The sequence below is a fragment of the Malus sylvestris genome, chromosome 16, assembly GCF_916048215.2.
Source record: "Malus sylvestris chromosome 16, drMalSylv7.2, whole genome shotgun sequence".
Taxonomy (NCBI): domain Eukaryota; kingdom Viridiplantae; phylum Streptophyta; class Magnoliopsida; order Rosales; family Rosaceae; genus Malus; species Malus sylvestris.
In genome coordinates, this window is record NC_062275.1 from 35,954,464 (window position 1) to 36,026,552 (window position 72,089).

Consider the following 72,089-nt stretch of genomic DNA (forward strand, 5'->3'; position numbering starts at 1 on the left):
TGAGAAACAAAATTGGCTTTCCGTTGATATATATAAGTAGGAATAATATATTTGATCAGAATCTTGGAGATTGATAGGAAGGAGGGACATGCTTTTTTTGTTGCTTTCTTTTGTGTCTTTCTTGTCTCCTTGTCTTTCTTTAGCTCTGCCTTTACTCTTCTTTTTCTTTTTTTTCTTTGTCCCTCTGATTTCATGAGCGCGGTACCTGATTCTCATCTCTCCCATGGCAGCCCCCATTCATCCAGACACCAGAGACATAACACACACATATATATTGATTTTAAAAACATGGAAATTGAATTAGGTTTAATTTGATTTAATTATTTCCCTATTCAATTTCAATGTGACCTGCCCAAAGTGAACTCCAAATTGGGCTTCCTGGGGCTTAAGCTTGTCCCTCCTGCTGAAATGTTTGTTGAGGAGCTGCTTACATCTGATATTCTCTCATAGCTTAATCCTTTCGGATCCATCATGTTCAGGTCCTCCCTCTGAAACAAAAGATTTATAAAAAATTATAAATAAATACACAAAAAGGATAAAAAGCCAAACAAAAGATCTGTGTGAACTGTGAAGGCGGGAATCAAAGGACATTTGACTACTCTCACAGGGAATAATTGAATACTAATTTATCAAGGGGAAGTGAAACTTTGAAAGACTACACTAGAAAGTAGAAAGCCTGCACAAACTGAGCAACTCCCATAACATTATTCTCTCTATAGCTATAGCACCTTAAATCTTCATCAATTATCATATGTATATATATTTATTTATTTATTGGAAACTTCATGTGATATCTTTTGACAATGCTATCATTGTTATTATATATAATTCATCTCGTGACACTAGCTAGTCTCCAATTTCATGCATGATCAACCTATGGGGCTCGTGAGTCAATTGGATTAGGTTTTTGGTCTAGGGCTAGGAGTTTATAAATTGTTGTGATGAATGAGAGAGTTTGCTGTAATTTTATGCAAATAAATGGGGGAATAGGCTTCACCTTTTACTTATTTATATATTTACCTTTTTTCACTAGTGGAAAGGAGATTTACATGGAAAATATATATACTGAGAATAATGAACAAGCTTTTACATATCACAAGGACTCTATCTTTTTAACTGGGACATGTGAAATATGACAGATTAACCCTTCAATTTTTAAGGGAACCAGCTTTTGGAAAGCCTATGTATCCCTTTTATCCTCTCTATGAGTAATCTGCACGACTTGATGGAGAACAATGAAAAGAACTACCTTTAATCTGTTCATTGATTCCCATGGCATGACATCTATACACATACGTATAATTGATATATACATGAAAAGCGTAAAATATTGCAAGGTAAATCTTAACATACATATGCTTGGAAATAGGTACATAAATGCAAAAAGTATTGAATTGGTACCTCCTGATCATGGAGAGACGTTATAATATTTGCAGATGCAGAATCATTTGGGTTTGCATGCAACCAAGCTTCTCTGCTGCAAACCAACAGATTGAAAGAATATTATCTATCAGTGGAAGCCATGCATGCAGATGAAAAAGCAAACTGAGAGAGAGAAAAAAAAGGCAATCTTTTACTGCTGTCTTGTTTATAGTTATAGATCCTCTCTCCCCGCTCGCACTTTAGTCTTTGCATTTGTGCTGATTGAAATAAAGTTGAATTCCCATGTGACATGCATTCACTAACAAATGAATACATGAATGTAGCTACCAATTCACAGACTACAAGAAACTTTCAAAGGGGGTACAGCTTTGGCACAAAGATTTCGGCTAGGGTTTACCTTTGGCCCTAAGTTTTCCGCCACTTTTGATAATATATGCATGCATATCTCTCTCTCTCTCTCTCTCTCTCTCTCTCTCTCTCTCTCTCTCTCTCTCTCTCTCTCTCTCTCTCTCTCTCTCTACATACATACATATATACATAGCTCTATATCCAAGCCCCACAAAATCAAGGAAAGAGATATCTCAATCGATTTTTGATAGTCAAATGAGAGCCCCAAATCTTGGAAATTGGAAACCCTAGCTAGGAGGTTTCTTTGGGTCAAGATCACTCAAGTGTGGGTGGGTTTCTTTTTAATTTCTTTTTACCATGCACCCACAGCCCACTTGATGAAAGAGGTTATAATTACCCCATCATGATCTTTGATATGAAGTTTCAGTCAATTTTCAAGCATGTCTCTGCGGTGGACTGAGACTGAAAAAAATGAAATCATCATCATTACTTGTTCTTTTTGTGATTTCTTTCTTGCATGCCACAATATATGAGCGCCATGCATGCATATTTAATTAATGTTTAAACAATTACACAAGGCAACCTAGACAACAACAAAACATGTATACATTGAAATATTTTTTCTCTTTTATGCACTCGGGTTTATTTTTATCCCTTAATTATTCTTTTATTGACTCAAACCAAAGGCTAAAAATTATATAGTGATGTGTAAGTGGACAAAAAAGCGCACGAAATGACTTTATTAATGTTTTTGAAGGATAAACTGTATCATTTGAGTAATGGTCAAGTCTGAAATTGGTTATTAATTATGGACTTGCAAATCAGGATTTATCGTTCCAGCTGGCCATTCTATGAATTATCATCAACAAACAACTAGTAAATGAATAAGGTAAATTAAAATAGAGAAAAGCGACATGCAGCGCTCCCTTTTGTAGGTCTCTGTGGAAAAATTGCTCCAGAGGCCGTATGCAGTACTAATAAGCAATTTAATTAGCTTTTAATTAGAGTGCTACCTTGAAGAATTGCTCCAGAGGCCGTAGTACTCCTTATTATCTTGAACAGTAGTCGATCTTGAACCCTGCTGAGGTGATGGTAGCTGCTCACAAGACCTTCTTGGGTTCTGAAGTTCATACATTATGTCTTCAGTGGTGTCCCCAGATGAAGCATTTTCATATACATCACTTTGTCCTGTACCACAAAACAATCAAATTAATTCATGCTAAGAATCCCTTAAGATAATTTTAATGTGCCACATTTAAATTTTCTGGAAAAAGTAGAGACATTATTAACCTGAAGAGGCCGCTGCTTTATCAGTGGTTTTCACCGTCCGGTACATCTGCAATGTTTGGAACTCATATTAATAAATAAATAATCATTTACATTAGCATAGGCAATGCATCATTACACTAATAATTTGGGACATAATTTGACCAACTAAAAAACTAATTTATAACAGATATGTATACATGTCCGAACACAATGCAAGTACATACAGAAACATTGATATGGATGATGTTGCAAAATTCCATTATTCATGTGTGAATGTATGTCTATGTATGTATGTATATTGAATATGTGGGTCAAATAACTTGTTGGAGCAGTATTAGAAAATATGAAAATAACACAAGAATTCCAATAATAATAATCATAATGAAATTTACAACATCAATTATATATGAGAGTAATATAAACAACTAGAGAGAAAGTTAGAAATACTAACAAACTTAGAGATTGAGGCTTGCATAAATACAATGTCCTAAAGACAGAATTTCGTCCATACTCTTGTGCTTGTAGTTCGGTAGGCCCAGAATTCAACAATCTATAATCCGAAGTCAAAGCACTTCAATATTCAGACTCTGGTGAACTTTATATATTCCGTACCATCAAGACATGACTCAGAAGACAAATGAAGAATGAGAGAAATAGAGTGGGGAAACCCTATTTCTCAAGAGTAATTAATTATGTTATTTTCTATATTTAATGATAATGGTTTCATAAGTTTATATAGAACCCAAGTACTTCTTGTTAAAGAGATGTAACTTTTCCTCTATAAGTTTACATCATTTGACAAGGGAATGCACCTAAATAACATAACATTTCTAAGAAATATGGTTAACACTATTTTTCATTTAATTATTAAAATTATAAAGTAAGAAAGACTAACAGACTTGGAGATTGAGGCTTGCATAAATGCAATGTCCTAAAGACAGAATTTCGCCCCTACTCTTGTGCTTGTAGTTCAGTAGGCGTTCGTCTCCCAGAATTCAACAATCTATAATCCGAAGTCAAAGAACTTCAATCTTCGGACTCTAGCGAACTTCATATATTTTGTACTCTTAAAACATAACTCGGAGTTTGACTAACAAAAAATAAAAGACATTGGAGAACACTCTTCTTTTTTTCTTTCCGATTCATTAGACATGTGGGATGTTTAAGTTTATATAGAACTCAAGCCACCTATTTTAAAACATTGTGACTGTTGCCTAAAGTTCCAATAAATAGACACAACTCATGAATTTGAATTTAACTATAACACTTTACCCTTATTTTTCATTTATACAGAAATTAAATATTATAAATTAATGTTATAATATATAATTTCCAACATAACTATGGTTAGAAATGCAGGACAGGTGTGGTTAGAATGGAACCCATATATGGATCTGATCTGCAGAAGATATCATTGAGAAATGATGATGTTTCTGTACTTGTCTATTTGTTTCTTTTTCTTTATATATATTTGTTTAATAATAATATATCCTAATAAATACAAAAGATAGATTGATGGATGGAGTGTTTTAAGCTTGACTTCATTTTGAATTTCTTGGGCTTTGTCTTACTCGATTTCTGAAATCGATGCATACATCTCACATCTCAGAAGTCAGTAGCATACTCTTTCTCTCTTTCTCTCCTATTCTTTCTCTCTCTGCAGAGGAGAGAGAGATAAAGCATTGATTATTTATCTCTCTAACTTGGGATGGACGGTTCATTCTTCCAAGTAAACAGCCGTTCATTATGAGCTTGCAGAAGAAGCAGAACCATCAGATCTAATCTATCTATCGTTAATCTATCGCAAGTAGAAAGAAAACAGTCTCTTCTGCACTGCACAAAAACAACACCATTGGAGTTTGGCGCGAGCACACACACATTTATATTTTAATTCAATAATAAATAACACATAGCTAGCACCTTCTTAATGTATAATATTAACTAACAAATGTAGTTTTTTAACATTTCAAACTAAGAGAGGGACCTGCAATCAAGTTAATTGAGAGATGACACATCTTCAAGAACTAATTAATTAAGATGGAAGCTAGAACAAAAGCCAAACATGCATGCTAGCTAGCTATATACACAAATGCAGTTAAAGGTTCCATAGCTACCTATTTCACAAAATTAGAAGAAGAAGACAGGTATAATAAAAGAATTAAAGATAGGTTGTTACCTGTAAGTGAGATTTAACATGTGCCAAGGTGAGATCTTTGACATCCATTAGCTCAAGAACTGACTTTGGTGTTGCCCCTTATCATAATTAAATTAAAACCCACTAAATTAATAATTGAATTTGACAGAAGAAAAAAAAAGAAGAAAATAATTAGTGAGTGAGTGAGGGGAGTGAGAGAGTGAGTACTGACTCTCATGGCCACCCAAAAGCTCAACGGCGTGAACAAAGCGGGAATGAAGAGTAGTAGTCCAACGCATCCGAGGGGCTCTCATGCTTCGTTTGGCCGGAAACCGAGAGAAAATCCGGGATCTTAGAAGACCACCATGATGACCTTGACGATGATGATGATAAGCAGCTGCTTGAAATAGTGGGGTTGAACTAGAAATTGTAGAGGTAGAGGTTGCGGAATTATTATCGAAATTAACCGGCTTTTGTGAAGAAGAAAATGGGAAGAAATTATTAGGAGGAGGAGGAGGATGAGGGTTTTGATAGAGTGGAATTCCTCTAATGGGTCTCAAACACCCAAGCAGCTCTTCCGATTGTTGTAATTGTTGTTGCACATCTGCTTGGGGAACTTGTGGAAAGTAATGGCTTTGCTGAAACTGAAAGGGATGGAAAAGATTGCCATTACCACCATTACAACTAGTACTGGCTGTAATATTACTGCAGTGGTGGGGACGATGATTGGTGTTCGAAAGCTCATCGGAGGTGGAGTTTCGGGATTCCAAGGCTCTCTTCCAAAACCCCAAATCCATCTTCTCCTGATGACTATGATGACTGCTTCTCCTCCAACTAGTTGATGAGGAGGAGGACGAGGGTTTGCTGTTTGGAGGGCTAATTTGTAGAGATAAGTCCGGTCGTGCAAGGAACAGCTCCATCAATAATTGATCTCCCCACCTCATTCTCTAAATTTCCTTCTCCCAAGCCCTATGTAGATATGTGTGTGTGTGTGTGTGTGTGTATAGCTTGTTTATGATTCCCTCCTGTATGTCTATGAGCACTTTCTTCTTCCTTGTGCTGGGAAATAACAGTGTGTGTTTGTATATATGTATTGTGTGAGCTAGTCAGCTAGCTTCCTTGGTGATCTGATTAGGGTTAGGGATTTTCAGGTGTTGGAGGGATTTCTGGGTATTTTTAGTAGATGGGTTTTGATCAATTTGTGTGGGGGTAGTTGCAGAGAGATTTCACATTAAGATGAGAGAGAGAGAGAGGGTGGGGGGGAAGAAATGACAAGTTATGAAGTGAATGGATGTTTCTTTTGTGTGAAGTATATGTGAGAAAATGACCCTTGAGGGGCTCTATAGAAAGAGAAATTAAGAGAGAGAGAGAGAGAGAGAGAGAGAGAGAGAGAGAGAGAGAGAGAGAGAAGGGAAGGTGTTTGATTATTTTGTGGACGTGGGGTTAGGGTACTATTACTAGGGTAAGAAAGTAAGATAAAGAGAAATAGTAAATAAAGTTTGAGACATTTTTTCTTTCTAATCACTTTTGAGACATTTTTTCTTTCTAATCACTTGATTCCTTTATCGCTATGCCTCTTTCTATTCCTTTTTTTTTTTTTTTTTTTTTTTTGTAAATAAAAGAAGGGGTGGTTTGGATTTGGATTTGGGGTACTGTGTATAAAAGTAGTTTTACCTCTTTTCTTTAGAGGAGAAAGTAAAAAAGGAAAAAGGAAGCCAAAAAAGAAAATTTGAGTGTAAATGAACTTTAACGTATGCATATGGCCCTTCCTCAACAACTCATACTTGTAAAACTTTTTCTAACCCCCACGCGCAAACAGAGTCTTTGAGCAGAAACCTTTGGTTTGTTTGTGCTCTTTTTGCAAACCCTAAATTGAACACGCCCACACGCATCATGATTGTACACTGATTTCCACATCTTATGGTGTAGAATAATTGTCTCCAATTTTCTCCAAATTCAGTCTTTATTTGTTTCGTTCAGTCACCAAAGAGTCATGATCATTTAACTATAAAAATTAAGGATAATGTTAGGAAGACCAAATTTTTAAACCAAAATATGTAAACCAAATGATGTGGATGTTGATAATTGGATTATTACTTAAGTGTTGATAACATGCTTATTTCCTATTGGTGACACATCATTTGGTTTAAAATTTTGGTCTCTAGCATTATCCAAATATTAAACACCCAACATTATCATTTAGTCTCCCTAGCATTACTCTTCAGTATTGGATAATATTTAGCTACTTTTTTTTTCTAGAATTTGAAGTCTTATTATACCTTCTTTTTTTCATGGTATGTACCGGTCCAGAAAACCAATAGTTGGATTTTCATATAAGGATCTAATGGACCTTTGCAAAGTTAATTAGATCTTTGAATAAAACTCATGTCATTGAGTGATAAGGTACCATTGCAGCCAGACTTCCAATTAATTTTCATGGTACGTACCACTAAGAGTCCAAAAGACTAATAGCTAGATCATGCACATAGGGATTTAATAGATCGTGGCCTCTTGGGTTGTCGCTAAGGAGAGGTGGGAAACAAACAAAACCCAAAATTTGGGTCTAGTTCTTCTCCAAGAGGTGAATTTTGGGGTGGCAATTTTGGGATTTTGGGCTTAGGTGTGGGAATTTAAGATTGGTACCTACCCCAGAAGGATAAGGTTGTAAGTGGAGAGAAGCCCACGTGAAGATAAGCAGCAAACGCCAGCCCATGCAACTTCATGCGAGTCAGCAACCTAGGGTGGTGGGATTGGTTGCGGGCAAGCTCACCAATAACAAACTTTCTACGACTCAGATGTGCGCACGGTCAGATCCAGTGGCTGATGCGCCTTCTAGGTTCTGTTGAGATTACCCTAAATTCAAAATTACATGTCCACATGCTATAAAGAATCCCTGGGAGAATGGCTTTTGCTGTTGTTAGGATCAGTCTTAGATTTTTTTTATGGCTGAATCATCTGGGAGAATGGCCATAAATACATCATCATATTGGGACATCGTGTTTGAATGTCCAACGGCCGAATTTAAAATGGTCATTTTGTCTGTTAAGCTTTATTTGATCTTGCCAATTGCTTGAGCCTTCTTATATTCTTGGCGTTGAAAAAAAAATTATAGCCGTCCGGGTGTCTAAGTACACATATAGGAGATTGACCTGTGCATTCTCCTCTTTAGTAAGGCCAAACAAAGAGACAACCAAAAATACCTGAAATGACCGCGTAAATACCGCATATCATCCAAAGAAAAGTGTAACTCTGCTAGATCAATGTCGGAATATGGTTCGACTTCAAAACCCAAAGCGCCATCTTTGCGAATATGCTTGAACCTCGTTTTCATGGCTGGATCTGACCGTCTTTGAATGATATGTTCGGTAGCTGGACTTATTAAAGCCAAGTCAATAGATTTCTGGCATTCTATGGGAAGACCATATAAGGCATTAGCAGAATATCTTTTGTGAAACTTCCGCATATAGGCCAATGCCTCACCGGAAAAGGTGGATTTCAGTTGCGCCGAACCTTGATCAATGGATCTTGTGGCGTTGGTATATGAACTTTCTCTTCAGCTTCCTTTCTTAAGTGCTTAATGCGAGCTTTCATCTCTCCAAGCCAAAGCAATAGTTTGATTTGTTTCTTAAATTCCTCAATCTTCGCTTCAAAAGTCATCGTCTCTGGTTTCTTCACTTCGGCGATTTCCGTCTAAATTGTAAGGATAAGATCAGCATGATCTTCCTATTTGTTCGCCTTGGGTTTCCAAGTAGGCGTGGCTCGAGCATTTTGGGCTGCCTGAGCACGACACCAAGCATTACAACCATTACGTTGTTGCCTTCACTTCTGGGATATATACGTTGTTGCCTTCTAAGTCTGGATGGCATCTCTGAACATCATAATTATTGGTCGCATTTTTGCCAGAGTTGGGATACTTGCAATATACTTTGCCTTTCAGGTCTTCGACTTTCGGTATATTATGCATGGGTTGAAGCTTAATTATCTTGGTTGCCAAGAGCTGGTTGAAAATCGCATCAACCTTAGTAATATTAAAAGTATAAACCTTTGGCGTCTTTATCACAGCTTCGGCCGAAGCAGTATGAGTTATTGTATCCTTAATGTTAGCATGAGTTAATGCCTTGTACACAAATGGTTTGTCGATCACAATTTTGGTTGCATCAACACTAGCATACTGAGCCTTAGTATCGTTAGTCGAAGCATAACTCACACTTGGATTTTTGTACATAATCCCCTATGATGAGGTCTTTGTATTGTTTTCTTTCCTGAGCAAAGAGTCATATTGTTCCAGATGTTCGACCAACTCATACATATCCCGAAAGTTCATGCCGAGGAACTTTTTCTATAACTCCATATTCAGGCTGTTCTAAGCTACCCACACATACTAAGCCTCAGGAAAGCGTACTCGGCACCAATTATTAGCTACTTTGAATCTATATAGGTATTGGGCCGAAGATTCATTGGATACCTGGGCCATCCTGGTTAATGAAGAGGTTGAAACCTCCATTCCAAGTCTATGAAACTGTTCGTGGAGCTTTCTTGCCAAGTTATCCCAAGTCTGCATCGAATTTGGTGACAAATTGATGTTCCAAGAGAACGATGTTGCCGTCAAAGAATAGTTAAACAAAAATAACCTACGATAGTCATGGTTGATTAGGCTTGACTCGTCGTCGAAGAGGCTATAATCAAGAATCTTGAATCCTCAGGATACTCGAACTTCTCAACATACGGCAGATACGAGTGAATGTACTTGGGGATCTTCAGCCCTCTTTTCGTGGCTGAGTTTATCATCTACTAGACTTCTTCTAAGTCGACGGTTGGGGATTCTCCTTTGTAGCCAGTGGTGAGTCTTCCTCGATTAGAGGTGGGTTATGAGTAGGTTTAGGATTAGCCCTGTCACTGTTGAGGTTGATCTGGATAGGTAAAAACTTAGGTATCTCCTTTCTTGGGAGAATTTTCTTTTTCTACAGAAGAAAATTATGTGTTTATCTTTCGGTAGTAGTTCTGCTTTCCCAAAACCCTTTTACAAACAATTCTAGCCAACGATTGGCCCGTTGGTGGCAAGAATTTTCCTGTTCTTGTTTGAGACTCAAGTTGCCAATCTCACGCTTAAGGATGATCTCAAGATGTCGAGTATGTTCTTGAAGTTTACGCCGAAAAAATGTTTTTTGGCAGAACATCTGATGTGTCATCATTATCGTTGGCACATTCCTCAAGTATTCCTTCTGGAAGGCCGACGTCGGCAGGCTAAGTGATTTGAGTGATAACTGTAGCCAAATGTCTCTGCTCGTCAAGATTAATTTCCACTTCTCGGCGTGTACAATTTCAGCAGTGACGACAACAGGTAGATCTTGTGTCGTTTTTGTAATTATGGGTATTACCGTTTGGTTCACGGATGTTTGATTTCCGATTACTTTTCCCATCATTGGCTTTTTCTTGATGTTGCGTGTTTCGATGGTCATGAACTTTGTAGTTATTTAGGATTAAGTCCCACTAAGAGTACCAAAATGTTGACCTTAAAAACTATTTAGCCTACGTGGCATGTAGGCTGAATAACTAATTAGCTAACTACGTCTTTTGTTTGAATGCAGGGCGTACTAACTCGACGACCGAGCTCGGTTGGTGAGTGAATGAATGTGGTGGTGGTGATGTCGAATGCACTGCGACTACAGTCAAGGAAGGAACTCACCTCAACTTATAGGTTCTAGAGCCTAAAGACAAGGCTGCTAATTTCTTCGAAGTTCTTGAATCGTCAGCACCGAGCTCGTTCGCTGTGATTATATTTGTGCTAATATAAATGCAATAAATCGGTACCAGACTGTAGACATAAATACTCAAAAGAGATAAGTGTCTTGGTTGTAAATATGGTTCGACCGTCGAAATGTCGAACTTTGAAATGTAGTTGTGAATATCCAATCATAAAATAGGTTTGGCTTTCAAAGTGTCAAACAATGTAACCTGGTAACACTTCACTTTGTCGAAAAAGCTAATAAAGTGACCTCTCCCAGCAAGGACTCAAAGATTCTTTGTTGACTGAGACTTGGATCAATAACAAGTCGGTCTCAAAGCAGTGCTGTTAAACCTAACTGAAGATGTTCTTTGGTCGCCTGATTTTACAGCTCCGGTGCTGTTAATCCTAACTAAGGGTGTCTTCGATTGCCAACCACAATGCTATTAAGCATAACTAAAGATATGTTTGACAAAGTTAAAAAGGTCAGTGTTTTCTCAAAGATGAGAGGGTTTTCTTAAAGCCAGATTTTGTGCAAGGCGGATTTGTATGTTGATTTGAAGAGGCTTTGAACATTACACATCCTCTTCAATTTATAGTGGCAACTTTTACCTGGTGCCGAGGTAGTCCCATTCGGATTAAATCTCCTCGACATATCCTCAACGAATTGTTTTCTTGTTTGGATTACTCAATTACTCTACCAGACTTGGTATTCTTAACCCATCCATCTTTTGGTATCCAATTCATCCCTTAGAATATTATGAATATTCTTATGCCAGTTTACATCATTTCATTTGAAAATTTGGTCTCTAATAGTACCCTCTTTGGCTAATCAAAGTTTGACATGTCATAAAAAACAAAACAAATTATTGCACACTTGTCAATCTGTGATAAGCTAAAAGCTATCTCCAAGCCAAGGGGCTAAAATATAAAAATTTAGTCTCATATTTCAACTATTCATCTTTACGTATGAGGTTAGATAGTTTTTTCCTCCAATGATAAGGGACCTATAGTTTCACCCCAACTTTTTATTTTGTTAAACTTTTGTATTTCATTGAATTTTTTTTTTTGCTAATAATTTTGTAATTAGTTATTTTTTAATCTATCTTGTTTTATTTTTACAAACATTTTGATGTAAAAAATTCAAATTCTAGACAAAAAAAATGCTGAGAAAATTGAATTCTTTAATGCAATAATGAACAAATGGATGTGTATTTATAGAGTTTTGGAGGAGCTTTGGTGTAGGTGCATAAGAAGACTAGGAAAAAAATTTGTGTCGACGGTGGTACATGAAGGTAAGATGGCCATTGTTATAATTTTATTGTTTTAAAGATGGGTACAATTTACAGATTGGTGGCCAAGGCATATGAAAAAAAAATTCACTCTATAAATGTAAGGGTTTTGCAACGTAGAGAGGACCTTCAACTCAACACACAAACAAACACTCTAGGAACCCTCGTTCTACACAAAACATTCTCATACCCTAACAAAATACTAACTGCTTCACTAACCTTTCCATCAACACACATTCGACTCAGTTGAACATCATTGTGTTGACAAACAGGCAACATATTCTGCTCAGGTGAACATTATTGGAGCCATAGAATCATTCAGTCTAGGAGTACAGCACTGCTTCTAGTTCGATTGGTTACTTATCCAAATCTCAACTGGTTAACAGTGTACGATTCTTTTGACAAACAAGGTCACTTCACCAGCTTTCCCGACGAAGTAAAGTGTTCTATGACTGGTTACTCACAATTGCACTTCCAAGTTCAACATTTAGATGGACGGACCACATTTACAGTAAAGACACTCATCTCGTTTGAGTATCTTTGTCCCTACAACCTCATACCAATTCGACCCACCAATATTTTCACAAATATAGTTGCAGCGGCTGAACCTAAGATTGAATTTCGTAGAAAGCATAACCTTGTCTTCAGATTTTAGGTAGCAAATTGGCATGCCCACATCATCATCACATCCTTGGCCGCTTCAAGGTTTTAATCTAGAGTTGGCACGCCCACATTGACATAAGGACGTAGTGAACTTAGTAGTTACTCGGCCTACGCACCACATAGGCATTATAATTTCTAAAAGTCAACTGTCAGCCATCTATGCCTCTCCTTAGACAAATTTGGGACCCTACCCCTTTTCTTTAAAACCTTTTTTTGCTTTTTCTTCCTTCTCTTTTCGGTGGGCAAGTACCTCCTCTTTCATTAACAGACTGTCAAAACTCTCAAACCAACCAACACCTTGGGACCTTGACGCCATGACCCATAAAACCTAACAACGACTATAAGGGATTCGGGGTCCATAGTCTTGGTAATAATCCAGAATATGCTTAGAAATGCACTCTGGACTAAATATCTTACATTATAAGAGAGCATCCTTGTGAGTTGGATCTTCATTGTCTTAGCCTGATGTAGTGTTTTCAATTTGCTTTATATATCCCACTATTTGGAATTAAAGAAATAAATGGCACATCTTTCAACTTTTCTTAATAGAAAAGTTCATCGCTGCTTCTTGGAAAATTTAGAATCAATTAATTAAGGCTTTGTTTGAGCAAAACATACCTAATGCAATGAAGATATTAATATATACATTAAGAAATATTTAGTCCACTTTTGGCAAGCCAACTATATTCGCAATAGATGCATTAAACAGAAAAGCTAGCTACTAGGGAAATTGGTTGGTCCCTTCCCTATTGAATTTATAAGAAATATGTACGGTCAAGAATAGCTGTAGGAGCAAGTCCCTCAGGTTGTGCTTCACTTTCGCGTAGTAGCTGCATGTCTTAAACAGAGCATTCTCTAGGCATCAAAACTGGGTACGTATCACTCGTGTTCAGGTGAAAGGTGATTCACAGGTCCATCATCAACATTATATCAATGGCAAAGACCAGCTTCATTGGAGAATTAAGTTAATTATTGAAGACAGCATTCATCTCAGGTTCAAATTTTCACAAATATGATTATGCATCGGTAATGCTAAGGAAACTAAATTTGTAAACTAAATCTGTAAATTGAATGATGTGTCACTAATAAGAAATAAATACGTTTGTTGATGCACAAAATCAGCGAAGACTTTGGTACAACAGAAAGTGTCAGGTTTTGTGACCTTCGCTTGGTTGCTTCGGTCACTAGTGAGGATAAGTACGTAAATGAATAGAGACAGAGAAGCAAACACAGGATGTACGTGGTTCACCCAGATTGGCTACGTCCACGGAGTAGAGGAGTTTTTATTAGTAGTGAAGGGCTTATACAAGTACAAAGGATCAAGCTCTCAATTTAGTGAGTTCTTATGAATGATTTAACACAAATGGCATTAGGCAATATTGTGGGGGAATGACCCCTATTTATAGAAAAACTTGTAGCTTTGTCACATTGACATGTGTCATGTTATGATTGGTTCTTGATGTCGACACGTGCTGCGCTCTGATTGGCTTCTAATCTTGACACCTGTCGAGTAGTGATTGGCCTCCTGGTCGGAGGGGAACTCTTCTGGGTCCTTGACAGTATAGCGTTGGCCGGTGCTCAGTAGTTTCGGGATTGGTCAAGTATGGTACAAACAGTGCTCCCCTAAGTTCCCGAGTGAGGGAAACTCCTCGGTTGGGGACTTGCAAGATCCAATCCCTTGAGTAATCACGAAACTTCTAAGTACCGAAGTGTGGTCTGATCTTCATCTGCCCTTCTCTGGAAGTACCTTTCCTCCATCCGGGAATGGTGTACTTAGCTGATGTTGACGCACAAGGTAATGTATCAATTTCACTTAAAGCTTAGTTGTAGTTTCGGGCTTAGTCAAGTGTGATACAAACCTTATAGTAGGAGTCCCCCAAGTCACCGAGCTAGGAGATCTGCCGAAAGAGGTGACAGACAAGGTAAGCAGTCAAACTTCCAAGTAAACAACCCAGGATCAGAGGTTTGACTTCGGCTTCCGGTTGATTGTTCTCCTTCTCCTTGTCTCTCATTCAACTGCCAGGATAAGGAGAAGCAAATGGATAAGAGATGATATGAGATACTTTTGCTTTTGAAGAAGTAACTTTCCACAGGCTTATTCTTGAACTGTGCTTGAGGGTTTTCTGGTGCCCTTGAGAGTATAAGGCCGACTCAAAAATTTGAGGGTCAAAACAAGTCCATCAAATCTAGAGTACGTTCGACCTTGATGATATGGGATACTTTTGCTGTTGACGGAATAATGAATGTGGTATGGAAAGGTGTCGTGCTGTAGTGATCTGTTTCAGCTCATCGTTGAACCTTCTGCTTCAATCTTTTGCATGGCAGAAGTGGTGTGCAACCTTTGCATTTAAATGGTCCTTCAGAACATTCCTTCATAGTGACTCATCCACGCTTGGCAGCTTCAGTGTAAAGAGCCAATATCTGATCAACTGTCATGAGGTATTTGCTGGTGGAATTCGTGACCTTGACAGCAGTTGAGGATGAGTACTCGAGAGCAATGCTAAGTAAGCAACCAGGCAAAGGCTCCAGGCAGTCAGTTCCAAATTGGAGGTTTGATTTCAGGTTCCGACTGACTGCTCTCTTTCTCCTTGTCCTGCAGGTGTGGACAAGGACAAAGACAAAGATAGGGAGAAAGCATGATATGGGATACTCTTGCTTTCGACCCTGATGATATGAGATACTCTTGTTCTTGGTGTGGCTTATTTGCTGAGGTATTATCGGGGGGAAATAAAGCTGAGTATTTCGAGAGGTTATGTTGAGGGTGCCTTTTCGAATGCGAGAAAGGGTTGAGCATTTTTGCAGGTTTGCCTGTCCGTTGAGGAGGGGGGTCAATGTATATAGGGATTTCCCAATAACAAGTAGTAATGATATTCCTTTACCCTTCTTGGTCACAGCAATGTAGTGGGAGCTGCCAGCTTCACGTGTTTTAATTTTGTCAGAGCACTTTGAAAAAGTGGTATGTGGTATCTGGAAAGCTGATGTTACGTGTGAAGATTACAGACAAGCTCTATCTAAGGAAATCTGGCTCTCGAAGTTCTGAGAGTTGTGCCTCTTCGGTTTTCGAACAAGCAATCCCGTCGAGGATCTGACTCTCGAGATTCGGAAAGCGGTGCTACTCCGGTTTTTGAGAAAGTAATTATGTTGGGAGTCTTTTCTCGAATGTGAGTAAAGGTTGGACGTTCTTGCCAACCTGTCTTGCCGCAAAACACGGAGGTCGACACACATAGGGACTTTCCAGTTGTCAAGCAGTGGTGCTGTTCCTTTACCCTTATGGGTAATAGTAGGGTAGCTGGAACTTCGAAATTCTCGTGCCTAAACTTTGTCAGAGATCTTTGACAAAGTTATATGTGGTACCCGAGGAGTTGATGGTGCATATGGAGAGCGGTGATTGAACAGTAAGATTCACGTGCTTTCTACTTCACCAGAAATCTTCGACAGAGTGCCCGTAATTTCCGCAAAGCTGATTGTGCATGTGACAGGTGCTGACGAGGCTGAAAAAGCAGGTGCTTCTTCGATTTCTGAGATCGGCCCTCGTGGTCTCTGAGCAGCCCAGCTTTTGAGAAAGCAAACGCCTCTTCGATTTCTGAGATCGGCCCTCGTGGTCTCTGAGCAGCCCAGCTTTTGAGAAAGCAAACGCCTCTTCGATTTCTGAAGCTCCGTCGAGTGCAGATTTTTATAGAGGCTGGCATTAAGTTCCACAGCACACTTGAATCTCTACCAGTAGAAGCTCATTTCTTGCACTTCTAAGATCTTGATTTGTCTGACCTCTTCCTTCTTCAACACATTTGAAAATGTCTGGACCCTCCGACCGTCGTTTTGACTTGAACCTTGGAGAAGAGACAGCCACGCCTTCTCCAGACAACATATGGCGCCCATCCTTCATATCCCCTACTGGTCCTCTTACCGTTGGGGATTCTGTGATGAAGAATGATATGACCGCTGCAGTGGTGGCCAGGAACCTTCTCACTCCCAAAGATAACAGGCTACTTTCCAAACGGTCTGATGAGTTGGATGTTAAGGACTCTCTGGCTCTTAGTGTTCAGTGTGCAGGTTCTGTGTCTAATATGGCCCAACGCCTATTTGCTAGAACCCGCCAAGTTGAATCATTGGCTGCTGAAGTGATGAGTCTCAAACAGGAGATTAGAGGGCTCAAGCATGAGAATAAGCAGTTGCACCGGCTCGCCCATGACTATGCTACAAACATGAAGAGGAAGCTTGACCAGATGAAGGAATCTGATGGTAAGGTTTTACTTGATCATCAGCGGTTTGTGGGTTTGTTCCAAAGGCATTTATTGCCTTCGTCCTCTGGGGCTGTACCTGGTAATGAAGCTTCAAATAATGAACCTCCAATGCCTCCTCCTTCTGGGGTTTTGTCAAGTACTGAGGCTCCGGATAACCACCCTCCGGTGCTTTCTCTTTCTGGGGCTCTACCGACTGCTGAGACTTCCCCTAAGCAACCTTTGTGAAGGCTCCCTTTTGTTTGTTTATTTTGACTCATGTATATGTACATATTTGTGGCTTATCGAAAATATTAATAAATAAGCTTTGCTTCATTTCAACATATTGTGTTAAATACACCAAAGCCTTCTTCATAAAGTTCTTTGAATTTTTGCTTTTGTTGAAACCTGTATTGTTGAAGCTTTGTGAGTGAAGCATGTAGTTTGAGGTAGTGTTCCCTTAATTTCCCGAGTGAGGAAAACTTCTCGGTTGGAGACTTGAAAAATCCAAGTCACTGAGTGGTTGTGAGACTGCCGAGTATCAAGGTGCAGTAGCATATGGTGGGAGTCCCCCAAGTCTTCAGGCGAAGAGAGTTGCCGAATGAGGTGTCTCGCGTGTTACTAATTTGTCAAAGTAACGAATCCTTGTTTCGATGTCACACATTCGTATATGCTTTATCTAAAAATATTTCCAACTTTTGTGTGTTTGATGCTGCATGCTATTGACTAGACAAGATCAAGTGCAATTAGTAGCTTTTCTCTCTTTTTCATCTTTTCTTTGGTGGAATTGCTTTTCGTTTCCACTAATCAGCCTGAGTGGATGCAAGATAACACCTTTCTCTATAGCTCAGATTGCAAAGTCGTCTTCATGAAAGTTTTTCCTTATCTTGTGAACTACAACATATCCAAATTTGAGATCCATCGGAGTAGTACAACTTCAGAAATTCAAGTATGATGAGTAACTGTTCATCAATGTTCTGTTAATCCGTCAGACTTGTTGTGAGCTTCGAAACTCCATTTTCTCTTGTTCAGATCAACATACTTTCTTCATTTAAGTTGTTCCTCAGCTTGTGAACTACAACATATCCAAGTTTGAGATCCCTCGGAGCAGTATAACTCCAGAAATCCAGGTATGATGAATGACTGGTTATTATTTTTCTGTCAACCCGTCAGATTTATTGTGAGCTTCGAAACTCCATTTTCTCTTGTTTAGATCGGTATGCTTTCTTCATTGAAGTTGTTCCTCAGCTCGTGAACTACAACATATCCAAATGTGAGATCCCTCGGAGCAGTATAACTCCAGAAATCCAGGTATGATGAATGACTGGTTATTATTTTTCTGTCAACCCGTCAGATTTGTTGTGAGCTTCGAAACTCCATTTTCTATTGTTCAGATCGGCATGCTTTCTTCATTGAAGTTGTTCCTCATCGTCTCTTTCATAACATATCAAAAATTCAGAATGAACTAATGGTTAAATATTTCCAGATCTTCGAAACATCACAGCAGCTTCGAAATCTGCAAGAATCCGACTGTCATGTTTGGAGCTTCAATACTTTAATTTCCGTCGCTCAAACAGAAATGGTTCCTTCTTGAAAGTTGTTCATATGCTCAAGAACTATACGGTGTCCAAAATTCAGCTCCATTGGAGAAGAGCAGAGGTTGCAGAAATTTGATAGATGAAAGGAGGCGGAAGAGGGAGAGAGAGAAAAAGTCTCTTGGGTTGGATTTCTATTTTGGGGCAGATTCCAATTTTTGTAGCACCTTCATTATTGATGAATTGCTTGTATTTTTGTCCATAACTAAATTTTGGACTTTGAATTATTATTTGATCTATTATAATATGTTTGGGAACATATATAAGTGAATAAATAAGAGGGAAGATTTTGGGCCCTTGTGGGTGTAAAACAAAAAATGTTTATGTTTACCCAAGTGTTTTTGTACAAGTTCAAGGGCATCTTGGGTTTTGTGAACAAAATTTGTTTATTTGGAGCAAGGTTTTGTGTTGAAGCTTTGTAGGTGAAGCTTTGGTATTGAAGCTTTGTAGATGAAGCTTTCGAGGTGAAGCTTTGATGGTGAAGCTTTGTAGATGAAGCTTTCTGGGTGAAGCTTTGATGGTGAAGCTTTGTAGATGAAAGTATGTAGAGGGAGCTTTCTAGGTGAAGATTTTTTAGGTGAAGCTTTGTAGGTGAAGCTTTGGTGTTGAAGCTTTGTAGATGAAGCTTTCGAGGTGAAGCTTTGATGGTGAAGCTTTGTAGATGAAGCTTTCTGGGTGAAGCTTTTTGGGTGAAGCTTTTTAGGTGAAGCTTTGTGGGTGAAGCTTTGGAGGTGAAGCTTTTCGGGTGAAGCTTTTTGGATGAAGCTGTTTTTTTTTTTTTTTTTTTTTTTTTTTTGGCGCTTGACACGGTCTTCATTTGCTTGTTTTGTAGTGACTGTGGTAGACGGATTGCTTTCTGATTGAGAAGGGTTCCGGCATCGCTTGCTATGAATGTAAAAGAGTGAGGGCTGAGTTGGCTAAATTACCTCTTTATTGAATTCATTGCCAAATGGCCTTCATTACATAGGATGCCGAACGGCTATAGCTCAACACTTGTACATCGTGAGTCTATTTGTAGTAGTACTTCAAGTGATCAGCGTTCCATGGATGGCCAAGGGTCTTGCCATCGGAGCTTCTAAGTGTGTAAGAGCCAGGGCGACTGATGCCAATGACTTCATACGGTCCATCCCAGTTTGGACTAAGTGTGCCTTCACTCGGGACTCTGTCACAGAGTAATCTTTTCTTTAAGACCCAGTCTCCTATTTTGAAAGAACGAGGCTTGACCCTAGAGTCATAATAGTTGGAGATGCGCTGCTTGTAGGCGACATTCCTCAAGTGAGCTTGGTTTCTGTGTTCCTCGACTAAATCCAAGTTGAGGGTGAGTTGTTTGTCATTTTCACTTTGAATGTAGTTCTGGACTCGGAATGTTGCTTGCTCGAGCTCAACAGGGACAACCGCCTCTGTGCCAAAGGCAAGTGAGAATGGAGTTTCTCCTATTGAAGTCCGATATGAAGTGCGATATGACCAAAGAACTTGGGGTACAAATTCTGGCCAACAGCCTTTAGCTTTGTCCAAGCTGGTTTTCAAAGTGCGCTTGATTATTTTATTGATGGCCTCAACTTGTCCATTAGACTGGGGATGAGCTGGAGAGGCAAAGCATAAGTTGATGTTGAACTTAGAGCAGAACAACCTGAACTTCTTGTTGTCAAACTGTCGCCCATTGTCAGTGACTATCGCATTGGGAATGCCGAATCTACAAAGGATGTTCTTCCACACGAAGTCTTCTATCTTTGCCTCAGTAATGGTTGCCAAGGGTTCTACTTCGGCCCACTTTGTGAAGTAGTCCACTGCAACGACTGCGTAACAGACTTTGCCCTTCCCTGCCGGCATTGGGCCGATCAAATCAAGTCCCCACTGGGCGAAGGGCCAAGGGCTGATCATAGGAGTAAGAGGCTCTGGAGGGGAATGAGGAATAGTTGCATATCGTTGACATTTGTCACATGAGCGGGATACTTTGATGGCATCCTGGTGGAGTGTTGGCCAGTAATATCCTTGGCGAAAAGTCTTGTGTGCTAGGGACCGAGATCCAGCATGATCTCCACAGACTCCCTCATGTATTTCCCGAAGGACGATTTCCGCCTCGGCAGGCGTAAGACACCTTAAGTATGGCAGGCTAAAACCTCGCTTATAGAGTTGATCATTGATGATCAGGTAGCGGGTAGACTTGTATCGAATTTGCTTAGCCTGGACTTTATCATTTGGGAGGGTGCCATGAGCAAGGAAATTATAGATCGGGGTGATCCAACTATCCCCCTGTTGTAAGTTGCATACTTCTGCGGCCATGGTGCTTGGTGTTGCCAACAGTTCGACATGAATTTTTCTTCCAATCTTGTCTTCCACAGCTGAGGCGAGGCGAGCCAGGGCGTCTGCATGACTGTTTGCCGCTCGAGGAACTTGGGTGATCTGGTAGTGGAAGTGCTTGAGCAAAAGTTGTGTTTGCACAAGATATGCTGCCATGGAGCTGTCCTTAGCATCAAAGTTGTTGGTAACCTGGTTGACCACTAATTGGGAGTCACTGAAAATATCAATTTGTTTAACCCCGAGGTGTTTGGCCAAACGTAATCCTGCTAGAAGGGCTTCATACTCGGCCTCATTGTTTGATGCCTTGAATTTGAAACGAAGAGCATACTCCATTGCTACTTTGTCGGGCGTAGTCAAGACTAGTCCCGCTCCACAGCCCTGTTGGTTGGATGAGCCATCAACATACAGACTCTATGCTGAGGTCGTTGATTCTACTTTCTGAGCTTCCGATGGTAATGAAGCTACTGCTTCAGGTGTAGAAGCAATGTCAACAGGATATGTGAAGTCGGCGATGAAATCTGCTACTGCTTGACCTTTTTCGGCTGGTTTTGGTTGGTAGGAGATGTCAAACTCACCCAATGCTATCGCCCATTTGATCATTCGCCCAGACGTGTCAGGACTCTGGAGTATCTGTCGAAGAGGGTGATTGGTAAGCACGATGATGGCGTGTGCTTGGAAATAAGGGCGAAGTTTCCGAGCAGACATGACCAATGCTAGAGCTAATTTCTCAATGTTGGAGTATCGTGTCTCCGCATCTTGTAGGGCCTTGCTAACGTAGTAGACGGGCCGTTCGACACCACTGTCCATTCGAATAAGAACAGAACTGACTACTGAAGCCGAAACCGATAGATAGATGATGAGAGTGTCACCAACTTCTGGTTTGGAGAGCAGAGGGGCTTTACTCATGTACTCTTTGAGGTTCCTGAATGCCTTGGCACATTCCTCCGTCCATGTAATGTACTTCTTATTTCCCTTGAGTGCTTTGAAGAAAGGAGCACATCTGTCTGTGGCCTTAGAGATGAATCTGGTTAAGGCTGCCACCTTGCCAGTAAGGCTTTGGATGTCTTTTGAAGTTATTGGCTCTTTCATGTCGAGGATTGCTTTGATCTTTTCAGGGTTAGCTTCAATGCCTCGTTGGCTAATCATGAAGCCTAAGAATTTGCCAGAGCCCACGCCGAAGGCACATTTGTTGGGGTTCAACCTCATTCGATACCTCTTTAGAATGGTGAAAGTTTCAGATAGGTCGGTGATGTGTTGGTCAGCATGTTTGCTTTTGACTAGCATATCATCAACGTAAACTTCCATGTTCTTCCCAATTTGTTCGGCGAACATTGAATTGACCAGTCTCTGATAAGTTGCTCCTGCATTCTTTAGGCCGAAAGGCATGACTTTATAGCAATATAGTCCCCTGTCAGTAGTGAAGGTCGTGTGTTCTTGGTCTGAGGGGTTCATGAGGATTTGGTTGTATCCTGAATAAGCGTCCATAAAGCTCAAGAGCTCACACCCTGCCGTAGAGTCTATAAGCCGGTCAATAAGAGGAAGAGGGAAACTATCTTTCGGACACCCTTTGTTTAGGTCGGTGTAGTCAACACACATCCTCCACAAGACCTTTTGAAGTGAAAGACTTTCTTTGGTCGGATTTTTCCTAACAAGGACCACATTTGCTACCCATGTCGGGTAATTGACTTCGCGGACAAAGCCTATGCCTTTGAGTTTTTCAACTTCTGCTTTCATTGCCTCGTATCGTTCAGCGTCATAAGATCTTCGCTTCTGTCTCACCGGCTTGATCTTGGGGTCAATACTCAAACGATGACAGATGACATCGGGAGAGATGTCTGGCATGTCCTCGTATGACCAGGCGAAGACTTCAGTGTTCTCTTTCAAAAAAGATATCAATGCTAACCGAAGGGGTGGTGACAATGTGGTGCCAATCTTCACCATGCGATCTGGATAATCTCTTGAGATAGGTACCTTCTCCAACTCTTCAGCAGGTTGGGTTTGCTGGGTGAAAGAGTCATCTCGAGGATCATCGGGTTGATTGTTGCTATCAGGAAGATCCAAGTTCGCTTCATCTAGGCTGGTCTTTGTGACTTGGTCATGTACAGACAGGGTTTCCTTGGGTCCGGGCAAGTGTTGTTGCTTAACTGAAGTGTTGTAACATGATCGTGCAGTAAGCTGATCTCCTCTGATGTAGCCGTTGCCATGGGGGGTTGGAAATTTCATCAACAGCATATGCGTGGATACCATAGCCTTGAGATCATTGATGCATGTGCGCCCAAAGATGACATTGTATGCCGTTGGGCAGTCAACCGCTAGGAAGTTAGTGGTAATGGTAGCCGTGTAAGGGCCTGTACCAATAGTAAAGGGTAAATGTATGCTCCCTAAGGGTTGCACGATATCACCGGAGAAGCTTATCAGAGGAGAAATCGAGCGATCGAGCAAGTGTTCAGCTACACTGAGTGCCCTGAAAGCTTCGGCAAACATGATATTGACCGAAGCCCCTGTGTCTACGAGGATTCGTCGAACATCAAAGTTGGCTATGTGAGCCTCCACGATCAATGGGTCGTTATGAGGGTAGATGATGCCTCTTTCTTCCTCAGGGTAGAAACATATCGGATCCCAGTTAGGTTTTTGATACTTCCCTCCCCTGATGTCTTCCACGTGAAACACTTGGTGACCAGGCCTCAGACTTCGTTCACTGTTTTTCATGGCCCTATTGGAAGATTCAGATATGGGTGTGCCGCCGCTTATGGAATATATGACATTCACCTGGCGTTGGTTACGGTTATCCCTTTGAGGGTGAAGAAGGAATTGATCAATTTTTCCTTCTCGTGCCAAAGCTTCAATACGATCACGGAGGATGATACATTTCTCGCTATCATGGCCGTTATGCTCATGGTAGCAACAAAACATGCCCGCGCTATTCGGGGGCGTGTAATCTGGGTGCCTTGGCTTTGGCTTTGGTATCAGGTGAGCTATGCTGGGGTAAATGGCCGCGCATGTGGCATTCAAGGGCGTGTATGTCTCATACCTTGGGGTAGGGGGTATCTTGACGCGGGTTTGACCCACTGCATTGACTGCCTGGGGGCGAGCGTTATTGTGGCGATACCCTTGGTTATCGGGATAGTGTCCCTTACTCTTTTTACTGAAAGGAGAGTGGTGAGGATGGAAATCCTTCCTCTTGCCTTGAAATTGATATGTCTGTTGATTCGGTGAAGCATTATGCAAGGCATGGGGAGGTGCCACTGCTGTTTGGAAAGTCGAGGTCTTCTCATTTAGGTGAGTCTGGCTTCCACCTCCCACTTGTTGATAAAGGATGGTTGTAGGGGGTTTCTCCTGATATGTCTTTGCCTCGGCGGAGGCATGGTTATAAGCATGCGCCATCACCTCAGAGTAAGTCTTCCAAGTATTGGCATTGATCATGTATTTAAAGAAACAATCACGTAGGCCTGCCGTGAAGGCTTTGAGGGCAGTCTTGTCGTCTGCCTCGGCACACCGGGAGTATTCATGGTTGAAGCGGCCAGCATACATACGTAATGACTCGTCTGGCTTCTGGCGGATAGTGTACAGGTCATCTGCAGAGTGCAAGCGATCGGTTTGGAAAATGTGTTGGGAAACAAATAGTTTCCTCAATTCCTCAAATGAGTCTACCGTCTCAGGTGTAAGACGACAATACCAATTTAGAGCTCCGCCAGAGAGGGTGGAGGGGAAGAGAAGACATCGCTCTTCATTGGTGTGCATCCGATATGCCATGGTGGACTCAAAGAGGTTAAGGTGCTCAATCGGGTCCTCTTTTCCAGTATAAAGTTGCAAGCCAAGCTTTTGCTTTGTCTTTGCTTGAAGGGGGGTGTTGAGGATCCTCCTTGTAAGAGGGCCAGGCCTGGGTTGGTTCCAGTCAGGTATTTCAGCCTGACGTTCAGCCTTCAACTTGTTTACTTCCTCAAGAAGTTGTAGGACAAGGGGGTCCTGAGCGGAGTTATGTGTCACTGGAGCTTTCTTTCGTAAATCTCCATCTCCTCTTGGAATTAGGAAGGTCTGATCAAGGGCATGTGATTTTTCCCTGGACTCGCTGTACTGGCTTCCAGGGTATGTCTGTCGGAACACCTCTGAGTCCCCTGTACCCTCATGTCTCTCTAGGACTTGTTGCCCCTTCCCCAAATTGGTGGCCGGCTTGGGCCGTGGCAGGGGACCGAGTCTCTCAGAAATCCTTGGGTCATTAATCTTTGAGCTTATATGGATGGAATTCTCTCGACGTTGCTTCAGGAAATCCCGACAATCGCGAAAGACGGCTTTCGATCCTTCTGCCCCTTCAGCAAAGAGGTGTCTCCCTCCACTTCTCATGGTTCGGGTCGAAGCAACTGGGTTAAGAGAAGCCTCATGTTGATTATCAAGTCGAGGGGTAATCTGTTCCCTATCAGGGATATCTATGTCGAATGCATGTGACCCTCCATGTTGGAGGGCACCCAGTTGATGGTTGACTTCCACGGGGGCAACAAGCTCGCGTGTCTGAGCTTGCCTAGCTTCGTGGAGTGTCTCGAAGAGCTTCTCATATTGCTCATGGAGGACCTCATTCCTCATTGCTATCTTGTTGTTCTGAGCTTCCAACTCATCGACTTTAGCTTGAAGAAGAACTCGTTTTCCTTCCTTCTTTCGTTGTTTCGCACTATGTGCAAGGGGGGTGTCATTCTGTGTGCTGTGGCTTCCTTCGCTTCCCATGCTGGAGAGGGATGCCTGATCAAAAGAAAGTGTACGAATGATAGAAACCAGCTTGACACAGCTGAAGAGAGTAGGAATAAGTGTCGTTTCCCACAGACGGCGCCAAATGTTGATGCACAAAATCAGCGAAGACTTTGGTACAACAGAAAGTGTCAGGTTTTGTGACCTTCGCTTGGTTGCTTCGGTCACTAGTGAGGATAAGTACGTAAATGAATAGAGACAGAGAAGCAAACACAGGATGTACGTGGTTCACCCAGATTGGCTACGTCCACGGAGTAGAGGAGTTCTTATTAGTAGTGAAGGGCTTACACAAGTACAAAGGATCAAGCTCTCAATTTAGTGAGTTCTTATGAATGATTTAACACAAATGGCATTAGGCAATATTGTGGGGGAATGACCCCTATTTATAGAAAAACTTGTAGCTTTGTCACATTGACATGTGTCATGTTATGATTGGTTCTTGATGTCGACACGTGCTGCGCTCTGATTGGCTTCTAATCTTGACACGTGTCGAGTAGTGATTGGCCTCTTGGTCGGAGGGGAACTCTTCTGGGTCCTTGACAGTATAGTGTTGGCCGGTGCTCGGTAGTTTCGGGATTGGTCAAGTATGGTACAAACAGTGCTCCCCTAAGTTCCCGAGTGAGGGAAACTCCTCGGTTGGGGACTTGCAAGATCCAATCCCTTGAGTAATCACGAAACTTCTAAGTACCGAAGTGTGGTCTGATCTTCATCTGCCCTTCTCTGGAAGTACCTTTCCTCCATCCGAGAATGGTGTACTTAGCTGATGTTGACGCACAAGGTAATGTATCAATTTCACTTAAAGCTTAGTTGTAGTTTCGGGCTTAGTCAAGTGTGATACAAACCCTATAGTAGGAGTCCCCCAAGTCACCGAGCTAGGAGATCTGCCGAAAGAGGTGACAGACAAGGTAAGCAGTCAAACTTCCAAGTAAACAACCCAGGATCAGAGGTTTGACTTCGGCTTCCGGTTGATTGTTCTCCTTCTCCTTGTCTCTCATTCAACTGCCACGATAAGGAGAAGCAAATGGATAAGAGATGATATGAGATACTTTTGCTTTTGAAGAAGTAACTTTCCACAGGCTTATTCTTGAACTGTGCTTGAGGGTTTTCTGGTGCCCTTCAGAGTATAAGGCCGACTCAAAAATTTGAGGGTCAAAACAAGTCCATCAAATCTAGAGTACGTTCGACCTTGATGATATGGGATACTTTTGCTGTTGACGGAATAATGAATGTGGTATGGAAAGGTGTCGTGCTGTAGTGATCTGTTTCAGCTCACCGTTGAACCTTCTGCTTCAATCTTTTGCATGGCAGAAGTGGTGTGCAACCTTTGCATTTAAATGGTCCTTCAGAACATTCCTTCATAGTGACTCATCCACGCTTGGCAGCTTCAGTGTAAAGAGCCAATATCTGATCAACTGTCATGAGGTATTTGCTGGTGGAATTCGTGACCTTGACAGCAGTTGAGGATGAGTACTCGAGAGCAATGCTAAGTAAGCAACCAGGCAAAGGCTCCAGGCAGTCAGTTCCAAATTGGAGGTTTGATTTCAGGTTCCGACTGACTGCTCTCTTTCTCCTTGTCCTGCAGGTGTGGACAAGGACAAAGACAAAGATAGGGAGAAAGCATGATATGGGATACTCTTGCTTTCGACCCTGATGATATGAGATACTCTTGTTCTTGGTGTGGCTTATTTGCTGAGGTATTATCGGGGGGAAATAAAGCTGAGTATTTCGAGAGGTTATGTTGAGGGTGCCTTTTCGAATGCGAGAAAGGGTTGAGCATTTTTGCAGGTTTGCCTGTCCGTTGAGGAGGGAGGTCAATGTATATAGGGATTTCCCAATAACAAGTAGTAATGATATTCCTTTACCCTTCTTGGTCACAGCAATGTAGTGGGAGCTGCCAGCTTCACGTGTTTTAATTTTGTCAGAGCACTTTGAAAAAGTGGTATGTGGTATCTGGAAAGCTGATGTTACGTGTGAAGATTACAGACAAGCTCTATCTAAGGAAATCTGGCTCTCGAAGTTCTGAGAGTTGTGCCTCTTCGGTTTTCGAACAAGCAATCCCGTCGAGGATCTGACTCTCGAGATTCGGAAAGCGGTGCTACTCCGGTTTTTTGAGAAAGTAATTATGTTGGGAGTCTTTTCTCGAATGTGAGTAAAGGTTGGACGTTCTTGCCAACCTGTCTTGCCGCAAAACACGGAGGTCGACACACATAGGGACTTTCCAGTTGTCAAGCAGTGGTGCTGTTCCTTTACCCTTATGGGTAATAGTAGGGTAGCTTGAACTTCGAAATTCTCGTGCCTAAACTTTGTCAGAGATCTTTGACAAAGTTATATGTGGTACCCGAGGAGTTGATGGTGCATATGGAGAGCGGTGATTGAACAGTAAGATTCACGTGCTTTCTACTTCACCAGAAATCTTCGACAGAGTGCCCGTAATTTTCGCAAAGCTGATTGTGCATGTGACAGGTGCTGACGAGGCTGAAAAAGCAGGTGCTTCTTCGATTTCTGAGATCGGCCCTCGTGGTCTCTGAGCAGCCCAGCTTTTGAGAAAGCAAACGCCTCTTCGATTTCTGAGATCGGCCCTCGTGGTCTCTGAGCAGCCCAGCTTTTGAGAAAGCAAACGCCTCTTCGATTTCTGAAGCTCCGTCGAGTGCAGATTTTTATAGAGGCTGGCATTAAGTTCCACAGCACACTTGAATCTCTACCAGTAGAAGCTCATTTCTTGCACTTCTAAGATCTTGATTTGTCTGACCTCTTCCTTCTTCAACACATTTGAAAATGTCTGGACCCTCCGACCGTCGTTTTGACTTGAACCTTGGAGAAGAGACAGCCACGCCTTCTCCAGACAACATATGGCGCCCATCCTTCATATCCCCTACTGGTCCTCTTACCGTTGGGGATTCTGTGATGAAGAATGATATGACCGCTGCAGTGGTGGCCAGGAACCTTCTCACTCCCAAAGATAACAGGCTACTTTCCAAACGGTCTGATGAGTTGGCTGTTAAGGACTCTCTGGCTCTTAGTGTTCAGTGTGCAGGTTCTATGTCTAATATGGCCCAACGCCTATTTGCTAGAACCCGCCAAGTTGAATCATTGGCTGCTGAAGTGATGAGTCTCAAACAGGAGATTAGAGGGCTCAAGCATGAGAATAAGCAGTTGCACCGGCTCGCCCATGACTATGCTACAAACATGAAGAGGAAGCTTGACCAGATGAAGGAATCTGATGGTAAGGTTTTACTTGATCATCAGCGGTTTGTGGGTTTGTTCCAAAGGCATTTATTGCCTTCGTCCTCTGGGGCTGTACCTGGTAATGAAGCTTCAAATAATGAACCTCCATTGCCTCCTCCTTCTGGGGTTTTGTCAAGTACTGAGGCTCCGGATAACCACCCTCCGGTGCTTTCTCTTTCTGGGGCTCTACCGACTGCTGAGACTTCCCCTAAGCAACCTTTGTGAAGGCTCCCTTTTGTTTGTTTATTTTGACTCATGTATATGTACATATTTGTGGCTTATCGAAAATATTAATAAATAAGCTTTGCTTCATTTCAACATATTGTGTTAAATACACCAAAGCCTTCTTCATAAAGTTCTTTGAATTTTTGCTTTTGTTGAAACCTGTATTGTTGAAGCTTTGTGAGTGAAGTATGTAGTTTGAGGTAGTGTTCCCTTAATTTCCCGAGTGAGGAAAACTTCTCGGTTGGAGACTTGAAAAATCCAAGTCACTGAGTGGTTGTGAGACTGCCGAGTATCAAGGTGCAGTAGCATATGGTGGGAGTCCCCCAAGTCTTCAGGCGAAGAGAGTTGCCGAATGAGGTGTCTCGCGTGTTACTAATTTGTCAAAGTAACGAATCCTTGTTTCGATGTCACACATTCGTATATGCTTTATCTAAAAATATTTCCAACTTTTGTGTGTTTGATGCTGCATGCTATTGACTAGACAAGATCAAGTGCAATTAGTAGCTTTTCTCTCTTTTTCATCTTTTCTTTGGTGGAATTGCTTTTCGTTTCCACTAATCAGCCTGAGTGGATGCAAGATAACACCTTTCTCTATAGCTCAGATTGCAAAGTCGTCTTCATGAAAGTTTTTCCTTATCTTGTGAACTACAACATATCCAAATTTGAGATCCATCGGAGTAGTACAACTTCAGAAATTCAAGTATGATGAGTAACTGTTCATCAATGTTCTGTTAATCCGTCAGACTTGTTGTGAGCTTCGAAACTCCATTTTCTCTTGCTCAGATCAACATACTTTCTTCATCGAAGTTGTTCCTCAGCTTGTGAACTACAACATATCCAAATTTGAGATCCCTCGGAGCAGTATAACTCCAGAAATCCAGGTATGATGAATGACTGGTTATTATTTTTCTGTCAACCCGTCAGATTTGTTGTGAGCTTCGAAACTCCATTTTCTCTTGTTCAGATCGGTATGCTTTCTTCATTGAAGTTGTTCCTCAGCTCGTGAACTACAACATATCCAAATTTGAGATCCCTCGGAGCAGTATAACTCCAGAAATCAAGGTATGATGAATGACTGGTTATTATTTTTCTGTCAACCCGTCAGATTTGTTGTGAGCTTCGAAACTCCATTTTCTATTGTTCAGATCGGCATGCTTTCTTCATTGAAGTTGTTCCTCATCGTCTCTTTCATAACATATCAAAAATTCAGAATGAACTAATGGTTAAATATTTCCAGATCTTCGAAACATCACAGCAGCTTCGAAATCTGCAAGAATCCGACTGTCATGTTTGGAGCTTCAACACTTTAATTTCCGTCGCTCAAACAGAAATAGTTCCTTCTTGAAAGTTGTTCATATGCTCAAGAACTATAGGGTGTCCAAAATTCAGCTCCATTGGAGAAGAGCAGAGGTTGCAGAAATTTGATAGATGAAAGGAGGCGGAAGAGGGAGAGAGAGAAAAAGTCTCTTGGGTTGGATTGCTATTTTGGGGCAGATTCCAATTTTTGTAGCACCTTCATTATTGATGAATTGCTTGTACTTTTGTCCATTATGAAACTTGGGACTTTGGCTTGTTGTTGGATCTATTATAATATGTTTGGGAACATATATAAGTGAATAAATAAGAAGGAAAATATTGGGCCCTTGTGGGTGTAAAACAAAAAATGTTTATGTTTACCCAAGTGTTTTTGTACAAGTTCAAGGGCATCTTGGGTTTTGTGAACAAAATTTGTTTATTTGGAGCAAGGTTTTGTGTTGAAGCTTTGTAGGTGAAGCTTTGGTGTTGAAGCTTTGTAGATGAAGCTTTCGAGGTGAAGCTTTGATGGTGAAGCTTTGTAGATGAAGCTTTCTGGGTGAAGCTTTGATGGTGAAGCTTTGTAGATGAAAGTATGTAGAGGGAGCTTTCTAGGTGAAGATTTTTTAGGTGAAGCTTTGTAGGTGAAGCTTTGGTGTTGAAGCTTTGTAGATGAAGCTTTCGAGGTGAAGCTTTGATGGTGAAGCTTTGTAGATGAAGCTTTCTGGGTGAAGCTTTTCGGGTGAAGCTTTTTGGATGAAGCTGTTTTTTTTTTTTTTTTTTTTTTTTTTTTTTTTTTTTGGCGCTTGACACGGTCTTCATTTGCTTGTTTTGTAGTGACTGTGGTAGACGGATTGCTTTCTGATTGAGAAGGGTTCCGGCATCGCTTGCTATGAATGTAAAAGAGTGAGGGCTGAGTTGGCTAAATTACCTCTTTATTGAATTCATTGCCAAATGGCCTTCATTACATAGGATGCCGAACGGCTATAGCTCAACACTTGTACATCGTGAGTCTATTTGTAGTAGTACTTCAAGTGATCAGCGTTCCATGGATGGCCAAGGGTCTTGCCATCGGAGCTTCTAAGTGTGTAAGAGCCAGGGCGACTGATGCCAATGACTTCATACGGTCCATCCCAGTTTGGACTAAGTGTGCCTTCACTCGGGACTCTGTCGCAGAGTAATCTTTTCTTTAAGACCCAGTCTCTTATTTTGAAAGAACGAGGCTTGACCCTAGAGTCATAATAGTTGGAGATGCGCTGCTTGTAGGCGACATTCCTCAAGTGAGCTTGGTTTCTGTGTTCCTCGACTAAATCCAAGTTGAGGGTGAGTTGTTTGTCATTTTCACTTTGAATGTAGTTCTGGACTCGGAATGTTGCTTGCTCGAGCTCAACAGGGACAACCGCCTCTGTGCCAAAGGCAAGTGAGAATGGAGTTTCTCCTGTTGAAGTCCGATATGAAGTGCGATATGACCAAAGAACTTAGGGTACAAATTCTGGCCAACAGCCTTTAGCTTTGTCCAAGCTGGTTTTCAAAGTGCGCTTGATTATTTTGTTGATGGCCTCAACTTGTCCATTAGACTGGGGATGAGCTGGAGAGATTCTGAGAGCTTCTGAGGATGAGAGAGGGGATCTCAGGCCTAGGAATTGGCCTACGAGAGTGAGAGTGAGGCCTCCCCAATTGTGAGGGTGAGGGGTCCTTTTATAGAATAAGGACTCCTCACTTATTACATATTTGCCCCTTCCTTTATCCCATAATTACATTTAAGTCCCCTGAGTATTTGTACGAGATCTAAATACGAGGCCCTAAATATGGTATAAACAGTAGTCCCCCAAGTCTTCAGTCAAGAGAGTCTTTTGGCTGGAGACTTGAAATTCAGTCCATGTGTGGGCCGAAGTAACTAGATGTCGTCTAGAACTAATGCTTGATATGAGGCGGTGCCCAATCTGAAATGATGCTCAACTAGAAGTAACACATGCTGCGAGGCCGCTTTGCTTGTAGCTTGTGTTGCCTTGGTTGGCTCGGCTTGTGGCGTTTGAAGGTGAGGGAGTCCCTTTTATAGAATAAGGGCTCTCTCCTCAATACATAAGTGATGGGTTAGAGTTGATGCTCTCAGTGAGACGGTTGCTCAGTAGGCGGCGATGCTCTCTAATGGTGGTGAGGGAGTCCCTTTTATAGAATAAGGGATCGCTCCTCAATACATAAATCATGGGTGATCTTCAATGAAAGTGAGGGAGTCCCTTTTATAAAATAAGGGTTCGCTCCTTAATACATAAATAATGGGCTAGAGTCCCCCAAGTATTTTTCATGAGGCCCAGTTGAGGCCCAATACATGGTACATAATGTAGTCCCCCAAGTCGTCGGTCAATAGAGTCTGTTGGCTGGAGACTTCAAATTGAATCCATGTATGGGCCGAAGTGGTGGTTGTTCGGAGGCGGTATTTGTATACCCTGCACTGAAGCTTTGTAGGTGAAGCTTTGCAAGTGAAGCTTTGAAGCTAGAGCTCTGTAAATGAAGCTTTCGAAGCTGGAGCTTTTATAAATGAAGCTTTTGAAGCTAGAGCTCTGTAAATTAAGCTTTTGAAGCTAAAGCTCTGTAAATTAAGCTTTTGAAGCTGATTGACATGAGTGATTCTCATGAATGTTTATGTTGATTGACATGAGTGATGCTCATGAATGTTAGCATGAGTGATGCTCATGAATGTTGACATGAATGATGGTCATGAATGTTTATGTATGATTGTCATGAGTGATGCTCATGAATGTTGATGTATGAATGACATGAGTAGTGCTCATGTATGATTTGGAGTACTAGGCGTACTTTTGATCACCTGGTTGGTGTTATTTTGGGCTTATGGGCCTTCGCCCTCCACAACATTCCAGTCCAACCCATTTATTTTGGGCTTGTCGTTGTTCTTTTTTTTTTTTTTTTTTTTTTTTTTTTTTTTTTTTTTTTACCCTCTGATGGGTTTTTACAGATGTGTCCGAAAGATAAGGAAAATAAATTACATCATTCTGGTGGGGTGTTTATTCCATGCTTTTGCAGTGTTTTTCTGCTGCACTCTCTTTGGTTCTTTATCTGGCAGACATAAGGAATCATAATAATAGGAAGATCTTTTGCTTTTCTTCTTTTCTCTTTTCCTTTTCTGTTTTTCCTTTTGCTTTCTCTTTTCTGCTTTGTTCCCCCTTGCTTTTTTGCTTTTTTCTTGATCTCTGCACCTTTGTTGCTCTAGCCTTGCTTGAACCGACTTGGTGATAGCTTGCATCTCTCTTTTGCTTTTTCCTTTCTCTTTTGCTTTTGTTTCTGCAGATGTCGTAGATGGCATCATTGTCAAGCAACACAAATACATTGGTGTGCTCCAGCAGAGAATGGGTTGAGAGAATGCTGTTGTAAAGCTCCACCACAGATGTAAAAGCCTGGGGAGAAAGGTACACAGTGGATCCCAGCTTGGATTTCTTTGGATTTCTTTGGTATAGATCCATCATTGAGTTCACTAGGCCTGCAGGTCCACACACCACACCTTGTCTGCATTAAAGATTATGTGGTTCCACTTCCAGACGCGCAGAGTTGCTCCGCCTTCTGGTTCTGGTGGGCCCTACGAGACGGAGCACGGCATGTTTCCCCGATGATCACGGAGTAATTGGCCTGGGCTCGAACTGATGGGGTTATACAACAGTTTTCCTACGAGGGGAAACCATGTACTACCACGTTGTTTCTCCTCCTCTGACTCTCAGTCGTTCGAGTCGGTGATGTGATCCTCCCGGCTTTCAACGGTTCCTTCAAGATTAAGACTAGCTAAGTAGCAAACCTCTATCACCTATCTCCAACGGGTCGTCGACAGCGTCGACGGAGCAGATCCAAATCCCGGGGACACCACCGGAATACAAAGCTTCGCCGGCCTCTTCCTTTTCGGCTGCGTCACTGGAGACCCCGGACCTGAACATGACAACCTGTTCGACGGATTCAAGATCCGAATCCGAAACGATGACGACGGAGACGAACACGAAGCCAATCCCGATGGTGATAAGGCCGACGGCGACGGAGGTAAAGTCATGGTTTCTAGGGCCAGAGAGATCATGGAGGATTTGTTGCAGAATAGGGACGACGGCGAGTAAGACATCGGTGAGTTAGCAACGGCGACGGAGCATGACATGTTTCCCCTTTTCGGTTTTATTTTTCTGATTTTTCTGCTTTTTGGGTTTTGTAGAGAGAGAGAGATGAGAAAGAGTTTGAGAGGTAGAGGCAGATGCAGAGTCTGAAATCAGAGGCTCAATGGATCTGTTGGAGCACCAGTTCTTCCAGAGCACGGTGTTGATCTTCCAACGACAGCGAGAAGTTACTCAAGTCGTCAATCGCAATCTGCATCAGCTGCGTGTTCGAAGGCGTCTTCAGCTCGTCCGTGAGCTGCTTTATCGCTAGCCGGCGGTCGTTTAGGTCGGTGGGAGACAATCGCTCGACATCTCGCGCCTTCTCTTTCAATTGGACGGGATCGGAGTGGCCCATGGCCCATTGTGACATTCCCTCCAGAGAAAAGAAGCCACCATCGGCGTCAAGGTCAGCGACGGCGGTATCGTCGTCCCGAGGCTGAGTCCGAGTCTAAGCATGCGTTTCGTCTTCTGCACTGGACCACTATACCCTTCCCGTATTGTTAATATTTCGCTCCAAGGAACAACAATCATGGCACACTTTGCTAGGAGTAACGTTTTGGGTTCTTGCAGATTTTGCAGATTCACGATGAAGGTGAAAATTTGAGAGAGAACCGACATAACTTTTTGTGTCGTTTCCCACAGACGGCGCCAAATGTTGATGCACAAAACCGGATGGTCTTGGAACAACGTAAATCTGACCGTGAATCTGCATGAAATGTAAATAACACAAGATGTATCGTGGTTCACCCCAAGGTTTGGGCTACGTCCACACTGATTATGTATTTATTTGAGGTAATAGAGAGGGAGAGGGTGAAAGCTTCTGAGAGCTTCTGAGGATGAGAGAGGGGATCTCAGGCCTAGGAATTGGCCTCCGAGAGTGAGAGTGAGGCCTCCCCAATTGTGAGGGTGAGGGGTCCTTTTATAGAATAAGGACTCCTCACTTATTACATATTTGCCCCTTCCTTTATCCCATAATTACATTTAAGTCCCCTGAGTATTTGTACGAGATTTAAATACGAGGCCCTAAATATGGTATAAACAACGTTAATCAACACTTGAGTAATAATCAAATCATCAACTTTCATGTCATTTGGTTTACAAAATTTCATATACAAATTTAATCTTCCTAGCATTAGCTTTCATGCATATCTTCTACAAAGCCAACATGGCGGCTAGTACACTGGCTGAACTTGGACATCAATATAACTATTGATTTTACACTTTCCTCACCCATTCTAAGATTTAAGGACCACAATTATATGTCTGTAAAGATCTCTAGACGATCCTTGCTGTAATTTCAGCAAGTTCGAAAAACAAAAACATGTATGACCATCTTGGGATTTATCTACGTTCCAAGTCAAACGAAAAGACTCCAAACTAGTGATGATAACCTTCCTAATCTGTAATCGAGTGGTAGCATGCACTTGTAATGGCATTGAATAGGAGAAGAAATTGTTTTCGTAGGGTTCCTGACAGACAGTATTGGACACTTAATTAATCACATTATAACTTGTTAATTGGCATTATGTATTAACTAGTTTCTGATACAAAATTACGAACATTTTTGCGGCGACCAACACGGAACAGCATAGGAGACTGACAGTTTGTTCTCTGCGGGTAATCGATGTATCTGATGCATGGGTATTATTAGTTTAATTAATTAACTAAGATTATGGATTTTGGATCGATCAATGTCAACCATTCCTCGGAAATTGAAAATAGGGTTTAGAAACATACATGTTTATGAGGAATTTTTTTGGTATTTTTGTATTTGTAGAAGCATCGTATATGTTTTTAGGATGAACATGTGTTGGTAGGCTGTATATCTATTAGAGAGATGACACAAATAATAATACAAATAGATGGTAAGTAAAACATTATACTGATCTTAATTTGTTTTAGCCTTCCTAGACTTTTGGCCGTATCAAAGAGGTCAAGGAGGAATCTTACATTAATACCTTCTCATAACAAGTAATTTTTTTAATCTTTAATTAAATCATTATAATAGTAAGCTAGGTTTGATGATTTCATACTATATATTCTCCAGAAAAATGTAATAATATTTTCATTACCTTTTAATGAGGAGCTGAGTCGGACAAACCTCGAGCACACTACGTCAAGGCTTGCATGCATTGATTTTATTTATTTTTAATTGGTTAATGATTAGGGTTTCTTAATTTAACTCTTCTTTTGTTTTTTCTTCTCCATTTATTCATTACTGTGAGACCAGCCCCACATAAATTCTACTATAGAACTCGACACGGTGCACAATACACACCAAGGCAAGAAATGACTCATTTTCATATATAAAAAGAACTCATTGAGTCATTTATAACAAGGAGGTTGTCTCCTAAAGGGTAATATCTTGCTCTTGTAATCAAGAAATTTTAGGCGCATGCAATTACAAAGTCAAGAATTATCGGGGGTAAGGGCAAAATATAAAAAGGTAGAAGCTTCTACCTTCTTTTGTCACATTCCACAAAAAAACATTTGGTTGTGAAACTCGTCAAACACTTTCACAGCTCCACTCATTTCTCACATTCAATCAACACAGAACCCACCAACATATTCAATACAACCTTGTCATGTTTCTTCACAAACCCATGTATTATTTCTCATATGTGAGTGCCTTAGCCTCGCACATGCCTATAGAGCAATGGGAATGGTAAAATTATCGGACTTTCTGCTGTTGCCTCTCGACTCAGATATCATGTTATGGAAGAGATACAATGTATCTTCCCATCAATTCTCTATACAATAGCTCTTAAGCATGGCATTTCAGAGAGAGACAGTTCTGTGAAACGTTTCGTCAAGCACCTTGTGGGCATAACTAGGTGACTCATATAATTTGTTAGTATGCTTATTGGGCTTTATTCCCTCACTCAACATTGCATTGAAATTGTAGACATGTAAATTTCGTTGCATACAAATGATGCATCACAAAACTCCATGTGGGATATGACTTGTCACAAATGGACAAGTCATCAATGACATGTGGCACAAATCAAGCAAATGAAGCTCAAAAGCATTCCTAAAATGCGGCACAGGGGAAGAAATCTCCTTAAAATCGGCAAGGGGCCCAAATTGCTCCCAAAACCAGAAAGAAAGCTAAAGCATCTTCAAAAAACAAGCAAGAATTGAAGATTGCTCGCAAAATAGGCAAGAAAGCCTTATAGATTTCGGCCAAGCAAGGGAAAGTAGTTAAAATTAAGACACAAAACATGCCTAAATTCTCCCATGGACGAATCAAGACACAAAAAATCGTCCAAAGGCAAGCTTTGAGAAGTCTACATTGAAGGGCCGAAATTCTCACAAAAGGAGAACCTCTACCAAATCTTTGAAGACTAATACACTGCCAAAGCTCTCTTCGAAGAACGTACAACCAAAGCCAAAGTTTTCCTTCAAGACTTTGTTGCAAGCTTAAAACTTGTAACGATGTTCGATTCAAGGTCAAGTCGCCAAGACCCTTGAATCAACAAAATTCCACATCAACATCACTTTTGCTGCAGGTCATACACAAACCTAGAGGTGAAGACTATCCACGCATTATTTCAAGCTCAAAACTTGAAGCAATCGTTCAATCGTTCGTCCGAAATCAAGTTATCGTGACCCTTGGATCAACAACCTACACATCTACATCAAATTTGAAAACTAAATCAGAGGAAAATTGTAAACAGAGATTGTAACCCTACGAATTCATCAATACAAATCTACTTTGTACACATGTTCTCGTTTCATTCGTTACAGAATTTTCGTGTTTATAGAAATACCTCTTGAACATCATACCGGTTGAGGTGCATAATGGCCTTAAAAGATAGCCTTATAGGACTCGAACACTATATGACGTTGTTTTGTCCTGGGTGTCTAAAAAAATATAACGCAAAAGTAGCAAAGCATAAAACATAGAAGCAAAGAAGCAAATTCCGAGGGCAGTCAGAGGGGCAAAATCCTTACTCTCAATGGCGATTTCCGGGGACCAAGGGGCGGCCACTCCTCTTTGCCCATATGTAGCTTCACCAGTGGGCACATGCATGTCTATCGAGAGGTGAACTTTCTTGCTAATGCTATTATAAATTTAGGATATATCAAGCCCTTTATGCAAAGGGATCCCCATTTTTTTCAAAAAATGGGGATTAGGTGTGGGGTCCACTTCACATCAAACTTCAACGATCCGAACCTCCTATTTTGTAAGTCTCGATTCATAGATCATCCTTGTAAAAATTCAATTCGATCCGAAATCATTTGCCTATTTAATTAGCAAGATAAAATTTCATTATTCTTTATATAACAAAATATTCATTAATTTCTTTGAACCCAACTAGATGTCTTAAACATTTCTGATTTGGCTAATATTTTATAAGGATGATCTATGAGTTGCAACTTGAAAAATAGAAGGTTCGGATCATTAAAGTTTGATGTGGTATGTGTCACATCCCAGCCCGAGCCCCACCACATCCCAAGCTTGACTCTACCGTAGCACGATATTGTCCACTTTGAGCCTAGACCACGCCTTCACGGTTTTGTTTCTGGGAACTCACACGAGAACTTCCCGGTGGGTCACCCATCATGGGATTGCTCTCGCGCGAACTTGCTTAACTTCGGAGTTCCGATGGAACCTCAAGCCAGTGAGCTCTTAAAAAGCCTCGTACTAGGTAGAGATGAGAATATACATATAAGACATAGAGGATCCACTCCCCTAGGTGATGTGGGATGTAACAGTATGGACCCCACAACTAATCCCCAATTTTATAAAAGCATGGGGATCCCTTCCCTTTAAGGTTTCCCTCCATTTAAAGTACTCATATTTGGAACAGTTTCTTACCTACTGCTGCTAGAAATGCTTCTTATATATATGATTGAATTGAGAACAAATATGCTAGCGTGGTTTCTATCTTTAAGCATTTATTTTCCTTCAAAATAAAATAAGAGTGAGGACTGAAGGAGTGGCCTCGTTAAAACCTTAAGATAAAAACCCTAGAAAGAGAAAAATCCAGTTAAGGGAAACGGTACTCACCCACCATGTACAACTGAGCTTAAACAAAAGGTAAGAACACCAACCTACAAATCATCCGTAAGGTTTGAGGTAAGCCAGTAGCTCACCTCAATCCAAGTAGAAAATACTAGTTTATTTAGTGATGAATTAAACTTTAATTGTAAAGGAATTTGATGGAACTCTCTTTTTCTTGTATATGCAAGGATTGCACACAAATAAATTACCTGGAAACGTTTGCTTTGGTTTGATCATTCACTCTCTTTTTCTTTATAAGCCTTAATAGCCATATTCAAAGTATGCTACCACCAAAAAACATAAAAGAACGTGAATGTAACTAGCTACTAAAAAGCTTCACATTCCTTTTGGTCTTTAGACTTTGTAAAGCTTTTGACGAGGAATTCCCACAGAAGGAAGTTCTCCTTTGGTCTTTAGACTTTGAATACAGCTCTAATAATATAAAACTCTTCACAAAATTATACGTTAAGAAAAATGGACAAAGAGCATCCTGGATCCACAAATTTTTTACTTGATGAGAGTTGAGATCACGTGATAACAATAATTATTCGAGGAGGTTCCTCACCGGATCCTCTTTGTGAGGATCCTGAGAATCCTCCAATACATCCGTTCATCGTACATTGTACGCTTATAAATTATTGTAAAAATTTTTATTTAAAATTAAATATAAACAGTACTTAACAAAAACTGACCGAACGATATACGATGAACGGATGTGATTAGAGGATTCTCAAAATCCTCACAAAAATGATCCAGCAAGGATCCTCTCTCATAATTATTTATGTACAGAACGTGAATTGACTGTGATGTTTGTGACTTTTCATTCAAATGATTGATTTAATTATGGACAAAATTGGCTCACTCAATATATGGTTTTCTTTTCTTTGGAATCTTAACATTTCTCATTCTGAGTCAAAATTTTGAGAATGAGTTTGCTCACAACCTTTACTACGTATTGAACATCATTGTCATTACGCCGCATGTTGGGTGGCCTAAGTTAATATTAATTTTAGCTTAAAATTGTTCTTTTTCTTGAAATTAACCGTCATTATTGTGTTAGCATATTATGATTTGAGAGATTTTCTTCTGCAATCAATACATAATTTCAGTGGCTCCGTCCGCTTAATCAATGTTAGTCACGTGTTCAACAAGTGAATCATTTGTCCGATAATAGCTCACCAAGAGTGACAATAATGCTTGGTTGCAGGAAAATATTTCTCCTAGAAATGATATAGACAAGAATTTCTGGCACACATGTATTTGTTTGAATTTTGAGAGGGATATTTTTTGTACACTAGTTTGTTTATACAATGGTTTCGAGCAAACCCTTATCATGTAAAAGACCCTTCAGTACATTTTAGGGTTTTTTCCTCGGTTTCACTTTCACATTTCCTCTGGGCTATCAAACCTACGTAAAATGTAATCTCCATATAGATTGAAATGTAAAACGAGCAGTAGGCCAAGACTCAGTTCAATTTCAAATTCAGTGAATCACGCAAAATTTTCGTATATGATTGTGGTTTTACAGCTCTCTCTTTGAACTATTATTTGTACCGACAACAATGTTACCAAAGTACATACATCAATCACTTTTGAAAAAGTAACAAGAACAAAATCATTTATATGTATTAGGTTTTAATTATAAGTAACGTAAAAGCTACATAATTAGAAACTATAATTAACACTTCAAAATAGTTATTATGTTCTCATTCTTTATTATTTTACCAGAAATAAGTTAAAATGATAGTACGTGATATCTATTTGAAAAGTTAACACTTATCCCATATAATTAATAACCAAATCGACGTCTCCGAGAGGTGTCCTATTACAAACGTCTGGTCCTTGTGTGTTTCATGTGCGCAACGCAAGTTGTTAATGTTCATCGATCACGTATTTGCTTATGTAAACTGTTAATGCAAATACTGTTGAAGTAATCTGACTTCTTTAACTTTATATCAAATTTACCCCAAGGCTTTTTATATTCTGGTAACATAAAAAGCATGTTAAAATGTTAATTAGAACATTATTAGTACCCAACTTTATATCTTTTCAGCTATATATTAAGCATCAGCATATGTTTTCCTTTTTTCTTTTCTTAAAGATGACAAGCGATTTATTGAAAAATAAACCGAAAATATTATTTATATTAAACTTTTGCCAGCATAATGGCATCAGTTATCATATTCATTTTAGTTAGGAAGGAATCATGAATGTTGTATTTACCGCATATGATTGAGTATTTTAGCTGCAAGCATATCTCTCCAGGATTATGTCTCTATCTCATCCCTTTCCACTAATATTACCAAATTAATATTTTCTCAAGGCCAAAAATAAATTTAGTAACGAGTCGATCTCTTCTGAAACTTTGGAACGGATTTAGTAGATTTGGTCAAGCCTCAGAGATTTTCGTGACTGCATTTTTCTCACCCTTGTGGGATTAGCATTGAAGAAGTTGATATTCCACCATAAAATTAATTGGTAATCTACAGAATAGTCCAATTACTTCGAAGCATGTGCAAGGCTCCTTCTTTCTTGGATATGGATTAATCTCTCAACGTGCCCCTCTCACGTGTGGCAAATTTTCAAGCCTAATAGGTGGATAACACAAATAGAGTGACGTTGAGCAAGTGTGGCCCTTGGGCTTCACATGCGGGACAACTTGCTTTGATACCATGAAGAAGTTGAGGTTTTACCATAAAATCAATCGGCGATATATAGAGCAGAGGGGGTGTTGAGGGGATGCAAAAGGTGCAATTGCACAGGGCCCCAAATTTGAAAGGGCCCCCAAAATTTTTGTCACCTAATATTTATATTTAATAGTATTCTATATTTAAAATTGCTTTTGTTATGAAATAATGTTCTATATTCAAAAATTGATTTTGTTAGCACTTTAAAATCTTATCTTACACTCCTTTAATTTTTTTCTTTCTAAATACAAAAAATTAAAGTACAATAAGATATTTCGAGTGCCAATAATACACCATGAAGACGGTATTTTTTCAATATTATTATATAATAATGTTACATATTCAAGTGAAACTTTAAAGTTAGAGTTTTTGAAGTTTGTTTTCTTGTTTGGTTGTTTAAGATTGAACTGTTTTTTATTATTTAGTGAACGTTATGTTTGTAGCTCTTTTTACTTATTATTAATGACATTTTTAAACTTGCAATCAGTGAGTGCTAAAGTTTGTTTTAATTTAAGTGATTGTTTTCTAACGTCAATACATTGTCCTACATTTTTTAAGACTTATCTTAAGGAGGGGCGCTTTTATAAATTTTGCATAGGGCCCCCAAAATCTCAGAGATGGCCCTGATACAGAGTAACTCAGTTACTTATAAACACATGTAAAATTTCTTTTTTCTTCGATGTGAGATTAATACTCTCAACAAACATTATCCCAACTTTAAGGGATGAGCAAAGATACACTCTAATTTCTTTGCAAGCTATATTTAGTCAGGAATATGGAGTAAAATCTCTATCAGAAAAGATGTTTCGCAGCATTATGCCGACATAGCAACATTCTTGACCGTATTATGGGTTAAAATCCAAACTGTATAAATATAGTGGAAGACTTGGATAATATTCCTGCCATGCAAGCATACATATATATAATATTAACCCTCTGTATATGTGTGACTATAAATAATACCTTGAAAAAGGACAGAATGCCAGGTGGTTTGCCTAATTTGAAACAAATATTCTTAGGAAAATGGACACATCTACAAGGAATATGAGTCCCTATAGCTAACTAGCCAGCCTATCTAATATTGGCATAGCATCCTGTTTTTATAGTCGATCTTATGCAAAATAACAAAAAAGAGGAAACATTTTGAATCTTTCCCGACGACTTAGAGCAAAGGCAAAATTAGAGAAGTTGCCCTACAAATCTATACAGACTGGTGAATGAAAGATATCTAAGATTTTGACAAGAACCCATTACCCCCTTCTTTTTTCTTGCTTTATATGTTCTACATGTATACATTTTCTTGTTCCACTTTCCACCATTCCACACGCTTATTTTCTTCAAATAAAGTTGAGAGTAATGCTAAAGATATTGTCTATTAAAATTATATTTTTTTATCATATGATGTGACAGGTAATGGTTGAATTTCTTTTTTAAATTATTAAAGGAAGAATCGAACCATCAATAATCACATCATATGATCTACAAAATATGTACTAAAATCCTTATCTCTCTACCATTTTCCTAAAGTTGATAATGATTATAAGAGAAATGGTCCCACTATATAAACTTTTGAGGGCTCCAATCAAACTTGAATATAGTGCCTTCGTCAAGGTACGTACAGAAGATTTGGAGGTTTCCTACCCAATTGGACAGCACTCATCAAATCATATATTTGGTTTCAACTCAAACAATATAGTCTAGCAATATTGATTTCTACTTGTAATTTGAAGGTTTTAAACTTCACTTTCCTACATAACAAGTTTGTAAATCAAAATAGCTTTCACAAGATGAAGATTAAGTCAACAAATCATAACTACAATAATCATTTATAACATAACATGAACAAAGAATGAACTAGAACCAAACCTGTAGAGATCAATGAAGATGAAGACGCATGATCGATCCAAACAACGATCATTCTCCTCGATCTGTTAGAAAGCTCAATGCTTAATTAATAATAGGCTCTTAGTGCAACAATAAGCATATCTTTCTATGAGAGTAAAAGCCACTAGTTATAGAGTAACAATCCATATGATTATCCAATTAGAACCCATATAGAAAACCTACATAGTAATAAATAAGACTCGAATAACATCAAAAAGACTCAAACAACATTAAGGCGTTGCTATAAAGCACGATTTATCGACTACCTTATTAATCACATCTTTAATCCAAGTGGGTTCGACATACATAACTTAGGTCCATCTCTATTAGGGCAACTTCAATTAGGAGATGCAAATTTTAAATATAAAAATCACATTTGCATCCCATTTACATTTAATTTACATTTTTGGGAGATGTAAAATGTGAATTTTACTTCAATGGGGGAGATGTTAATTAGGGAACTCATTACTTTTATCTTTTTAACTGGCCAAGCCCACCTTCTAAAGATTAAAAAAATGAAGCGATTTTCACATTTTTTTAGCCTTTTATACATCCATGTTTAATGTTGAATCCGTTTGATTTATTCAATCCGATGACCATAAATAAAGAGGATTGTATGAAAATCACTTTAAAAAAAATGATATATGTTTTAAAATTTTCGGCCAAAATAGGTATTTTACGTCTCTTAAAATTTGTCCACTAAAGAGCTTTCCAACAAAAGAATATAAAATGCCCTATCAAAAGCATTTTGCATCTCACACTGGAGATGCTTTTACAAATAGAAAGGAAGCTCTCCGGATCCCTTCCACCAAATCCATCAATTCGGACCCTTGAAATTTAATCCAATGGCTAAAAATAAGGATCCTCTTTAAAAGTTATAATAATTTTAGCCGTTTGATTAAACTTCAAGGGACCGGATTAGTGAATTTGGTAGATTTGGTGGAAGTGATTCAGAGAGAATCCCTTTCCTTTACAAATGTGGTCAGGAAGGTGCGAGTGCATGTAGGATTATTCTTAAGGAAAATTAATGAAAAGGGCTTGAAAACTTTGAGTTTTAATGATAAGGACAAAATAAAGGGTAAAGTGAATAGTACCAGGATTGACTTTTTAGTGTAAAAATGTGGTTTTTCGTTAAAGTGAACAGTACCAGGAGCTTTTCGTTAAAGTTCCCTTATTCTTAATAAAATTCTTACCAGCCCTCATATCGAAATAAAACAAATCCAGCTAGGTCCGTACCGTTTGTATTTGTTTGCTAGTATTTTTTATAAATTCCTTCAATATAAAGAAGAATAAAACATGTGATACTATTCATCTCAATATGTATGTAAAAAATCTCAAATTTGACTCTCATGAATAACGAGTTTGATAACTATACTCTAGTTAATTAGAGAAACGTCTTACAATTAAGAAGAATCACAAAGTTGGAGATAATCTGGGGTCCGGCCCATCAGCTCTTAGACCTCACCGAAAAAACCCCACCCTACCCAGGGCAACCCCCCGCATTCCTTTGCTACGGAAAACCCGTCGTTGGGCTTTTAGGCCATACGTGCTGTTTCACAAATCACAAGAGCAAACCGACATGCAACACATGTAGCAAGGCATTTCTGGGAGCAAATTTTACTCCTCAACTTATCGATACACTACTACCCTAAACTCGGGGAAGTGGATCTACAGTCATGCAAGCAAGATGTCATGGTGGAATAACTTGTTGGTTATGGAGAAATTCAAGGGACATGGCACATGGAGCCCAAGAATAGAATACCCCCATGATAAAAATCAATTATCTCACATACATAATAGGTATATGAAATGTCGGTACACAGTGACTCTGAATTTCACTTGAATAATTTAAAACACTCACTAACTTGAGCTTCGAAATGTCTTTTCTAGGTACAACCTCCGTCTTTCCTCATCGGTTGCAATCGAAGATGGTGTCATATGTGCTTCTCAATGTGGTGACAAGATTACTGGTTGGGGAACTGGAGGACCTTAATTTTTATGTTCCAACACCATTCCTCCTTTAATAACAACATAACATCATTTCACAATGGCCACTTAGTACTACGACTAATGATATTCCTCTTCACTTATAAGTGAGAGGTCTTAGGTTTGATTCTCGTAGAAGACGAATTCGAGCCAAATTATTATGGCTAGTCCACTATAAGGCTTAGCCCACACTCTCACCCCTTAGACCTACTCCAACCCTTGGAGTAAAAATCAAATTTTATGTTCTAAACTTACCACAACTTGCTCCAACCTTTAGAGCAAATATGAGTTAAAACTTGTTTGTACCATACTTGACCAATCCCGAAACTACTAAGCACCGGTCAACATTATACCGTCAAGGACCCAGAAGAGTTTCCCTCCAACCAGGAGGCCAATCACAGCGCGACACGTGTCGACATCAGAAGCCAATCGTAGCGTGACACGTGTCAACATCAAAAGCCAATCACAACACGACACATGTCAATGTCAGAATGAAACTTGAAACTCTCTTCTATAAATAGAGATCATTCTCTCACAATATTTCCTAATGTCATTTGTACTAAATCATTCACTAGTACTTACTAAAGGAGAGCTTGAACCTATGTACTTGTGTAAACCCTTCACAATTAATGAGAACTCTTCTACTTCGTGGACATAGCCAATCTAGGTGAACCACATACATCTTGTGTTTGCTTCCCTGTCTCTATCATTTACATACTTATCCACACTAGTGACCGGAGCAATCTAGGGAAGGTCACAAACTTAACACTTTCTGTTGTACCAAAGTCCTCACTGATTTTGTGCATAAATATTTGGCGTTGTCTGTGAGAAACGACACTTATTCCCACTCTCTTCAGCTTTGTTAAGCTAGTTACCACCATTCTTACACTCTCTTTTGACCAGGCATCCCATTCCAACATGGGGAGTGAAGGAAGCCACATCATACAGAATGACACCCCTCTTGCACCTGGTACAAAGTAGCGAAAGAAGGAACAAAAGAAGTTTGCTCTTCAGGCTAAAGTCGATGAGCTAGAGGCTCAGAATAATAAGATAGCGATGAAGAATGAGATCCTCCAAGAGCAGTATGAGAAGGTCTTCGAGATGCTCTACAAGGCTAGATATACTAAAACACATGAGCTAATCACCCCTATGAAAGTTAACCATCAACTGTGTGCCCCACAACACGGAGGGTCATTTGCCCTCAACATGGGTATTCCTATTGAGGAGCGAGCTACTCATCGAAATGGCGACCAACATGAAACTTCTCTCAACCCAGTTGCTTCGACCCGAAGCAAGAGGAGTGGAATGATCGAAAGCCATCTTTCACGACTGTCGAGACTTTCTAAAGCAACGTCGAGACAATCCCATCCATGTAAGCTCGAAGATCAATGACCTAAGGGTCTCTGAAAGACTCAGTCCACTCCTATGTCCCAGGTCGGCTAGCAATTTAGGGAAGGGGCAACAAGTCCTAGAGAAACACGAAGGTATAGGGGACTTAGAGATGTTCTGACAGACATACCTTGGAAGTCAGTACGGCGAGTCCAGGGAAAAATCACATGCTCTTAATCAAACCTTCCTACTTCCAAAATGAGATGGAGATTTACGAAAGAAAGCTCCAGTGGTACATGACTCCACTCAGGACCCTTTTGTCCTACAGCTCCTTAAGGATGTAAACAAGTTGAAGGCCGAACGACAAGCTGAGATACCTGATTGGAACCAACCTAGGCCTGGCCCTCTTACAAGGGGGATCATCGACGTCCCCCTCCAAGCAAAGACAAAGCAGAAGCTTGGCTTGCAACTCTATACTAGAAAAGAGGACCCGATTGAACACCTTAATCTCTTTGAGTCCACCATGGCATACCGGATGCACACCGACGAAGAGCGATGTCTTCTCTTCCCCTCTACCCTTTATGGCGGAGCTCTAAACTGGTATTGCCGTCTTCCATATAAAACGGTAGACTCATTTGAGGAATTAAGAAAACTGTTTATTTCTCAACACATTTTCCAGACCGATCGCTTGCACCCTGCGGATGACTTGTACATTATTCACCAGAAGCCAGATGAGTCATTACATATGTATGTTAGCCGCTTAAGCCATGAGTATTCCCGTTGTGCCGAGGCAGATGACAAGACTGCCCTCAAAGCCTTCACGGGAGGCTTACATGATTGTTTCTTCAAGTACATGATCAATGCCAACACTTGTTGGAAGACTTACTTTAAGGTGATGGCACAGACTTACAACCATGCATTCGCTGAGGCAAGGACATATCAAGGGAAACCCCCCACAGCCACCCCTTATCAGCAAGTAGAAAGTGGGAGCCAGATCCAACCAAATGAGGTGACCTCGACCTTCTAAACGGCAGCGGTGCCTCCTACTGCCTTACTTAATACTTTGCCAAGTCAACATACATATCAATCTCAGGGCAAAAGGAAAGATTTCCATCCTCATCAGTCTCATTTTAGTAAAAGGAGTAAGGGATACTATCGTGATAACCAAGGGTATCGCCACGATAATGCCCACCCCCAGGCAGTCAACACAGTGGGCCAAGCACGTGTCAGGACAGGCCCTACCCCGAGATATGAGACATACACATCTTTGAACACCATATGCGTGGCCATTTACCCCAACATAGTACACCTGATAACGAAGCCAATGTCGAGGTAGTCGGGTTACAAGCCCACGAATAACACTAGCACGTTTTGCTGCTACTACGAGCATAACGGCCATGACAGCGAGAAGTGTATCACCCTTCGTGATCATATTGAAGCTTTGGCAGGTGAAGGAAAAATTGATCAATTCCTCCTTCCCCCTCCAAAGGGTAACCGTAACCAACGCTAGGTGAATGTGATATATTCCATAAGTGGTGGCACACCCATATCTAAATCTTCCAACAGGGCCATAAAAAATAGTGAAAGAGCTTTAAGGTCTGGCCACCAAGTGTTTCACGTGGAAGACATCAGGGGAGGCAAGTATCAAAAACCTAACTGAGATCCAATATGTTTCTACCCTGAGGAAGAAAGAGGTACCATCTACCCTCATAACGACCCACTGATCGTGGAAGCTCATATAGCCAACTTTGAAGTACAACGAATCCTGGTAGACACGGGGGCTTCGGTCAATATCATGTTTGCTGAAGCATTCAAAGCACTTAATGTAGCTGAACATTTGCTCGATCGCTCGATTTCTCCTCTGATAAGCTTCTCCGGTGATATCATGCAACCTTTGGGAAGCATACATTTACCTTTCACCATTGGTACAAGCCCTTACACAGCTACCATTACTACTAACTTCTTAGTGGTTGATTGCCCAACGGCATACAATGTCATCTTGGGACACACATGCATCAATAATCTCAAGGCTATGGTATCCACACATATGTTGTTGATGAAATTTCCAACCCCCTATGGCAATGGTTACATCAGAGGAGATCAACTTAGCGCACGATCATGTTACAACACTTCGGTCAAGCAACAACACCTGCATATGCCCAAGGAAACCCTTTCTATATATGACCAAGTCATAAGGACCAGCCCAGACGAATCCAACTTGGATCTTCACGGTGGCAACAGTCAACCCGATGATCCCCGAGATGACTCTTTCACCCAGTAAGCACAACCCGCTGAAGAGTTGGAGAAGGTCTCTATCTCAAAAGATTGTCCGAATCGCATGGTGAAGATTGGCACCACATTGTCACCACCCATTCAGTTGGCATTGATCTCTGTTTTGCAAGAGAACACTGAAGTCTTCGCCTGGTCATACGAGGACATGCCAGGCAATTCTCCTGATATCATTTGTGATCGCTTAAGTATTGACCCCAAGACCAAGCGAGTGAGACAGAAGTGAAGATCTTATGACGCTGAACGGTACAAGGCAATGAAAGGAGAAGTTGAAAAACTCAAAGGCATAGGCTTCGTCCGCGAAGTCAATTATCCAACGTGGGTAGCAAATGTTGTCCTTGTTAAGAAGAATCCGACCAAGGAAAGTCTCCTGCTCCAAACGGTCTTGTGGAGAATGTGTGTCGATTACACCAACCTAAACAAAGGATGCCCGAATGATAGCTTTCCTTTTCATCTCATAGACAGACTTATAGACTATACGGCAGGGTGTGAACTCCTAAGCTTTATGGATGCTTACTCAGGATACAACCAAATACTCATGAACCTTCCGGACCAAGAACACACAACCTTCACTACTGACAGGGGACTATATTGCTATAAAGTCATGCCTTTCGACCTAAAGAATGCAGGAGTGACTTATCAGAGACTGGTCAACTCAATGTTCGCCGAACAGATTGGGAAGAGCATAGAAGTTTATGTTGATGATATGCTAGTCAATAGCAAACATGCTGACCAACACATCACCAACCTATCTGAAATTTTCACCATTCTGAAAAGGTATTGAATGAGGTTGAACCCCAACAAATGTGCCTTCGGCATAGGCTCTGGCAAATTCTTAAGCTTCATGATAAACCAACGAGGCATTGAGGCTAATCCCAAGAAGATCAAAGCAATCCTCGACATGAAGGAACCGGTAACTTCAAAAGACATCCAGAGCCTTACTAGCAAGGTGGCAGCCTTAACTAGGTTCATCTCTAAGGCCACAAACAGATGTGCTCCTTTCTTCAAAGCACTTAAGGGAACTAACAAGTACATTACATGGACTGGTGAATGTGCCAAGGCATTCAAGAACCTCAAAGACTACATAAGTAAAGCCCCTCTGCTCTCCAAACCTGAGATTGGTGACACTCTCATTATCTATCTGTCGGTATCGGCTTCAGCAGTAAGTTCCGTTCTCATTCGAAAGGATGGTAATGTCGAACGGCTTGTCTACTACGCTAACATGGCCTTATAACTAAAGCTAGCTGATAAGGGCCAAGCAGTGGCAGACTTCATCGCTGACTTCACATATCCTGTTGACATTGTTTCTACGCCTAAAAAAATGGTTTCATTACCCTCGAAAGCTCAGAAAATAAAACCAACAGCCTCAACATGGAGTCTATATGTTGATGGCTCATCCAACCAACAAGGTTGTGGAGCAAGACTAGTCCTTATGACTCCTGACAAATTCAAGGCATCGAACAATGAGGCTGAATATAAAGCCCTTCTAGCAGGCTTACTTTTGGCCAAACACCTTGGGGTTAAACGAATTGATATCTTCAGTGACTCCCAATTTGTGGTTAACCAGGTCACCAACAACTTTGACGCTAAGGATAGCTCCATGGCAGCATATCTGGCACAAACACAATTGTTGCTCAAGCACTTCCACTACCAGATCACCCAAATTCCTCGAGCGGCAAACAGTCATGCAGATGCTTTGGCTTGCCTGCCTCAGCGGTGGAAGACAAGATTGGGAGAAAAATTCAAGTTGAATTGTTGGCAGCACCAAGCACCATGGCTGCGGAAATGTGCAACTTACAACAGGGGGATAGTTGGTTTACCCCGATTTATAGATTCCTTGCTCATGGCACCTTTTCCAAATGAAAAAGTCTAAGCTAAGCAGATTCGATACAAGGCTACCCGTTACTTGATCATTAATGACCAACTCTACAAGCGGGGTTTTAACTTACCATGCCTAAGATGCCTTACGTACGCAGAGGCAGAAATTATCCTTCGGGAAATACATGAAGGAATCTGCGAAGATCATGCTGGATCTCGATCCCTAGCACACAAAGCTTTTCGCCAAGGATATTACTGGCTAACACTTCACCAAGATGCCACCAGAATATCTTACTCATGTGATAAGTGTCAACGCTATGCAACTATTCCTCACTCCCATCCCGAGCCACTCACTCCTATGATCAGCCCTTGGCGCTTCGCCCAATGGGGACTTGATTTGATCGGCCCAATGCCTGCAGGGAAGGGTAAGGTCCGCTATGGAATCGTTACAGTTGACTACTTCACAAAGTGGGCTAAAGTAGAACCCTTGGCAACCATTACTAAGGCAAAAATAGAAGACTTCGTATGAAAGAACATCATTTAGATTTGGCATTCCCAATGCGATAGTCACTGACAGCGGGCGACAGTTCGACAACAATAAGTTCAGGATGTTCTGCTCTAAGTTCAACATCAACTTATGTTTTGCCTCCCCATCTCATCCCCAGTCTAATGGACAAGTTGAAGCCATCAACAAAATAATCAAGCGAACTTTGAAAACCAGCTTGGACAAGGCTAAAGGTTGTTGGCCAAAATTTGTACCCCAAGTTCTTTGGTCATACCGCACTTCGTATCAGACATCAACAGGAGAAACCCCATTCTCACTTGCCTTTGGTACAGAGGCAGTTGTCCCAGTTGAGCATGAGCAACCAACCAGGTGATGAAATATACAACCTGTACTCTCATTCATGCCACCAACCAGGTGATGAAATGTACAACCTGTACTCTAATATCATTTGGCAATTTGCCATTCATACCACCAACCAGGTGAAGAAGGAACTCATCTTCGTGCCACCAACCAGGTGATGAAATATGATGAAAGGTGATGAAGGAACTCACCTTCGTACCACCAACTAAGTGATGAAAGCAACTCACCATTCATTCCACCTAACAAAAGACAAGTGGTACAACTTATACATGTGAACTCCTAGCATTCACAAATAATCAAAAACCCTTAAGCTTGACAACTCCACTAGGGGAGCACTTATGCCCAACAAGAGTTATAGTCACCAACAAAGTCTTATTACAAGCCAACAACAACTTCAGTGCATAGCATACGAAGATCAAGCTATTCAGCCCTCTTGCATCTGCTTTAGACATTTCTCCTCTGTAACAATCATGGTCCGAAATGCCGATAATATCGACGATATATCGCCGATATTATCGGTTTTTAGGGGAACCGAAATTTTTTTCACTATCCAAATGATTTTCGGGATAATATCGCGATATATCGATAATATCGCGATATTATCGATATTATCGCGATATTATCGAGATTATCAATAATATCGGAATGGGAATACTCGGAGAAGAACGCCGGAGCTGTAGAAGCTCCGGCCGACTGTAAAACAGGACCCTAGACTCCAATCTAGGTATGAAAATGAAATAGAAGACGAGAATAATGTTTTTATATATGAAGTTTGCCGTGAAACGGTCGGAGGTGTTCGAAAATTGAGTCGACACCCACGGCCTCGCCGGAGTTCACTGGGTTGCAGAGACGAGAAGAAGAGGGAGAAAGACGAGGTTGCTGATGATGATGGGTGTGCGTGTGTGTATGTGGGTCTTGGACCCTCGGTGCAGAAGGGAGAAGATAGAAGAGAAGGGAGAAGACTCAGAAGAGAGAAGCAAGGGAGAAGACTCAGAACTCAGAACTGAAGAGAGAGAAAGGAGGATCGAGATAGAGACTGAGCTCAGTCTCTGACTCTCTGTTGCGTGTGTGGTGTAGCAGCCAAGCTTATAAATATCTAGATGCACTTTATAATTGTTTATTATTTTTAATTCTCGAGATGCATGCAGTTTGACATGTGTATACTATAAATACATCACAACAAAACCAAAGTTCTGCATCCCAATCCCACCACGATTCTGGAGGCCTACAGGAGCAAAACTCCTCCAATTTGCTCCTGTTTTTCTTTTTCTTTGTTTTTTTTAATAAAATTTAAATTTCTGATTAGAGTAGTGAATTAAAACATTGCATGGTAAGATACATCACTCATGTATCTTACTATGCAATGTATAAAGTGTAAAATATTGTACTAATTCATTATATATAAATGATTATGGTGTGTTTAAACTTCTTTCATTAATTACAACATATTTTCTACACTCACAATGTTTGTCAGCTCGCTATATAATCAACTTGATAATGTTAAATCCATCATGCAATGCATTTCCTTCCAATTTTTTGTGATAAACTAATAGATAATTAACTAAATAAACATCCTGCAAAGTTTCAATAAAAATTTCCAAGTTTTTCTTACAATTTCCGTGGTTTCCATATAATTTTTATCAATATCGATATTATCCCGATATTTCCATCGATATTTCCGTGTTTTCGGACTACCGATATTTCCGATATTACCGATATTTAATACCTTGGTAACAATGCAAACACTACAACTCATAGAAAGCTTCACACACTCTTGATCAAGACAGTGTGAAACAAAACCAATTTATGGTGCCAACAAGAGCTTCATCAAAGGAGTTCAACCACGATTCTCAAAAGCTTCACACACTCTTGATCAAGACAATGTGAAGCAAAACCAATTTATGGTGCCAACAAAAGCTTCATCAATGAAGGGCAACTACAACTCGTAGAAAGCTTTACACACTCTTGATCAAGGCTGTTCGAAGGAAATTCAATTTATATGGTTCATCCAAACCTTCAACTACTACAAGGTGTGGCTTGCATCACAATCTCTTGCTCAACAGTGTGGAAGCAAAATTTGTATATGTTGTCTCTCCCACATTTTCAAATTTCTAGTTTCCCAAAAAAAATAAAAAATAAAAAAAAATAGGGAAATTCAACAAAGCTTCATCAATGGAGGACAACTACAAATTCTCAAAAGCTTCACACTATCTTGATCAAGATAGTGTGAAGCAAAATCAATTCATGGTACCCAACAAAGCTTCACCAACAAAAGCTTCATCAATGGAGGACAATTACAAATTCTCAAAAGCTTCACACTATCTTGATCAAGATAGTGTAAGCAAAATCAATTCATGGTACCCAACAAAAGCTTCAACTCCAAAGCTTCACCTACAAAGCTTCAACTCCAAAGCTTCACCTACAAAAGCTTTACCTATAAAGCTTAACACAAAAGCTTTACCTATAAAGCTTCAACACAAAAGCTTCACCCATAAAAGCTCCACCAACAAAAGCTTCACCCATAAAAGCTCCACCAACAAAAGCTTCACCCACAAAAGCTTCACCCACCACAAAAGCTTCACCCACAAAAGCTTCACCCAACACAAAAGCTTCACCCATAAAAGCTTCATCAACAAAAGCTTCACCCACAAAAGCTTTACCCACCACAAAAGCTTCACCCACAAAAGCTTCACCCACCACAAAAGATTCACCTACAAAAGCTTCACTTACAAAAGCTTCACCCATAAAAGCTTCACCAACAAAAGCTTCACCTACAAAAGCTTCACACTATCTTGATCAAGATAGTGTGAAGCAAGATCAATTCATGGTACCCAACAAAGCTTCAACCTCAAAGCTTCACCTACAAAGCTTCAACACCAAAGCTTCACCTACAACACTTAAATATATATATATATATATATAATTTTTTTTTTCGGAAATTTGAAAATTCGAAAATTCGAAAAAAAAAATTTCAAAAAAAAAATCGAAAAAAAAATAATTTGCCTAGGCCTCCTCTTCTTTGGGCCTAACAACTTTCATAACAAATATATATGAAGGAGGAGTTTTAGGCTACCACTTGGAAAGGAAATGCCTCATTCGTCAACTCCCTCGACTAGAGACTTGGGGGACTCCTACCATATGCTACTGCACCTTGATACTTGGAAGTCTCATGACCACTCAGTGCCTTGGATTTTTCAAGTCTCCAACCGAGAAGTTTTCCTCACTCGGGAAATTAAAGGAGCACTACCTCAACATACATGCTTCACTCACAAAGCTTCAACATATAAGCTTCAACAAAATAAAGCAAAGCTTGTTTATTGATATCTCTGATAAGTTACAAATATGTACATATATATGAATCAAAATAAACAAACAAGAGGGAACCTTCACAAAGGTTGCTCAAGAGAAGTCTCAGCAGTCGGCAGTGCCCCAGAAAGAGGAGGCACCGGAGGGTGATTATTTGGAGCCTCAATACTGGGCAAAACCCCAGAAAGAAGAGGCACCAAAGGTTGATCATTTGGAGCTTCATTACGTGGTACAGCCCCAGAAGACGAAGGCAATAAATGCCTTTGGAACAAACCCACAAACCTCTAATGATCAGGTAAAATCTGACGATCAAATTCCTGCAGCTAGTCAAGCTTCCTCTTCATGTTTGTAGCGTAGTCATGTGCGAGCCTGTGCAACTGTTTATTCTCATGCTTGAGCTCTCTGATCTCCTGTTTGAGACTTATCACTTCAGTCGCCAATGATTCAAATTGGCGGGTTCGAGCAAATAGGCGTTGGGCCATATTAGACACAGAACCTGCACAATGAACACTGAGAGCCAGAGAATCCTTAACAGCCAACTCATAAGACCGTTTGGAAAGTAGTTTGTTATCTTTGGGAGTGAAAAGGTTCCTGGCCACCACCACAGCGGTCATATCATTCTTCATCACAGAGTCCTTAATAGTAAGAGGACCAGTAGAGGATAAGAAGGATGGGCGTCATATGTTGTCTTGAGAAGGCATGGTTACCTCTTCACCAAAGTTCAAGTCAAAACGATGATCGGATAGGCCAGACATTCTCAGAAATGATGAAGGAGAAATGAGGTGCAATAAATCTCTGAAGTACAAAAATAAAGGGAAAATTCCTACAAGCAATAACTCTATGAACTTACTTCTTACACACAATTGGTGCCAATATAAAAGAAAGAACAACAGGGCCCTTGGTTCAAAACTCGAAGAGGCACCACTCTCCGAATTTCGAGAAGCAGATTTTCCTGAGTAAAATATGTCGACAATCCCCACTCTCCGAATCTCGAGAGCCAGACTCCCACCAGGATTACTTTCTCAAAACTCGAAGAAGCACCCCTATCCAAATCTCGAGAGCCAGACTCCCAACAGGATTACTTTCTCAAAAATCGAAGAGACACCGCTCTCCGAATCTCAGGAGCTAGACTCCCAACAAGATTGCTTTCTAAAAAATCGAAAAGGCACTGTTCTTCGAATCTCGAGAGCCAGATCCCCGACAGGATTGCTTGTTCAAAAATTGAAGAGGCACCGCTCTCAGAACTTTGAAAGCCAGATTTCCTTGGATAAAGCTTGTCTGCAATCTTCACATGCAACATTAGCTTTCCAGATACCACAGACCACTTTTTCAAAGTGCTCTGACAAAGTTAAAACACGTGAAGCTTACAGCTTCCACTACATTGCTATGACCAAGAAAGGTAAATTAATAGCATTATTACTTGTTGTTAAGGAGACTCCTATATATGTCGACCTCCATCCTCCACAGACAGGCAGACCTGCAAAAATGCTCAATCCTTCCTCATATCTGAGAGGGCACTCTCAACGAAGCCTCTCAAAATACTCAGCTTTCTTCCCCCTAATAATATACCTATGCAAACCAGCCACACCAGAGTAAGAGTATCTCATATCATCAGGGTCAAAAGTAAGAGTATCCCATATCATGCTTTTTCCCTGTCTTTTCTTTTGCCCTTGCTCTTACCTGCAGGACAAGGAGAAAAACGCAATCAATCGGAACATAAAATCAAACTTCCGATCTGGAATTGATTGCCAGAATCTTTGCATGGTTTTTTGCCTAACATTGCTCTCGAGTACTCATCGTCAACTGTTGTCAAGGTCACGAAGTCCTTCGGCAAATACCTCAGAACAGTTGATACAATATTGACGTTTTACACTTAAGCTACCACGCATGGATGAGTCGCTGAGAAGTAGTGCTCTGAAAGACCTTTTAAATGCAAAGGTTGCATTCCACTCCTGCATCGAGGATAAATGCTGTAAGAGATTGAAGCAGAAGGATCAATGATGTGCTGGAACAGATCACTACAGCACGATGCCCTTCCTGCAGAACCACACAACCTAGACAGAGGAGTCTAAATCAAATCCAAACCCAGCATCGCTGCCCTATCCGAAGAACTCGAGAAGCTTCAACAACCTTTCGCTGACACCATCACCAAAGAGCAAAGCCTCGCCATACCACACCCACTACTTTGTTGACAACAAAAGTATCCCATATCATTAAGGTCAAACGTACTCTAGATTTGATAGACTTGTTTTGACCCTCAAATTCTTGAGTCAGCCTTATACTCTGGAGGAAACCAGAAAACCCTCCAACTCAGTTCAAGAATAAGCCTATGGAAAGTTACTTCTTCAAAAGAAAAAGTATCTTATATCATCTCTTCTCTATTTGCTTCACCTTATCCTTGTTACTGTTTACGACATAAGGAGAAAGAAAACAATCAACCGCAAGCCGAAGTCGAACCTCCGATCCAAGTTGCTTGCTTAGAAGTCTGATTGCTTACCTTGTATGTTACCTCATTCGGTAAATCTCCTACCTCAGCGACTTGGGGGACTCCTACTATATGGTTTGTATCGCACTTGACCAAGCCGAAACTACAAGTAAGCTTCAAGTGAAATTGATACATTACCTTGTGCATCTTCATCGGTTAAAGATATCATCCCTGGATAGAGGAAAAGTATTTCCAGAGAAGATGCCACATCTACATATGAGACAGATAAGTCAAGTGAAAACGATACCACACTTCAGTACTTAAAAGTTTCGTGATTACTCAGCGACTTGGATTTTGCAAGTCCCCAACCGAGAAGCTTCCCTCACTCGGGAACTTAAGGGAGCACTGTTTGTACCATACTTGACAAATCCCGAAACTATCGAGCACCAGTCAACGCTATACCGTCAAGAACCCAGAAGAGTTTCCCTCCAACCAGGAGGCCAATCACAGCGCGACATGTGTCGACATCAGAAGCCAATCATAGCGCCACATCGGAAGCCAATCACAACACGACACGTGTCAATGTCAAAACAAAGCTAGAAACTCTCTTCTATAAAAGGAGATCATTCTCCCATAATATTTCCTAATGTCATTTGTACTAAATCATTCACTAGTACTCACTAAATGAGAGCTTGAACCTATGTACTTGTGTAAACCCTCCACAATTAATGAGAACTCTTCTACTCCGTGGACGTAGCCAATCTGGGTGAACCACGTACATCTTGTGTTTGCTTCCCTGTCTCTATCCATTTGCATACTTATCCACACTAGTGACTGGAGCAATCTAAGGAAGGTCACAAACTTGACACTTTCTATTGTACCAAAGCCTTACTGATTTTGTGTATCAACAAAGGTAATCAGGGATGAGGAAATCAGAACTAAGGAACCAGGGGTCGAGGAGGCCAACAACAAGCACATGGTTAAGTGAATCATATCACCTTGCAGGATGCGCAAAGTAACCCTGACTTGATTATGGGTATGTTGAATGTTCTTGGCTATTTTGCTAAAATATTAATTGACTCAGGTGCTACACATTCAGTTACTTCCTATACATTTTCTTAAAAGACTCAACCTCACCCCACTCCCTTTGATTATGAGTTGGAGTTCTCGATGCCTAGGGGCGAAGTTTGTTATGTTAGTTGAGAGTATCAAGGATGCCCCGTTCTTATCGAGGATGTCGTAATGCCAGCCAATCTTGTTGTTTTGGATATCGTTGACTTTGACGTTGTCTTGGGTATAGATTGGTTACATTACAATCGTGCCAAGTTGGGTTGTGATCAGAAGATTGTTACTTTTCATCGACCGGGCATGCCTATTGTCACATTTGTTAGTGAACGTAGAGGTCTGAAACATGGAGTTATCTCTGCTAACGGTTGTTGAGGAAGGGTTGTCAAGGCTACTTAGCTCATCTAGTGGCGATTGAAGAGATTTCTACTCGTGTGGAAAATGTTCGAGTAGTCAGACATTTTCCTAATGTTTTTCCAGACAATTTACCTGGCTTACCACCGGATCATGAAGTAGAGTTCACCATCGACCTAATTCTAGGTACCAATCCTATTTCTCTAACTCCTTAGCGTATAGCTCCTGCAGAGTTAAGGGAATTAAAAACCCATTTGCAAGAACTTGTTGAAAAAGGGTTTATTCAGCCGAGCACATCCCCATGGGGAGCTCCAGTCTTGTTTGTGAGGAAGAAAGACGGAACTTTGAGGCTATGTATCAATTACAGACTGTTGAATCGGGTGACGATTACAAAACATTTATCTAGTGCCTCATATCGATGATTTTTTCGATTAGCTTCGTGGTGCTTGCGTTTTCTCGAAAATCGATCTAAGGTTTGGTTATTATCAGTTGAAGATCAGAAGTAATGATGTTTCAAAAACAGCTTTCCAAACTTAATATGGTCATTATGAGTTTCTTATGATGCCATTCGGGTTAATTAATGCTCCCGCAGCTTTTATGAACCTGATGAATCGAGAATTCCGTCCGTATTTTAACAGGTTCGTAATCGTCTTTATCAACAACATTCTGGTATATTCTAAGAGTGAGGCTGACCATGCCAGATATTTACGTCTGGTTTTGAAAAAGCTAAAGGAGAATCAGTTGTACGCTAAATTCAGTAAATGCCAATTTTGGCTGGATCAAGTGTCAATCTTAGGACACGTGATATTAGCTCAGGGTGTTCTCGTGGATCCCCAGAAAGTAGCAGTAGTGGAAAATTGGGAGCAACCTCAAAAGGACACTGAAGTACCAAGTTTTCTTGGTCTTGTAGACTACTATCGATGCTTTGTGAAAAACTTCTCAGCCATAGCCCTGCCTCTGATAAGGTTAACCAGGAAATGAGTTAATTTTGAGTGGAGTGATGATTGTGAACAAAGTTTCCAATAGTTGAAGTACTATCTCACTCATGCGCCTGTCTTGGCACTTTCTGAGGACAATGGGAATTTCAAGATCTACAGTGATGCCTCTCTGAATGGTCTGGGTTGCGTGCTAATGCAGCATAGAAAAGTGATTGTGTATGCTTCACGACAGCTAAAGCCCTATAAGATAAATTATCCTACTCATGATCTCGAGTTGGCAGCTATCGTTTTTGCTTTAAAATTTTGGCAACACTATCTTATGGGGAAACGTGTCGAATTTTCACTGACCATAAAAGCCTCAAGTACATCTTCACTTAGAAAGAACTTAATCTCTGGCAACGTAGGTGGATGAAGTTGATTAGTGATTATGACTGCATTATCGAGTATCACCATGGTCATGCGAACATTGTAGCTAATACTCTCAGCAAGAAATCCCATGGCCAACTTAATGCTCTCTATGCATGTCATGTTCCTTTTCTGACTGGCCTAAGATCTACTGGAGCAGCTTTAGAAGTGGATCAACATGGAGCTCTACTTGCCAACTTTTAGGTCAGGTTAGTTTTGTTGGATCGTGTTCTCGAGGCCCAAATGAAAGACCCATAATCCCAGGCGTTAAGACAGGCAATGTTAGACGGTAAAAAGGGAGATCTCAGGATTCGAATGCCTGATGGTATGCTGATGCAAGACGATCAGATGTATGTGTCGAATGTAGATGAACTGAAGAAATAAATTCTTGATGAAATGCATATTTCAACTTATACGATGGATCCCCGGAGTACCAAGATGTATCATACCATCCGACCTTTCTACTATTGGCCTGGAATGAAAAGATAAATTGGAGAGTATGTGAGTCGTTGTTCAATCTGTCAACAGGTCAAGGCGGAAAGAAAGAAACCATTTGGGTTACTATAGCTACTTCTGGTAAAGAAACCATTTGGGTTACTACAGCCACTTCTGGTACCCGAGTGGAAATGGGAAGATATCACAGTGGATTTCATGTACAAGCTGCCTCGTACGCAAAATGGCTATGATAGTATCTGGATGATTATAGATCGGCTTACCAAGTCAACACACTTCCTACCTGTTCGTGAGAACTACTCGTTGAGTCGGTTGGTTGAACTTTTCGTCTCTAAAATCGTCAAGTATCATGGTGTTTCAGTTAGTATCATTTATAACCGGGACCCTAGATTTACCTCGAAGTTTTGGGTGGCTTTCCAAGAAGCTCTGGGATCAAGATTACTCTACAACATCGCCTATCACCCATAGACCAATGGGCAGTCAGAGAGAACTATCCAGACACTGGAGGATATGCTGAGATCTTCGGTCCTGCAATTTGGAGACGCATGGCATAAGCGCTTGCCGTTGATAGAATTCGCCCACAATAACAACTTTTATTACAGCATTGGTATGTCACCTTTTAAGGCGCTGTATGGGAAACCATGTCGTACCCTACTGTGTTGGTTTGAAGTCAACGAAAAAGTTTTGGTGGGCCCTGAGATTGTGGATGAGACGACATAGAATATTCAGGTGATAAAGGCTAACCTGAAAGTAACACAGGATCAAAAAAAGAGTATAATCGACGGACATTCGACCGACAGGGTATACAAGGTTAGAGACTGGGTATTCTTAAAGCTATCATCGTGGAAAGTCATTGTACGATTCGGGAAGAAAGGGAAGCTAAGCCCTCGTTACATCGAGCCATTATCAAGCGAGTTGGTGAAGGTGCTTACCGATTTAATCTACCTCCAAAGTTGTCAAGGGTGCATAATAGTTTCCACGTGTCGATGTTACGAAGAAACGTCTCTGATCCGTCACATGTGACAATTCTTGACTGGAAAGACAAAGTTCTCTGAAACAAGACCATTCGTATGGTGAAAGTCTTGTTGAGAAACCACTCAGTTGAGGAAGCTACTTGGGAGACAGAGGAGCGCATGCAAGAATTGTACCCACGTTTATTCTTTGATTGATTTCTAGTAGTATTGAAATTTCGGGGACAATTTTCTTAAGGGGGGGTAGGTTATGACGACCCAACCCTAATTTTCTATGTAATTTCTCCATAAGTGTGTAAATTGACATCTATGCCCTTGTTGGCAAAGTGATGTGGACGTGATTATGCAACTTTAAATTATTTTTCTCGCTATCTTAATTAAATAGTACTCATTATTACGAACACATGAGCGTGAGTGAAACCCGAATCGGATCTGTAACAAAAAAGTAACGTTACGTTAAAGTACATTAACAACGGGTGGAGTGGTACACGCATGTGTTAATTTATCAATGTTGGAAATACTGTTATTGATAAGGAGGCTGATTTTTGTGTACGATTTACTGTGCCAAAATCTGAAAAACCTTTTAACTTTTATTTTTAAAACCGGTCCCGTGTACCCATCTCCCTCACTAATCAATCTTCACTCCTCAATTCTCTTAGCCAACCAAACAACTTCCCTCACTTTTCCACCAATCAGAAAAGTTGTCAGTCTCTCTCTCTCTCATCTTCTTTCTTTCTCTCTCTCACCCATACTTCCCTCTTCTTTGCAACTGCAAGGACCTTCATCAAACACTCACAGATCGAATGTAAAAATATCACCATCGTGATCCTCTCATTTTCACGAACCCAACCGCACAAACTGATCTTGAAATGGTTGAGTTTTGACTCGCTAACTCAGAAGCTTCGACTGGGATGACTTTGCTCCAATGTGATCCCGGTCGGGTTTCGACGTTTTGAAGGTTGTGGGAGCATCCACACAACTCCTTGGAGTCCCTAGTCTAAGTTTGGAGTGAAGACAACGTCGAGAAGCACGGTTTCAAGGAGTCGGGTTTTAGGCCAAGACTTGCGAGGCTTTTTCAGGCCATTTTTCATCCACTTTTTGGGCTTTTGAAAGGTATAATCTTGTTCTTCTCCTCAAGAGCTTCATTTCCATATAAAGTTAGTAAAAATGGTTGAGAAATGAAGAAGTTATATGAGTTTGAAAATTTTCCAGAAACCGGCCACTTTTTCTAGAATCTGGCGGCAGCAGACGGCGAGGATCATCGGAGAAGACGAAGAATATTCTGTCAAAGTTGACAGAATATTCTAACGACGTTAGGTAACGGCGTTAGGTTCCGTTACTATTTGACGGAATATTCCCTGTTTTCTGTCAGTCTCTACCAGGTGCATATGGTCATGGGTTGGGCGGCACATGAGGGCACGTCCGGCCTCTGGCCGACAAGTGGTTGACATGTGCTGGTCCGTAACTTCGAGTTGAACATTTTCGTATATTCAAACCTTTTATTTGAGTAAGCTATGGGGAGTTTTTCCTAGCTTTTTTGTATATGTGTTAATTAAGTAGTTATTATTAGTTGTTTCGCATATAGGGGAGATTTATCCTAAGGACGTACGAGGACAAGCGAGGTTAGGGGGCTACGATCCATCGACGTATCAGTGGGTGGGCATTTTGTTTTCATATATATATATATATATAAACTTTATACGCATGGGATGCGCAGGTAAGTTCAGGTAAGTTTATATTATTGATTGGAATTATTGAATCATTATGGCATGCATATATTCATGTAGTCCACTCATCATTGCTGCACCCCAATGTTAGTGCTCGCCCGAGGCCAGGGCCAGTCCTTCATGTGTATGTTCACCTCCTGCACTGCATGCTCGCCTTGGATCCAAGTAGGTGCTAGTCCTGTCGTACAAGTCACATTAGGCGACTCTAACTCGTAGGTGACCGCGATTATCGCCAGTCTTCGCGTGATCGTAGCACTAGAGCATATATTATTACACCCAGTCATGTCGTACAAGTCGCTTTAGGCGACTCCGACTCGTGTGCTAGCATAGATTGATGAGCATTTGGGTCAGTTGTACAGGTCGCATTAGGCGACTCCGATTTGAATGCTAGCATAAATTAATTGAACACCTAATTTTATTTATATTGATTTATATTGCTGTTGAGATATTGTGGTGTGGCATACTACCTGATTTACTATTGATTTCATATTTGATTTCATACATATATGTAGTATGTTTTCTAGAAACTATACATGTTTTACAGCGAAGGGTTAGCATGTTCAAAAAATAAAAGGATTTTATAAATTTTATTTCTGTGCCCACTCACCCTTCTGTTTTCCCCCCTCCAAGTCCTAGATAGCTGACCTACTCTGTGGCACACGAGGATCACTCGGCAATTCTGACATATCTCTATTTAATGTAGGAACTGTTTCCAATTGTGTACTAAGTACTTTTCTAGTTTCGACTGCACTATTTGTCATCTGTGCTTTGAACATTTGTATTCTATGAGTTCTACCCACTACTGCGCACTCACTTTAGTAGTTTAAATAAGTTCTAGTTTCGGTTTTAATTTATCCACATTTTTTACATCATTCACACTTTGGTTACGTCACCTTCGGGTGATGACCAGCATGCCTCAACTCCAATCGGAGTGTGTCAAAATCTAACAGCAAAAAAAAAAAATTAACAGTCCAAATTTAAATCCAACAGCTTAAATAATTAAAAAAAAATTATTTTATGTGTTTCATATTCTTTCGTAGTGTTCCATGAGTTTTATGGTGTCGGATTAGTGATTTTTCAATATTTATTGGAATCTAAATATTTTTAGGTTAAAATGTTCATAAAATTAAATTATGATAGTTTACATAATTTTTTTTAAGTTACTTTAATAATCTCGGGGCTAAATATTTAACCCAGAAGGGTTGGAGGAGAAAAACTTTTTTTAAGTTAAAAACTAAATTTTCTGGGCTAAAACTTTTAGTTTTTAACCAAGGGTTGGAGTAAAAAAGTTGTTTCTGAGTTAAAACTTAAATTTTCTGAGCTAAAAATTTTAGATTTTAATCCAAGAGTTGAAGATGGTCTTAGTATAGATAATATCGAATGTATTAAAAAAAAAACATCACTTCACCATGCAAATATCATGACCGGAATTGTTCTTTCTCTTTTCCATCATATCAAAACTATGTATAAAAATATCTATTTAATTTTGGAATCACGTAATCATTCAAATGCATGATGAACAAGGCAACATATATGGTACAAGTAACACACTTATACTTATGGTGAACCATCAATTTGTTTAATTCATATAAATGACTTAACGAGCTCTAAATTGCATGATTCTTTTTCTAAATATGATCTTTGGATGATGAAAAAGAAATCCGATTACAATGCTTGAACTATAAAATAATATCACATCGTCCCATATCAATGGGCAGATGATTAGACAAGAAGCCAAATAAAATGACAACGCATTTCCCTGCAATTTATTCATGTACTCACAGGTTTACAAGGACCCATTGCAACAAATAAGAATAAAGAAGCTGTAAAAAGGAAGCAGCGAACCAATCAACATGTTCAAGAATTACCAACTAGCTACTTACTGGATTAACAATTGTAAGAAAGAAAGTAAAAAAAAACAAATAAATTTACATGGAAATTCACTAATAACCCAATCTCTACTATTTTGCAGGAAGAAAGGTTCTCCTGCCAAAGACGGTAAAAATACCCCGGCCCGAGAACCTCAAGAATCACCAACAATGCAGACTGCCCCAATTTGAGGGCCTGCACAAAAAATGTAAATCTTTATCCTAGGTTAATTTTTTCGTCACTGCTCCCACAAATCAATCTTCTTTAGCTTTACCTGTGTTGTTAAAACCCCGTTAGAGATATTCAAGTTAGCGAGGTCAGGTTCTATGATGCCGCTGCTGCTCTCTCTACAGGGCCGGTCCACCAGATACTCGGCACTTCCTAGAGTGATCTAAATATCTTTAATTTAACCTGCTGCTCTCCGACCCTAGGAACGACGGGGCTTTGACTTTAAGGCGCTTTGCCCCAATCTCCATTGGGGTTGGTTGCCTCCGGCTCTTTCCCAATTCAACCTCGTATCCATCCTTTCTGTGGCGTTCTCGCTGTTGTCTAGCTGCATCTTCATTGGCCAACTTCTTAAACTTGATAGAGATGGGAACGTTACTTCCTGTAGGAGCGCTACTTCCTGTGGAGAACCTGCCCTCCAAAGAAGCACTCTCTGGAACTCCTTTGTAATTACTAGTTGCAATAAATTTAGCATTTGGTTCACCAGGGCTGCAATAATCTAATGGCACCGACGATCGCCCGCATCTTCTGTCAGGTTGCAGTTTCTTCAATCGTTTAAAACCCTGCTTTTTGCAGATACAACTCAGACAGCAGCAAAATATATACAAGCAGAATAAAAAATAAACAACTAAATGATTTAAAGCCTGTATCTGGACATTAATAAATATAAATAAAAGTGATAAATGCAACAGGACGGGGATGCCCAGATTTTTCAAATTCCATTGCTTCAAAGAAATAATTAAATAGATGCTCATCAGAACCCATGCACAGGTGGATTTCCCCTTTCTGGGTCCATTACAGGTATTTGATGAATAACATTTTCACTTCCAATTTCAACTTCTCTCCAATTGATAAGTGCAATATTTTATTAAATTTATAAGCATTTCACTGATAAATAATGGAAAATATAAAGAAATCTAAAAATATATATATATATATACTCCAGATAAAATCTTCAATTTCTAAATTAAGTGATGGACTAATGATCTATTCAATGAAAACCACACACAGATATAGCAAAATCATTATAAATAATCACACGCATCAGAAATGGGGGTAAGGCTCGGGTTCGAGACTTGGGAGCAGCCTCTCCATAATTGGGGGTAAGGCTAGCCGACATTCACCTCTCCCAAACCCTGCGTAAAGCGGGAGCCTTGTGCACTGGGTACGACCTTTTTTTACACGCATCAGAAACTAAAGTACAGGAGACTGCAGTATACCTTGTTTTCGGAATGATTTGATGACAAGACATCATTTACACTTCTTTTGTCCACCGTCTTCAATGATGAACGACGCTTAACCCTAAAGATCTCTGAATCAGAATCATCACTGCCTTGATCAACAACATGCCTAACCTCTGATCCGTTTAGATTCCCTGGACGTGCACTAGAGTATTCATCATAGGATAGAGAGGATTGAGAAGACTCATATGCACCGCGCACCAACTCTTCAAAACGCCTTTTAGAACTTAGAGTCCCTGTGTAAGAGTTAGCATTTCCCTGTACCTGCCAGGAAACATAAGAACGCAACATTACACTTTAGTTAATCCAACAATTACGCTTCAATTCATTGAAATTTTAATAAGAAAAATTGTCCTACAACCCCTGCAGAACAAACTAAATTAGTGAATCAACATTATGCATCAGAATACAGAAGGCAGACACATTTAGCGAAATGAACAATATCTCACATTATTGGGAGCAGATAAGCTCTCCCGAGGCTCTAAAAGAGAACAAAGAGTTGATGCGGCACATGAAAGGGAACCTTCTGACACTGCAGGACTTGAATAATCTGCATCAGATCTCAACATGGGCTGGCCATGAGAACCAGTTTCTGGCTCTTGTGACCTATACTGAGTTCTACCAGTAAGTTCAGGGTTCAACTCAAATTTTATCTCACAATAGGGAGAGTATCCATTGTCTTCAGCACTCAGGGATAAATTTAATGGATAAGAATACAAGTCATCTCCACTTTCCGCTAGCCCCCTTATCGCCTCCAGCATACTATCGTCCTTTTCACATTTTCTGGCTGCAGCTTCCAGTTCTGTTATTTCCTCCCTTAAAAAGAGAGTAGGATTGCTGCTCCCACATGAGAAGTCAAGAGACCTTACATCTGCAATGGGAAACAAGATCATAATAAGCAACCACTAGACATTTTTAAATCAATGGCGATGTTTTACCATACGTATATATTTTAAACTAGGTGCGGAACAATCAAGTACAATCATTATCATAACAAGTCTGAGGTGTGTAGTTAGAGTTCATCAAAATTATTCACATAATATAATAGTAAACATACCATGGCGCAGGCAGACAGGATGCATGTAACAAGTGCAATTATTGTAAGCTACATAGCAATCGCGCTTGCATAGGCTGCATAGAACAGTTCCATAGGAGTTTGGCAAAACAGCGGTGCATGCCCCTGACTTCATTAAAGACCAACGAGCACGATGCTGAAAGCGCATCAATCTCACAAAAGACAACTTAATTCTATTATGGGAGACCAAATCAGCAGATGAATAGTCTGAATCTTCAAGTTCTAAACTTGTGTGAAGAAGCATCGCTTCTTTACACAGAAGTTCTTCATGAGGAAGCAGGGGCATCCTGTTAAGCAGCGCATAACGTCGGCTAGCAATAGCACCTAAAGGGAACCAATCACCAATTGCAAAGTTGACTGCCTCGCCACAGTTGAAACCTATGCTTCCATTAGAAAAGGCATTAAATTAATGTCTGAGAAGCAAGCAAAACAACATGGACAAATACGGCAAGTAAAATGAAGGGCAAAAGTCAAATAGAAAGCCTACCATGACTGAATCCAGCATGGTATGCTCTGGGGAAAGTAATAACAAATTCTCCTGGCTTTTGCACAGCCTTGTAGACAGGGACATCATGTTCCAACAAAATATTTGGAGGAAACAATGTTGTTTTCCCCAATAGGACATCAAATGCTCCATCTTCTCCATCAGTTGATATGATATCATGCGTGTACACATGCTCCCTAACAACCTTTTCAAATTGCAGAGCAGCTTCACCTGGAATGCCATACCAGGTTTTGGATGCGCCGCAATGATGATAATTAATACTGCCATGTGACATAAAAAAATTTAAAAAAAAAAATTGATAATAACTCTCAGAATAAGAAAGGGAAGACATCGTTGCCTTCGCTGGGATTAAATAGTGATATATACAGTGGCTTATACCTGTACAAATAATGATCCTCCACGTGCCAAGCAAACATACTAAACAGCATTCCAATGTATAGCATGGGATCCGTTACACCCTATTATAAAACCAACATAAGTAACAGAGGTATACAGCCTATAAATAATGCAAACGGGTGAACTGAACTAGTTTTGGTACCGGAATTGCAATTTCTAGAAGACGCAAAATGGACTTGGGTAACCTTGAAAGATTCTGAAATGACAAAGGGGGTATCAGTTGATGTGCATGCCACCACATACAGTGAACCAAACCGAATATTATTCTTAAGAATATATGCAAACCAATGATTACAAATCAAAGGTCGTATATATGGCTTAACTGTAAGAGAAAAGAGGTCAAAAACAGAGAAATACAAGAGAAGAGCACAAGTCATGTAATTCAAGATAAAATAAATTTCTTGTGATCATGCTAATTAATCTGTACAAGAAAAATAAAGAACAAGAGAGCATTATTAGCACCAAATTTCTCTAACCCATCTATTTGAACAAGGTGAAACCCTCTTTATCATAAAATAACATCCCTAATGGCATCTTTGCAACAGTACTCTTAGTCTCTGGTCTTTAAAATTTTCCACTACATCCTTGTTCCTTCTTGGTTTTCTACGGTTAGGGTTGGTTTTGGCTGTGCGTGATGTACTACGCTAACATGTGCTTTCGCGTGTGTCCTGTATAACTGAGGTGCCAGTTTTAGAAAGTGAACATCAACCGCCCACGTAATATATCAGTCACCTACTGAACAGTTAAACAGAGATAAAGATTGGCAGAATCAACACCTTTAAATTCCACTTGCTATTTCCAAGAGGATCGCTGTGAGAAGATGAAAAGGCACTACCATCTACATCACAAGCATACTCAACAGTTTCTGTCTTTCCACAAGAAATTTCTTGCCAAAATTCTTTTTCCAAGTACGTGGCAGGAAGGGAACCAGTACTATAATATCTACGAGCAAAAACCTTGTTCGCCATTTTCTCGAAATCACGGAATGTATAATTTCTGTAACATTAAACTCACTCAAAAACCTGAAGATTTGATAAAGTAATACTTTATATTTGTAATTAGAAGAAGCTCTCACCTTCCGCTCATGAAAAAGGTGACCTTGTCATCATTGTCCCACTCTGCAAGACGAAGAGGTTGTACTCTAGTTGTGAACTTGAATCCTGCTTTCTCCCTCATCAATACAACCCCAGCTGGAGTAGAAGTACTCAAAGGAGAAACAATCTTGCATATACCTGAGTATATCATTGCAGGTTAGAATGGGAAGAGTTGGTCAATATGCCACCCCAAATTTATCAAATGTCTATGATGGGACTCCATTATGTGGGAAAAAAATGATCAAGATATTTTGCCAGAAAATACCATCTTACATGAAACAGGGAAGAGAAATATACATTTATTCAGTATCATATAATGACAAAGAGACCTGATGTATATACTCAATATGTGTATGTGCGTACTTCAAGAGCATTTATGATATCACATATCAGTTTAAGTTCAATGTACGTCAAAAAAAGGAGGCTCTAATTCAAATGCCGGGAACAGGGGAAAAAAAACAGAGCAATTAAATTGGAAAATAAAATACTTTGTATAAACGGCAGAACAATTGGTTCTTGTGGAAATTTCAACACAAAAACACAGAAGTTGAAAGGGGGCAAAGAAACCAAAACTCCAAACTGAACCAACAATCAAGTGATACTGTTTTTTGATGTGTTGCCAAGGGGGAGACGTAATAGCTCTCCTAACCCAACCAACAACTGAGTGAACAAAATTTGTAATCTCCTTACCATATTTTGAAGCTTCTGGAGCTATCTTCTGTAAATAAACCAAAGGATCCTCAAACTCCTCCATTGCTGGATAGTACACAGGGCATTCGGGAATTTTCTCAGTCCACTCTAGATCACTTGTTTCGAACTTATCCACCCTACGCTTTGGAAAAACATCTTTTTCATGTGAAGCACCACTGAACAGAGAGACTGAGTGGGCACCTCCCTGGAATGTAAGACCACAGGATACAGAAGATTTTAAAGCATCACCTCCACTTCGAGCCATTGTATTAATGAGATTTAAAGGCTCGGTAGCAGATTCCGGTCTCATTCGCTGAAGCCTTGTACGCTTCAGAATTTCTAATCCAGTTTTGGCCTCTTTGGACAAACAAAGCCTTCCTTCCACCTGTTAACCAAAGGGCTAGGTCATGTACTTGAATATTTTTTCGTACCCAGTGCACAAGGCTCCCGCTTTACGCAGGGTCTGGGAGGTGAAATGCAAAATGAAATTCAGTTCATGCATGTATCATTTGTGCAAATTTGTCAAACGGACTCGACATGTGAGCAGATCAAAGAGAAGTAAATCAGCAGGAAAGAAACAAAAGTGCATCCCAAACACCGTGGAGACCTCTGATACACCTACTTTATTTAACACTACTCCTTCCTAAAAGTCGATGTTGAACAGACGGCCAAATAAAAGTTCAACACAAAATCACATTCATTAGTTATTCAGCGGTAACATGCAGTCAAATTAATGAACATCATCACCCAAACCCCTCAAAAAGTTAACAAAAATCTAAAATAATTATATATGTAAACCTCTCGAAATAGCAACTTTTACATAACGCATAATTACCAGCACAACTTAAAATATTATAAAATTCTATATAAAAAAACAATGAAGATGTCCTCAAAATATGAACGCCTAGATGCATTCCAGCAATTCATTCGAT

The 72,089-nt window shown here is 40.2% G+C and overlaps 2 protein-coding genes and 2 long non-coding RNA genes across 8 annotated transcripts in view; 2 read left to right on the plus strand and 2 right to left on the minus strand.

Moving 5' to 3' along the window:
- Window positions 1–253: 253 nt before the first annotated feature.
- Window positions 254–6,502, minus strand: LOC126606718 (probable transcription factor KAN2). Of its 2 annotated transcripts, none has more exons than XM_050274105.1 (6): window positions 5,367–6,502; window positions 5,177–5,253; window positions 3,022–3,067; window positions 2,745–2,919; window positions 1,402–1,474; window positions 254–488 (listed from the first exon to the last, which is right to left on the minus strand). In XM_050274105.1, exons 1-6 carry the CDS (start codon window positions 6,076–6,078, stop codon window positions 339–341), a joined length of 1,233 nt encoding a protein of 410 aa, XP_050130062.1. In that variant the 5' UTR covers window positions 6,079–6,502; the 3' UTR covers window positions 254–338. The 2 variants fall into 2 exon arrangements, with proteins under 2 accessions (XP_050130062.1, XP_050130061.1); XM_050274104.1 differs by having other exon boundaries at window positions 1,402–1,477.
- An 11,745-nt stretch (window positions 6,503–18,247) lies between these two features.
- Window positions 18,248–19,307, plus strand: LOC126606608 (uncharacterized). The gene is made up of 3 exons (XR_007617268.1): window positions 18,248–18,342; window positions 18,518–19,048; window positions 19,218–19,307. It is a non-coding gene; the product is annotated as an uncharacterized LOC126606608 (long non-coding RNA).
- A 10,235-nt stretch (window positions 19,308–29,542) lies between these two features.
- LOC126606607 (uncharacterized) lies at window positions 29,543–30,846 on the plus strand. Of its 2 annotated transcripts, XR_007617267.1 has the most exons (4): window positions 29,546–29,814; window positions 29,898–29,995; window positions 30,079–30,176; window positions 30,352–30,846. It is a non-coding gene; the product is annotated as an uncharacterized LOC126606607 (long non-coding RNA). The 2 variants fall into 2 exon arrangements; XR_007617266.1 differs by having other exon boundaries at window positions 29,543–29,995.
- A 34,955-nt stretch (window positions 30,847–65,801) lies between these two features.
- Window positions 65,802–72,089, minus strand: part of LOC126607200 (lysine-specific demethylase JMJ13-like) — a 6,834-nt gene continuing 546 nt past the window's right edge. Inside the window, exons 2-12 of one of the 3 annotated variants that reach the window (XR_007617527.1) lie at window positions 71,158–71,542; window positions 70,449–70,605; window positions 70,150–70,369; window positions 69,516–69,569; window positions 69,356–69,435; window positions 68,960–69,237; window positions 68,455–68,850; window positions 67,847–68,268; window positions 67,377–67,661; window positions 66,206–66,719; window positions 65,802–66,126 (exon numbers count right to left, since the gene is read on the minus strand). Coding sequence is in view for 2 of the 3 variants with exons in the window: in XM_050274699.1 (XP_050130656.1) it covers window positions 66,333–66,719; window positions 67,377–67,661; window positions 67,847–68,268; window positions 68,455–68,850; window positions 68,960–69,237; window positions 69,356–69,435; window positions 69,516–69,569; window positions 70,150–70,369; window positions 70,449–70,605; window positions 71,158–71,542 (2,664 nt within the window). In the remaining variant the exon portion in view is untranslated. Of the gene's footprint in view, window positions 66,720–67,376; window positions 67,662–67,846; window positions 68,269–68,454; window positions 68,851–68,959; window positions 69,238–69,355; window positions 69,436–69,515; window positions 69,570–70,149; window positions 70,370–70,448; window positions 70,606–71,157; window positions 71,543–72,089 lie in introns of all 3 variants that reach the window. The other 2 variants (XM_050274699.1, XM_050274700.1) reach the window with 2 other exon arrangements.

Bases quoted from the DNA above. Each gene is read 5' to 3' on its own strand.
- LOC126606718 (XM_050274104.1), bottom strand. From the start codon at position 6,078: ATGAGGTGGGGAGATCAATTATTGATGGAGCTGTTCCTTGCACGACCG. The intron at 3,068-5,176 runs GTAACAACCTAT...CAAACATTGCAG, and splicing joins ATGTTAAATCTCACTTACAG to ATGTACCGGACGGTGAAAAC. The intron at 1,478-2,744 runs GTAGCACTCTAA...GTTGGTTTGCAG, and splicing joins CTCTGGAGCAATTCTTCAAG to CAGAGAAGCTTGGTTGCATG.